Raw genomic sequence first — 52,622 nt, 5'->3', positions numbered from 1 at the left:
ATAATACTAAAGATCAAGAAAGAGAGAAGGCACATACATCAAGGAAGAGTGTAAACGGATTCCGAAGCGTTTGGGATCATTATCGTGAGTTCAGATGGGAGATGTAGTACAATGTAAGACAAACATAGTCCTATCTTGTAGCAAAGAACCAAATTGGGGAATGTGGCCCTAATCTAGCAAAGTGTTTAAGCATGTGTTTACTTTAAGAACCTGAGTAGTCCCATTGAAGTCATAATACGCACGCTTAATGTTATGTACATGCTTATGGGCTTTGCTGGTTTGGGATCTGTGTGATGAATGAGGTAGTCTTCTAGCACATTGATCAGGGAAAGTATGTGAGGATTGTTGTGGAAACCTCTCGGAAAACATCAGCTAAGTACATGCTACACCCAGGAAAGTGAGGGAAATCAAGGTAGTTTTAGCAGATGAAGAATACAAAGTGTCACCATTCTTGGATACGGACATCAGTGTGTGTTAAATGACACTGACTTCAGTAAGAATTGTGAGTGATTAGCACCTCTAAGGAGCAGAACGCTAGTCAGCCATGAAGCTGCAAATGAGATCCAAGATTAATGCTGCAGACAGCTAAGTCCTTATAGACTTGATGGTGCAAGATATAAATAAGCCAAATAAATGGATGTTTTTTCCAAATAGTGTGATCCATTTTACTGACATTCTAGTAAAAACCACAGATTGACCATGCTTATTATAGGTGATTTGTAATGATTAATTCACCAAACCAGAATTAGACCCTCTATCTTTGCTTGTTTGTCAGGCAACTTTCATGATGATGATAACTGTTGTCTTTGTCTTTTATTTTATTTCAGGATCCACGACAACTATTTTATTTATTTTCTTAAATGGTTTAAAACAACCTGATAAATCCTCTGCTACCATGAAGACTTTGCTTAAATTACAGATTCTCAAATCATTGTGGATTCCCAAATCAAGTTGCAGGCTTTTCCATAAACAGCCCAGGATTCTTGCCCCAGAGCTATTTTCACATGGCAAGTCTATCAGGCAGGGTGAACAGCAAGTGCCTGAATACTTTAACTTTGCAAATGATGTGCTGGACAAATGGTCTCAGATGGAAAAGGTAAAATCTCTGTCATTGGGCAGATTAAAGATTTTATTACTTTTTTGAATAACTATTTTTGTCATTTATTTAAAAAGCAAAATCAGATTCTGAAGATAATTTGCATTTGAAATTATCATGCTTCTCGTGCTTTATCATTAGAAGGGCTTGGTTCCCTGTGCTAAATCTAGTTCACTTTTCTCCCATCAAACTCCTATTGGGACTCCTTGCATGGGTATGGCAAGAAGGTTAAACCCTTTATTTCCATAAAGTGAAATAATAAGGTCAAAGGTGCCATACAAAGTGACCTCATGTCACTGAGGGGGAAATCTTTCCCCAACCAATGCACAGCTCTCTCTCTCCAGAATACATTCTAATACTGCACAGACCATCATGAATGATCCTTTTTCTTTTAACCCCTTGTGCTGTTTTGTAGGATGGAAAGAGACTATCAAAGCCAGCCTTCTGGTGGATAAATGGAAGAGGAAATGAAGTGAGGTGGAGCTTTGAGGAGCTGGGATTCCACTCCAGAAAAGTGGCCAATGTCCTCTCTGATATATGTGGTCTGCAGAAGGGAGACAGAGTTATGCTGATTCTGCCCCGGTTACCGGAATGGTGGCTGGTGAATGTGGCTTGTATGAGAACAGGTCAGTTTCAGATTGCTGAACTTGATAGATAGCTGAAATATGTTAAAAACAGGAGTTTATTAGTTCTTTTTCATAAAGAAGGAAACTATATATATATGAATGAACTACAATACAGTTTTTGCCTACCAATATTGATCCAAATTCATTTTTGGTATAAATTGAGGAATATTTTTGGGTATGTTCCCACACAGAAAATGATCAAATTAAAAATGTCCTCTTAAAAAATAACCTTATTGCTCTTCCAGGAATCGTCCTTATTCTAGGGACATCCCAATTAACAGCTAAAGACATTTTGTATAGACTTCAGGCGTCTAAGGCCAAGTGTATCATTACCAATGATATGGTGGCATCTGCAGTGGACGCAGTTGCAGCTGATTGCCAGTTTCTGAAAACCAAGTTAATTGTATCCGAAGGCAGAAGAGATGGGTGGCTGAACTTTAATGAACTATACAAGTAAGTAGGCATTAGCAGTGCTACAATAATAGGATAGAAAATGAGGCTTTCTCAAATAGTCCATTGTATCCATTAGACACAGAGGCAGGCAATTAATGGAGTATTTTGCAACTGCCTTGCTGATATTTCCAAATCAGAGTTGGTTTTCTAACAGCAGTCTCTTTCCAGGTGGGTCCAATCCTATCCTTACTTAATGGGTGTTCTGTACATGAAATAAGGGCAGGAACTAGTCCTAAGTTGGTTTTGTCTAATTTGGTCAAATGTGTCTGTGGAATAATTGACCCTTGGTGCTCATGTAGACATCTCCAAATCTCTTCCTTTTGAAAACTAGACTGAAAGTCTCACTGCAGAATTTCCTGCAGTATTTCTGTGCTTCCAAATCTAGCCGGGTCAGCTAGATCACAAGAGTAACATTTCTAATCGTTGTTTGGAATTTCTGCTCCTATGTTGACCCAGAAAGTACATACAGAGTGATATTTTCTTTAAAGTTCATCCATTTTTTTAAATCTCGACATGTTTGGATTCAGTTTAGATCACATTTTAAACTTTTTTTTTCTGAATGTGTTTTTCTCCCATAGGTAACTACCTGATTTAAACCCCAATTCCTCACCTCCTTGTTAGCTTTCTGAGATCCACTGAAGTGCAAGTGATGATGTGGTATCCACATCTTCCTTCTTGATTGTCCCATCAACATATCAATTTTTGCTTCCGACATGAAGCTTCCCTGGTGTCTTCCTGGTGTCTTCCTTCTCTTTCTCCTTTAAGAGAAATCTACCATGCTGATGTCTCACTAACTTTTCCATTGTTTAATTATATTAGCTGGATAGGATTTAATGCTGGATGAGAAATGAGGCTAGAGTAAGGCAGGCTATCTGAAATAAAGTCAGTGCTCTCATCCAGGGTGTAGTAATATCCAAAGGACACAGGAGGAGCTTCATCTGGGATGGGAAAGAGGGCAGTTGCAACACCTAATCCACATTTGCATGTCAAAATCTCAGTAGATTGCACCTATATCCACTTTAGCCACCATTATATTCTATATTTTAAAGAGCGCAATCTGCTGATCACATCTGCGTTAAAACAAAGATTCAAGACACAATGGTTGTCTACTTTACCAGTGGAACCACAGGTTCTCCAAAGATGGCTGAACACACCCAGGGCAGTCTTGGTTTCAGACCTGTCATAAGTGAAAGGTAAGGACTGTGGCTCTGGTAGTTTTATAACATGGGGCTAAACTGAATGTGAAGTGGAAAGCATGAGTCTGGTTGACCAAGATAACTGAGATACACCAAAGGTCTGATTAAGAAGCATTGGGTAAGAAATATACAATGTGTGGCTTCAATCCTGCTCCCTATTGATGTCACTGGAAAAACTCCCCCTGTCTGCAGGGGAAGTGGGATCAGACCTCATCTTTCCATTTTGAATTAAGAAATGACTCCCAGCATTTCTTGAGAGGGATTCAGGTGACAACCTACAACTGGAGATAACTCTAGAAGCACAGCTCTAGAAACCATGTGCTTGGGGCTGCAGAGCATCTTGGGATTGGACAGCTGTGCAAAGGCAAACAAACTCCATGACACAGATAATCTTTGCCCCCAGCATAACCACTGAGATCCATGAATTTAAAGACTGGAATCCCCAGCCTCCTCCACAGAATCCTTAGCTTCTTCCTCTACCATCCCGCTTCTCCCGCTTCCGCCCCCCATGCAACAATGGAAGAACGCAAAGTAAATTCACCCTGATTAATTTCAGAGTCTCCACTTCCCCTGCTCTCCCATGTGGGTTATTCCTGCAAAGAGAATGGGGCCCACAAGCTCATTATGAGGCAATACGCTTGTTAATGCTTAGTGTGTATACACCTAGTTAAAGTTCTTGATTTCTAGTTCCATTGTCTATTTAAAAAAAAACAAAAAACTTTTCCATAACCACTGTTTTCTCTTCCTAACAGATACTGGCTGGATTTGACTCCTGAAGACATAATGTGGTGCTTATCAGATACAGGCTGGATTATCGCTTCGCTAGGGTCTGTTCTTGATCCATGGGTTTTCGGATCATGTGTCTTTGTCCACAGCTTTCCACTGGTTGAATCAACAACTATCCTAAATGTAAGAAAAAAGTCATCCTGTAGATTTGTTGAAGTTTCCCCATGCACAAGGTAGACCTCAAAACAGATCTTGAATTAACTGAGCAGCTCCAATTAGGTTATGCAATTGGTTATATTTGTTGAATATTTTTTTTCACTTCAGGTCAATCAAAATGTTTTGTTTAAATGTTGACCTTTTCTCAACTTCTTTTTTAAGTCAGGAAATTCATCGAATGCGACACAGGTTCAGTTTAGACAAACCAGTATTTTCGACAAAATAATGATTAGTTGAAAAAAATAGACCTATAATCCTGAGGTCATTATTTACTCTTTATTCATAGCATTCCAGAACATGAATGTAAAGTAACACTCAAAAGCTTTAGTAACTAGTGGCATTTCAAGGGGGAAACCCAAAAGAGAGCCAGAATGTTGGCACAGTTGATGTAGAGATAATATTTGACAATATCCATGATTACAGAAGATAGAAACTGGAGAAGGAGCTCTCTCTACACTGACTAAGCCGAAGGATGAGATTGGAGGAGTGGACTTCCCCTCTGTTTTTAGCAGAGAAGGGGGAACTCTCTCCCTCACGCACTCTCCTGTGCTCCCCTAGCTAATGTAATCTTTGCTGCAGTTCACAGATAAACTTTGTTCATCTTGTTGTTTTATTTCACTAGACTCTCTCCAGATTTCCCATCACCACTCTCTTTGGTACTCCGACTTCGTTCCGCATGCTGGTACAGCATGATCTTACCAGGTACCTCAGGAGAGAGATGACTTACTAACAATACTCACCTGAATAAATTTTAATGAAATCACAGCTCTAGGTGCTTGGCACAATATATTGAGTTTCATCAGTATAACCAGCATCTTCTGAAAAGATAGTTATGAGAAATGCATGGGTTTTGCATAGTTTCATTATGAAAGATGGAGGAAACACAGGATTTTCAACTGTTTCTCTCCAAAATGTGGGGGGTCACTCAAAGCTGACATTCTTAGCAAAGCTCAAAGGGGGTGAAGCCAAGTGGATCAAACCCAGAAACAAAGTTCTCATGAACTCATTTAGAGGGGCTCAGATTCCATGGTGATGGGTGAGCTTCTGAAAACTTAAGCAGACTGAGCTGGTGTGTCAAGCAGCAGGGTCAGAAACACTAGTTAATGCCATGACTTCAGTGCTAGGAATACAACCCTCCAAAGATGGTCCTTCCGCACATGACTTTATTTAATCATGAGGTGGCAGGACCCACGAGTAGTCTTTTTGTAGTGACCTGCTGAGTACTAGCAAAATTCTCGACCATAAATGTCAGTTACCAAAGGGTTTTGTTTTTGATACCTTAGCGATGTGTTTTTCACAATGGCCCATTCATGTGACTGTACCTGAATATGAATGTGAGCTCGTGTAACAGGAGCCCTACCTCCCACACCAATTTTATCTTACACTTTCTTATACCCCACTGATTTGCCTTTCCTCTACAAGGCCAGATTTGTAAAGGTACTTAGGAGCTATCCCACTCACCACCGCATCTCCGAACTCTCTCCTGCCACCTCTCAGAATTTTCAGAACTGGGGTGGGTGGCAAGTATGTGCCCATCTCCCTGTTCACTGCATGGGGGCAATGTAAGCACCTATAAATGGGATGTTTAGAAAGCCAGGATAATGGGATGATGCCCTGCCTAACTAGGCATTTTGAGCATGCAAGGTGACCTTGAAAGTGATGAGAGACTGGCCAGTCCCTCTGTCTAAAATAATCACTGTACAACCATCAGTCGCCACCTTTGACTCTTGCAGCCATTACATTTTACAAGGGCATTTCCACTATCTAGTGCAATGCTGGGTAAGAGGAAAAAGTTGTACTCCTCTTCCTCAGTGCTCTCAAGACCATAGGCTGCTGAATAGGATGCACTCTGCTCCACTGGTTCCAGACCAGAGGACAAGGCAACAGATGGAGAGAATGGTGAGTCAAATCTCCCACCATGCCGTGATATGGAGCACGGACATATTAATCCATCTCCACAGCACCACCAAGTCCTGGGCAGAACCCCCCATGCTCCCATTCCAACAAGTGAGAAGACGAGGATGGGGAGGAGACTGAAATATTAAGGACCCCCCCTCAGAAGGCAGCAACTCTGACCAGCCACTGAAGGGCCATAGACAGTGAGGCCAGATCCCTGCAAAGACCGCCATTCCAGGGGTACCCTTCTGAAAAAAAGAATGCCACAGCACAAGCCACTAGCACCATGTGACCTGTCACCACCAGCCCCATTTGACTCCAGCACAAGCATCATGAGCATGACATGATCTATCCTAAGCACCAACTCAACTGTCGGGGCAATGCTCTGAGAGCAGCCACCATAGTCCTGTAACTCCTGTGGCCACAGATGGGAACCAAGAAAATAACCTTGTCATTCCACCCACAGAAAATCTGCCAGTCCCTGAGAGACCTCTTAATAGACTCAAAAGCTCGCCTGTCCCACAGCACATGCCAGAGAGGTCTGGTGACCCAGTGGTTCCTGCATCACAGCATCAGAAAGGTGTACTTGACCCCCTCCATCAAGAGCAAAAGAATTCATGGAAGTCCTGGTTAACCAGAACGATGCAGCGGTTTGGGAAACTTTAGGGTGAGGATAGGAGCATGCACAAGGGCTCAAGGATATGCTGGGATATCAGGATAAAAACTACAGTTGCATGTTTAGAAACTGGGGTAAAAGAGTCCATTTCTGCCATGCATGAAAGGCAGGACAGCCAGACTGCAGCTCTGAGTACAATAGCAGAGGCAGTCATGTTAATGGCGACCCAGTGCCAGTCATTCTGTGTTCTTCCCAGAGGGGCACCATCCATCCATGCATGGACACAAACCATACTTTTGCCCATTTCCCCACTATTCCCCATGGGCTGCCACTGAAATTATTCATACAACACCAGCCACAAAGTTGTACATCCCTCCACAACCAACCACTCATCCTCCTACCTTTCCACAAGATTCCATAACCCACAGAGTGTTGTTACATCTCACGTGATTTTCCTAATCCCCCAGGTATCTATGCATGTCAGTTCTTTCCCGAGTAACCAATCCTCTGTCTTCCGTCCTTTCATCTCATACTGCTAGCCTGGTAAGTTCATTCCTGCCTGTACATACTCTTGTATGTCCACTTCAAACCTCCTTGTCTATCTGTCAGACATGGTCAGAGGCAGGTGCCAGGTTAAGTTTGATCCAAGAATGCCTAGGTATTGACTGCTTCTTTTCCCCACTACCCAGAACACTCAGCTTTACAGACAGACTGTTGAGCTGAAGAAGTATGTTGTTTATTTGCTGCTTCAGTGAGTGATCTGTCCACCAAAATAGGGCACAGCACAAGATTAAATGCAAACATGCACACATTCAGGTCCTCGCCTTAACTACATTGTTACAAAGTTATTTATTATATATTTATAATCGCTTTTTCTGCCTAGCACTAAGATTAATTTGCTGATCCAGTTGTTTACCTGATCAGATTGTTGGCTCAGCTTTTTTCCTGGCTGTTCTATTTCCTTGCCAGACAAGCAGGCATCTCTTCACATGTCCCAACATCTAAAATATATGTTCTACAGATTACATCCTATGCTAGGTGAATGGACCCAGCAGCACTATAGGTGTGTCCCGGCCCAGTTTAAAAATGCCTCCTAGGCACTGTCGGGAATTCCATGTCAGCACAGGACCTGGGAGGTGGTGGATGCAGCTATGCAGATATACTTCTAGGTCAGTCTGAGTGGTCCTAGGTACGAGCCCCAGTTCTCTAGGCTATGGCCACTTGCCATGGGATAGCAGCAGTACTTAGGATGCTGACTCTTAGGTGCCAATGAGCAGGAAAGCAGGTGCTTAGGGGGATTTAGGTGCCTAAGGGGGTAGGCAGCAACTGAGCAGTGGTTTTAAAACCACAGTGGTGACTAACTGGTGGACTTGGGCACCTATCTGCCTCTTTAGTTGCTGAAGTGCCTTTAAAAATCTGGCCCACAGCCCATTCCTTCCACTCCCTTGCCTTGCAAATTACACCAGCTGACACTCACACTGTCTGACCTACGTGTAGTTTACATCTCTTCTGAATGTGGCTGTTGCTGAGTCTCAATGGGCCAAGGGCCCAGTTGGGCAAAGCACTGTGGTCCAGACCCTCAAAGGCATTTAGGTGCACACCTAAGCAGCTGGATTAGTGCTCGCTATGCCGCTGTAGTGCTTTAGTGAAGATATTACTATGCCGACAGGAGAACTTTTCTCCAAGAGGCACTGAGGAGAAGTTTTCCCATCGACATAGCGCTGTCTATACAGGGGGTGAGGTTGGGATAACTATGTTGCTCAGGGGTGTTGATTTTTCACATCCCTGAGCAATGTAATTATACTAATATAGGTCTATAGTGTAGACCAGGCTTAAGTCCCATTGAGAGAGTCAAGATTTAGGCACCTTAATACCTTTGAGGATCTGGGCCTGAATTGTTAATTGTAAATGTGCAAATCATCCCATCTCTAGTCCACAAAGCCATAGGCACTAATTCTGGGGGTGCTCCAGAACTGGAGCACCCACAGGGGAAAAATGGTGGGTGCTTAGCACCCACCAGCAGCCCTCCCCATCCCCGATCACCGCATCCCCCTCCCCCCAGTGCCTCCCGCCTACTGCAGATCCACTGGTCCATGGTGTGCAGGAGGCGCTGGAGGGAAGGGGGAGGAGTGAGGGCAGGATGCGCTCGGGGGTGGGAGCAGAATGGGGCTGGAAGAGGCAGTGCTGGGGTGGAGTGAGGGTGGAGCAGGAGCAGGAAGAGACGGGTTGGGGACAGAGCAGGGGTGGGAAAAGGCAGGGCAGGGGCAGGGCCTTGGGGAAGGGATGGAGTGGGGATGGGGCCTGGGGCAGAGGAGACTTCGAGCCCTCCTCCCCCACCCCTGGCACAGTACAAATTCGGCGCTTCAGCACAAAGCCCTTACTTCATTTTAAGCATGCGCTTAAATCCCATTGATTTCAGTGGGACTACTGTACAAACCTTAGCACAGGCATATATGTCCTTGCAGGACCAGGAGCTAAAGGAGCTGAAATTTCTTCCTCTGATTTCTGTACTTGAGTGAAGATAACTCTTTCAACCAAGAGCTTTCCATTATTGTTTGTTGACATTTGCAAGCCCTTTAGCTGCTGTGCTTATCACCAACAGCCACTGGAAGCCAGCGACAGGCCCCTTTGCCTTCAATGGCCTTTCAGTGACTCTCTCATGATTTTTTAAATCCTTATTAAGTTACAAGTTCATGAGTCTGCAGCACTGTGTGAGTGGAGGGGAGCCACTCAACCCAGAAGTGATGGAGCAGTGGAAAAGGAAGACTGGCCTGACTATCTGTGAAATATATGGACAAACAGAAACAGTACGTTCAAATGGGTTAATAATGTATTAATTAGTTTTAATTTCTTTTGCTTTTTTGAGTTTTATGGTTAAAAAAGCCAAAAGGAAACAATTTGTTACTTACTTGAAATGTCGAGGAAGAGTCCATTAAAATACAGTAACTTATACATTTATGTTGATTTGAAAATATGGCTTTCTTGTAGAGCTCAGGGAAAAGGTGGAGTCTTTTGTGCTGTCATTTTTCTATGAAGATTTCTGAGAAAATCCTGAGTGAAGTGTTAGGGAAGAAGGAGGAGGATGTTGCTAAGATATATGACTGGGGGTCAAGATACCTGGACTCTTTTACAGGTTGTTTCACAGACTTGCTGTGTGACCTCATGCAAGTTACTCCACCGTCCCAATCTTTAAAATACTTGCTTAGCTCACAGGGATTTTGTAACCCTTAATTCATAGCAGTTTGGAATTGAAGTGGAAAATTAATGAATGTAGAATCTGACTGAATATATGTAATATTTCTGCAGAAATAATTCTCTCTTTTTACAGGCAATAGTTTGTTCTGTTTTCAAAGGGATGAAGATTAAACCCGGATCAATGGGAAAGGCAGTTCCCCTTTATGATGTTCAGGTTTGTTAATACAACGTCCTGTCTTATATCAGTTTAAGTTATTTGCATTACTGAAGTATGTTTTTCTTCTTCTAGATCATAGATGAGAATGCTAATGTTCTGCCTCCTGGTCAAGAAGGGGAAATTGCCATCAGAATCAAACCTAAAAGGCCACTTGGTCTTTTCTCTAAATACATAGTAAGGAACTTGTTTTACCCCCATAGGAAATCCCTATAATTCCATACTAGATACAAAGACCCAGATTTTCATCAGATTTTATGCCAACTCATCAATCTCAAGGTCATGCACTGTACTAACAGTCCTCCCAACTAAGGAGGATCTGAAGGAACTCTCTTCAAAGTAGAGATGGGACCAGGTTAAAAGAATCTAGATCCAGATTTCAATCATCTCAACATTTGGAAGTGTTTGGATTCAGGATTTTGGTTCAGCACCTTTTAAAACTGGGCTCTGAAAGTCAAGCTGAAGTTCCATTTAGCTCATCCTCATCAATGACCCTGACTGCACTGAGTATTATATGTGTAGTGTGCATTATTTATGCATCTATAATGCATCTCCATGTGGATATAAATCTAAACTTTTGAGCAGGTGATGAGGACGTCTAGAAACCTGGACTTCCTTTCCTGACTGTGCCACCACCTTGCTGTGTGACCTAGATAAATAGAAATACGTAAATAAAGGGTGTGCAGAGCATGCCTCCCTATGTGTCCTGGAGAATTCAAGGAGGAATTTTGAAGCATAATGCCCCCGGGGTGTCCTCCTTTACTATATCTAATTCTGAACCTCTGTCTGAACCTTGCCCTGTCAATGAGGTGGAGTTTACAATACCCACCTTTGTACAACTCTTTGAGATTCTGTCACCAAAAGTGCTATTTAAAGACAAAGGATTATTATTTGTCTTTCATTGGTATACATGAGTATGCTATACAGTTCTGATCACTTTACAGTTGTGTGTAAAACAGCAGAATTTATGATTAAGCTACACTAAAGATTTTAATTGTCATTTGTGAAATGTTATCAGGATAACCCTGAGAAAACCGCTGCATCAGAACGTGGGAATTTTTTTGTCCTGGGAGACAGAGGGACTATGGATGAAGATGGATATTTCTGGTTTCTTGGAAGATCTGATGATATCATCAATTCTTCAGGGTTAGTTTGTTTTACTGACAGGTTTCAGAGTAGCAGCTGTGTTAGTCTGTATCCGCAAAAAGAACAGGAGTATTTGTGGCACCTTAGAGACTAACAAATTTAACAAATTTGTTAGTCTCTAAGGTGCCACAAATACTCCTGTTCTTTTTGTTTTACTGGTTTTGCAAGCTTTCTGTATAGTTCTAACATAATATAACATAACATTTATAAGAGAGGAACTGGTGATGAGTTTCTTGGCAAGAAGGAAAGGGGGCTTACAAGAATTCAAAAGAATCAGACATAGTCTTCTTCTGGCAGCATGGTTCAGTGACTAGTGCATTGGACTAGGACTCAGGATAGCTGGATTCTATCCTTGGCTCTTCCACTGCCATGCTGTGTAACCTTGGTCAAGTCAGTTCCTGCCTCTGTTTCTCCTGCCACCCTTTGTCTATTTAGATTGTAAGCTCTTGGAGGCAGGGAGTTTTTGCAGCATGCATAGCACAACGTGGATCTGATTTTGGTTGGAGCCTTAGGCAATAATCAGTTCTTTCTTACCCCAGTACTGGTTAAAAGACATATTTACACCAGATCAGGATAATTAAATACCTCGTTTTCCTCTCCTAGGTATCGTATTGGACCATTTGAAGTAGAAAGTGCCTTGATAGAGCACCCGGCTGTAGTAGAGTCTGCTGCTGTCAGCAGCCCAGATCCCCTCAGAGGCGAGGTAATGAGGTTGAGAGTGATGAGGAAAATATTTCATAGAGGCAAAACAGTTTGTGATTCACTGTACAAAGTGCAGCTGTTGCACAGCATCACGTCAGTATGAATAGTCCTTTACCAGGGTGATAAACAGAAACCTATGTACATCCCTTTGCTCTATTTATTCATCTCCACAGTCTCTCCCCACGAGATAATTATGATTTCCCACCAATAGACCTTCCTGCTATTAAGGGCTTGTCAACACACACAAGTTGTAACACTTTTTACAGTACCGGTATAGTTAGAGCAGTACAGCACCCTTTGTTTGGATGCAGTTACTGGTAGAAATGTGCTGATATCGGTACAGCTATTCCCATCCTGGAGAGGGAATAAGCTCTACTGGGACAGGGCAACTTTATACTGGTATAATTGTATCCATACTAGCGGTTACATTGGAAAAAAAAATCACACCCCTCATCAGCATAGTTATACCAGGACAAAAACTGTGCGCAGACTAGGTGTAAGAGAGCTTTGAAAGCACAGTCCTGCTATTGTGGAGTGGAACTGTACGGCCTCAGTGTGAGCTGTGTGACCAGTGTATGCTCAGTGCTTCAGAGAAATCAAAGCTTCCTGAAGCTCCCACAGAGCACAGTCACTGCAATCCCCCTTCCATGTGCTCCTTCCCAAGCCTGACCAGCTCTGCTGCTTAGCATGTGTGATGGGGGAAGCGAGGCCACGGCCATGCTTCCTACCCAGCGTGACCCGCTTTGGAGACTGTGGAAGCACGAGCCAGGAGCAACCATTGTGAGAATTGCAATTGCACGTGAGCCTTGCACTGCTGTGAAGGGCAGAGGGGACAGTCCTTGCACCCCTTTTCTGACTTACCTGCTTACACACAGGCTAGTTACAATCTGGTGCTCAGTTTTAGAGACAGATTGGCTTCTTCACACATCTCTTAACTATGTCGTGGTCTGGAAGTGATATTGCTAACTGGGAACTAAATCTAACACTATTTATAAATTGCTGATGTCAGTTTGGTACTATTGATTTTACCTTGTAGGTGGTGAAAGCTTTTGTGGTCTTGTCACCTGCCTTTTCCTCGTGTGACCTGGAAAAATTAACGCTTGAGTTGCAGGCGCATGTCAAGAAAGTTACTGCTCCATACAAATATCCCAGAAAGGCAAGTACCCAAAAGGGGTGATTTTTAACATGGGACATGTCTCCTTCTTAAATCTCTCCAGAATGAACCATTCTGGGTTTACTTAGAACTACAAAGATTCCTTCACTCATCTAAAAGAGAGAGATCAAGATTTAGGGAGACCCTTTGCTTCAGGGAAACTTTCCTAAATCTCATTTATTTTTCTCTTTCATAAGCTTTTAATAAAATTGTTTGTTAATAAATGTACCCATGTGCCTTTAAACATATTCCTGGGCCAGGTATAATGTCCTAATTAGATACTCCCCATGTTCCAAATCAGGGGTAAAATCACCCATTTCTTACTTAGCTTTTACCCACTCCTTACTCTGGAACACTCCAGTGATGTCAGTGGAAATTTCTCTGATTGAAAACTGATGAATGATTTGTCCCTTTGGCTTTGGAGTAAACATATTAGAGGCAGCCCCAGAAGTATCCAGGTTAGGTTAGGTTAAGTTTCTTACGAAATCCAGTGCATCTTGGGAAGCAGTATGTGCAATCAGTTAGGGCATGTCTACAGGTACAGAACTGCAGCAGCGCAGCTGTACCGATGCAGGCAGCTATGCCGCTGCAGCGCATTAGGTGAAGACGCTCTATGCTGACAGGAGAGCGCTCTCCCGTCAGCATAATAAAAACATCTCCGTGAAAGGCAAAAGCTATGTCAGTGGGAGGAGCTGTAGTGTAGACATAGGCTAGTTAGTGCCTGATTCTAGAAACTGTCAGGCAAGTAGCCCTTACTCATGGGAGTCCTCCCATTCTTCCACATGGGGTCAGAGCCACTATTGCAAAAAAAAATCCCAAAACATCACGAGGAAGCATACTAAGTTGTTTTGTGTTTTTTATTAGATGGAATTTGTCCATCAGCTACCGAAGACAATCACTGGGAAAATCAAGAGGAATGAGTTAAGGAACAAAGAATGGGGGCGAATGTAACATTGTCAGGAGTTTAACATAGTTTCTTTCACTCCGATGATGCCATGCAAGCTGTAACAGTTCTCAGGGTGCCCCGAACTGTGTTACCTTGTTCTCCCTGCACACCACTCCCCCTCATACTGCCAGCGAGAGAGAAAGACTTGCTGGTGCTTAACCAGTCTGTTAGTCACCCAAACAATCTCCTCCGGGCAATGCAAACCCTCATTTTGCTTTGCAGATTAACAATAGGTGCATCCAAGTCCCCAAACCCCTTTTCAAGTGTTCCCCTGTGATAGCCATCCTGACCAGGGATGGTGTCTAGATAATACTTAGTGCTGCCACGAGAGCAGGGGACTGGACTAGATGACCTCTAGTCTTATGATTCTATGATTCTAAGCTGCTGTTACAGAAATAGTGAACCATTTGCTAGTTGGCAGTGAGAGGTTCTTAGGGTGTCACAAAACTGTCTTTGTTATAATTGCCTTTTTTCTATTGGATTTTTCCAATATCATGAGCACCTAGATTACCTGGAAAATTGAACAGCAGAACCCACACTGAAAAATTGAATCCTATGATGAACCCAAGCTGCAAAGTTCAGATCTGGTTGCAAAACCAAACTTTCCCAAATGTGGTGTTAGTTTCAAGCATCTTATTGATAGGGGCCAGCAGCAGAGTTCTGATCTAAACCTGAACTTTCCCAAAATCCATGATGTTCAGATCCAGGATTTCACTGTGTCGCATCTATGTTCTAGAAAGTATTTGAGATCAGTGAGACAGTGTTGTTAGTACTTGTTGCCCAGTTGCAAGCTGCAGGAAAATACAGAGATGTGCTTTAGAAGTTAAAATGATTTACCTTATCCAAACTATAGACCAATACATCCAGCCATGTGAAAATGAAAAGGCCTTCTCTACTGATAACACCTCCAGAGACCACACTTTAATATACGCGCAGCTGACAATGTGGTCCCTCTGATCCAGCTGATACCATGGCCATGCTTTATCAACAAGCACTACCCAATACAGAGGCAATCAACCTAGGTTTGGCTCCCCAGCCTCACTTCTAATCTTGGCCAGGAGTAGAGAAAATACTTGCATCACCTCTGCAAGTCACTGAGAAAGAGGTCTGAACTGCTTGCTGTTGGACAGGTGAAACCCAGTCAGGTAGAACAAACCTAGGTTCTCTGCCATTTTACCCACATGTGGCAGGACAAGCCCACCTGTGAGCTCCTTTAATGTAATAGTCATCTAGATTGTATTACGGGTCAATGAACAGACTCTGTGAATGGCACACATGGCTTACTGTGTGGGATTATGTCTCCGTTAACAGCTGGCCCCATGCTCCTATAACGTTGTGTCTGGGCATATGGCCACAGTTTGTTACAGTAGCATGTGCTGTAGAGTGCTGAGTTCTAAGGATGTACCAATTCTTAACTCTTCATCACCAAGTGTTGCACTTTGCCCACTCAAGAAAGCTTAATTTTCTGGCATGTGATCTTTCACTAGCTCACAAAATGTCTTTGACAATCAGCTGTCCTCATCCATTCACTAAACAGCAAGACATTTTTAGAGAGCGGCACCTTCTTTGGGGCTGAGAGAAAAGGTTTTACACTCAGCATCCCTAGAAGTGTGTGTCGCACCTCCCTGCAGCTGGGTTTTAATTGTGATTATAAAACAAGATTTGGAATGTGACTATTTTGAGCAATGAAACAACATTTATTTGCTATGAATAAACACTTGTCTATGCCAATTAAATCATTTCTGTGCTAAAGACTGCTGCAATGAATGTAAAAGAAGTTCAATAAACACAATATTTACTTTGCACCCTGTTTTTGGTAATGGTTTATTTTTAACTGTGCATCAGTGTGTCACAAAGATTTTAAAATACTGTTTAGCTAGCTTGCTCTGATAGCATTTCCAATACATATGTTAGAGCCATTCAGTCAAACTAATCATTCTGCTCAACTACCCAATCTTCTTCCTTTTCCTTTTTCTCCAGGTGCCTTGAATGTCACCAACTCCCTTCTCTACTCACAGCTGAATCCCCTTGAATCTACTTTCTGAGGCTTGCGTACTCCCATAACATCTTTAACCGAGGTCACTTTCTCCGGGCCAAGTCTCCTGACTCCTTCTTGATCTGTCCGCCACTTTCAACACACTCATCAATTCACTCCCTCCTCAATTCTAACTTCCCTTTCTCTTCTTATTGATGAAAGCCTCCTTCACATTTTCAGTGGTTCCATCTCCTTCCCTCTGTTTGGCATCCTGCAAATCTCTCCTCTCAATTCTCTTCTCCTTTTCCCTGACACTTTATCTCTGGGTGACATCATCTGCACTCATGGCTGATGACTCCCAAACCTACCTCTCAATACTCATCCTTTCCTCCTCTGTGCAATCTCACATCTCCATTTGACTTTCCAGCCTGGCTGTCGTAGTTGCAGTTCAAACTAAAGCTATATCTACATAGCAGCTGAGAGAGTGCTTCCCAGAACATGTAGACAAAGACATGCTCTAGCTCTGCTCGAGCTAGAATGCTAAAAATAGCAGCGTGGCAGTGGCAGCAGCTCAGGCTAGCTGCCCTAGTAGGTACCTATGGGGTCAGGCAGGATTGTACTTGAGGGAGGCTAGCTCAAACCACAGCCCGTGCCACTGTGGCCAATGCTATTTTTAGTGCACTAACTCAGTCAGCACTATCAGATGTCTGTCTACCAGTGCTGGGACGCATCCTCCCAGCTGGTATGTAGATATACCCTCTACCTGCCAAAATCAATCTCCCCATCTCCCCCTTCAAACTGGCTGCTCTCCTTCCAATCCCCATTACCACAACAAACTCCACTGGTCTTCCCCTCAGCTTTTATCTTTGGTGCTGCAGTCAGGAAGGGTCTTTCTCTCTCAGTTCCAGGGCTATCCTAGGAGCCAGCCTCTTGTACCCCACAATATGTGCACATGTGCACACATGCAAACAGAGCAGTAGGAGTAGGAAACACTCTCTTTCTCACTGCAGTGGCTCTGCAGTAAGCTGCAGGGGAACACCCCATGAGGCCTAGCACAATAGCTAGGGAAGCCTTAACTGCATTAGGAAGTGGAAACCCCTAATTCCTAGGTCCCCCAGGAAAACCTTGGGATTGGAGAGGGTAGTAGCCCTGTCAACATGCCTGCTGACTGCACAATGGTTTCTCTTCCCTCCCCCCCCCCCCCACATCCCATGGGTCTTCTGGGGGCACCAGCGCTCCCCCACACCCCACCACTCTGCATCCTGTGGGTCTTCTGGGGGCACCAGCTGGCTGTTCTCCTTCATTTTGTTCTGTCAGGGCGCATGCTGAGATGGGCTACTACCCTCTCCAATATCAAGGGCAGGAATTCTGAACACTTGAGTTCTAGTCACGGCTCTGCCATTCAGCTGTTATATGGCAAAGTAACTCAAGCCACATTTTCAAAATTTGGTACAAAATTCAGCACCTGCATCCAGATTTGGGCTCCTAAGTAAGGTTAAGATCAGGAACTTTAAAAAGAGTTAGGGTGAAATTCTGCCCCACTGACATCAATGGGAGTTTTGCAGTCAACTTCAGTGGAGCCAGGATTAATTTAGTTTGCTGATTTTGCAGACTCTAATCCAGTCTGTTAAATATAAAGAGCTATAATTTTATTTTCTGCAAGCTTGAACTATGGAACTTCCCCCCAACTATTACCCCTTGTCAAACTGGCCACAGAAGATGCATCACATGATTTCACCTTTAGCTCCTGCTCTTTGTACCTTCAGCTGAAAAAGTGGGTAAAAGTCAAGAGACCTGTCCGCGTGATTCATTCTACATCAGAACACAGGATCATTCTCCTTGCTCACTGTCCTTGTGTGGAATACTGCATTAGACTATACCATCTCCTTTGTGTTATTGTTTATAACAAACTTGTGCCTAATGTTCAAGATGGTGACTCTTTAATTCAAAACTGTAAATTCTTTCCCTCTCCCCAACTTCAAAGTATTGACGATGACTGCTGTCTGCTCCATTTGGAATAATTCCTGAAATACACAGTAGCACCTACAAGTATTTGGAAGCAAAATATGGTCCTCAAGCTCAACTTTCTTTTTGAGCGATATAGATGAAACTTGGTTAAATGTAACTCTATCATAAAAAAACAAAGAGCATCATTTTGAATACAATGTCCTTCAGTTCCACTTTCCCCCCATCTTGATATTATTCTCAGAGGCAACAGGAAATCAATTAAGGTAATAGATAGAAATGTTTATATCAAATGTAATTTTTCTTTAAAAATATTTGTTTCCTGTGAACGTAAGGTTTGACCTGAAGCCCGTGTAGTTTCATTTGCTGGTCTCCTGTGTGTGTGAGACACAGAGAGAGATTTTTCTAAAATAATGGACCATTATTACGTTAGGCATTACAAAATTAGTAAAACCTTGAAGATGTCAATTGTGTTAAGGAAAACATGTAGCTGCACTAACCTTTCTACAAAAACTGCATTCTGCCCTCCCCATATTTGTGAGGCATTAATGCTAGCAGGGCTTTGTATAAATGGAGAGGAGGCTGGGTGGAGGAAGATGGTCCTTATAGACCTCTATAGCCAGTACTGGGTTTACAGTGGCACCAGTGCGGGTGTGGTTCTGTACCCACACTGGGAAGGGGTTCATTAGGGACCCAGCTAACCCATCCACATAGCCAGGTCTGGCCCCTTGTTCAGGGCAGTCCAGCACCCAGGCCTTGCTGTATGTGTGGTTCCCAGCCAGCAGGTCCAGCTCGCCTGTAGGAGGCTCGCTGACCAGCAGCTGGGCTCCGCCATGTGAGCTGAGCAGGATTGCTGGCCATGGGGCCCCTGGGCACGGCCAGGACAGGCAGGATGTCGGGGTTGCGTCCCAGGCATCTGCCCCACTCTTTAATCTCTGGCTCTAAGCAGTCTCTGCTGCCCGCCACCTGTGGGGCCCCACCTGCCTTCCCAGAGCTAAGCCACCTGGGACTGGTGCAGAGGCTGGGCTTGTCTTGGCCAGGGGGAGGCACCCGGGGGGAGGGGGGGCTTGGCCGGGCACCGCCAAGCAAGTGGGTCCTGAGGGAGCCTGGCCTGGGCAGGCCCCACTTCCGCTCTGGCCTGGCTGATCACACTGCTTCCGAGGCACTGGAGTGATCCCTGCCCTGGGACCACCCCCAGTCGTGCTGGCTCAACCTGGCAAACACGGTCACTTCCCAGCGAGGCCAGTGAGTGTGGCTGGGGGGTAGGGTACGGGGCAGTGGGTCTATGGGGCGGGGGGGGGGTGCTTGGCAGTGGCGGATGGGAGAGGTTTGTGTGGGTTGGGGTGCTAGGCACTGGGGGTTCTGTGTGGGGCATTGTGCAGTTGTGATGGTGGGGCTGGGGGGTGCTAGGCATGGGGTGGGTCTGTGGTGGGGGGAGGCACTGGGCTGGGGGATGGTGTGCACGGTGCTGTGCAGTTGTGGTGGAGGGCCCTTGACAGGAGGTCTCTGGGTGGGGAGGCATGTGTATAGCAGAACCTGGGGGCACTGGGTATAGCGGGTCGGGGGGGCGTTGGGCGGGGGTGGGGCAGTGTGGTGTGTGGCATAGTCCCACCATGAGGGGAAGGGACGCACAGGGCCAGGCAGGCCAGTGCGCATCTGGTGGCTGCCAGTTTGTAAACAGTGCCCTCGCACTAGGCTAAGTGGAGCGGGGCTGCCCCTGCTGCAGTGCTCCATTGCCCATGGCCAGCCCCTCACTCTGGGAATCGCCCCTCTCCCCCCGCACCATTCCCCGTTGTCCCCAGGGGGACCCACAAAAAATTAATCTGGTCCTGTCTATAGCCTTGCTACCTGGGCATCAGCAAGTAATTAGCTCATTGGCTCCGTGTTGTATAAAAACCAGTTTAAAACAGGTGGCAGCTGCCCTGAACATTTTGGCCAGAAACCAACTTTTCCCTCAAGGAACTTGCCTGAGGAAATTGGACAGTTTCAATGGCTGCGGTGCGCTTGTGGGGTATTTGCATGTACTAAGAAGTAAACCCTAATATCAGAGTTAATCATTAGAAAAGACCATTTATATTTAGAGGTGTGGGGGCTGTTGGCCCCTTACTGAAGGTTAGTGGGGTGAGGATTGGTTGACCCTCTCTCAGTACCAGGAAAACAGGAGATGGGTCACAAATGATCCTGAGAGTGAGAGGTCCCCAGGGCCAATGGGGAGAGGCCAGCACGCCATTCAGCCAGATTGACAGGGCAGGCAGACCAATGAGAGAGTCAAGAGCCCAGGGCTCGTCCTCTGTGTGAGCTGGGGCTGCCAGGGCAGCAGGCCAGAACCAGAGCAGGAGCCCGGAGCTGGAGCAGCGGAGACCAGCCATGCCGACGGTGATCCAGGGCTGAGCTACTGGGGGTGCTGCAGGGGCAGAGCCAGGAGAGTGAATGCTAGCCAAGTAGTACTGGAACCAAGAGAGGCAGGGGAGAGCAAGGGGCCTGGGGAGAGAGCGCCCAGCAGAGGGTGCCATTGCCAGACAAGAGGGCCTCATAGGCTGGACTCTGAGAGGGGGGAAATGACCCCAACGGGAAGCCTGATGCTGGGGAGAAGGGTCCTGCCAGCTACAGCCTGAGGGCAAGAAGCCACCACGAGAGTGAGTGTCTTTCCTGCAGTATCACTGCAGCACAGCCAGGGCCTGGGAAGGAGGCCTGGGCTGTATAAGGAATAAACTGTGAATTTTCTCGAGTCCCAGAAACTGATGTTTGTGGTGATCCTGTGCCCATCGGGTGGGATTCCTGACTCCTCCAACTTTTTCCATTTTCCCCTTATTTGTATACAGTTGTCGCTTAATAAATGGCATCTGGTTTAAACTCAATGTAGCGATCACCAGGACAGGGAGGTGGCTGGTGAGAAGAGAGTATGTCGGAGTAGGGACATCCTAGCCCCTGTCCCCGTTACCCACAATAAGACTGGGGGTTAAGCCCCCAGGGATCCTGGGCCCAATCTTGTCGGGATTACTAGGACTCTGCTGCAGGGGAGAGTGGAAGCGAAGTCCTCAAGGTCAGGCAGGCATCTGGGTAAAAGGAGTTGGGGCAGGGACTTAGATCCTTTCACCATCCAATTCCACCAGGGTAGGATAGAAACCAGGAAAATGTCTCACAATTGCGGGACCATTTCCCCACATACAGAGGCATTACAAAGTGAGAAGAAACATAAAAGGAACAAAAAATTCTTACGTTTTAACTTTAACTTGCATTTTACAATTGCTGTTTTCTTAAACTTTAAGAGACCATATTCCCATATATCAGAAAAAAGACGCTAAAGTAAAGATTAGATAGATTAGATGGGACAAACACTGCCATTGCCAGCTGGGAAGTGGCATTCCTTGGTAAACATGCTACGTAATGTGTTGGTCTTCCATCCTAATAGTATGTCCATACTTTCAGGTGCTGCCTAGCGATAGTCAGGCCTAATGGTTGAAGTGGAGGTCGAAGTCAGACATAGGGTTGGGACTGGGTCAAGGGTAGATCTGGAATTGAGATCCGGGGACAGGCTGGAGTCGGAAACAAGATAAGAGTTTGTAGACAAGCCAAAAGCAGTACTGTAACCGGAGTCCAGGTACAAGCCAGATGGTCAGAGTCCGAGGCAGTCAGGAGACTGAGGCAAGGCTGGAGAGGGTCAGTTACAGGCCTGGAGCAAGGCCAGACTAGGGCAAGGCTGGAACAGGGTTCCAACAAGGCTGGGGAAGGAACAGGAACTAGATTAGGAGCAGGCTGGGAGTCTAGAGAGTCTGATACACTGCAAGGCAGCAGGAGGATTCCTGGTTGGGTAGTGCTGCTACACAGACTGATCTGCATCTCTGGAGGGGTAGGGGAAATACCTGAGCCGGGGGTCATCTGACCCAGGCTCTATCCAGGCTTAGGCTGCTGCCACAAGCCTGAAGGCTAAGTCACTGCAGGCACTGAGAAAAGGGCAAGTTAGTGTAATGAGTTGTTGCTGTATACCTCACTTCAGCTCTGTAAGAGGGGCAGCTGAGCGAGCAGCCCTGGTTTGGCTGCGAGTTTGCCTCACATCACACCTCCCTACCCCTGAGGGCATCTTGGCATTCCTGGACTGAACTGGGATTGGTAGAACTCACGGACTAGGTCAGAGGCATGGATGTTGCTTGATGACTCCCATGAGCTCTCCTCTAGACCATAAACTTCCTAATCTTTGAGGTACAGGAACTTCCCTTGGAGGATCTTGGAATCAAGGATTTGGTTCACCAGGTATTCTTCCTGATCTTGCACCATGACTGGAGGAGGAGGCATCTGCATTCATCCCGTCAGGGAGTTGGGGTGTGTGCTTTTTTAGTAGAGAGACATGGAATAAAGGGTGTACTCACATTGTGCGGGGGAGGGGGTAGTTGGAGGGAGAAAGTGACCAGGTTCATTTGCTGGGTGACAAGGAAGGGTCCCAGGTATCGGTAGTCAAGTTTGCGGAAGGAACAGGAGGTATCCACGTGCTTCATTGACAGTCATACGTTGTCCTCAATGGTGATGGGAGGGTTAGCAGGTGGTGGCAATCAGCAAATCACTTGTAGTCTGCATTGGTGGTGTCCAGATAGGCTCTTAGTTCCTCCTGGATATGATGGAGGTGTTTGACCAAGTCAGGAGTGGCAGGAATGTGGGAAGTCGAGGGGAGTGATGGGTGGAACTGGGGATGGAAACTGTAGCTGGAAAAAAAGGGGGTCTATTGGGTGGACTTATGGTCAGAGTTGTAGGTGAACTCTGCGAAGGGTAGAAGGTGGACCCAGTCATCCTGGTGGAATTTGATAAAACACGACAAGCACTGCTCTAAAACTTGATTTACTCATTCCAACTGCCCATCCATTTGGCAATGATAGATGGCGAAGAGACATAGGTCAATAACTAAGAGGTGGAAAAATTCCTGCCAAAAGTGGGAGATGAACTGGGGTCTGTGGTGTGACATGGTATTGGAAGGTAACCCATAAGCCTTAAAACATGGTCAAAAAATAGATGGGTTGTCACCTCTGTGGTGGGGATCTTGCAGCAGGGCACTAAGTAGGATATCTTGGAGAGGAGGTCTTCTACTACTAATATGATGGTGTGGTTCTGGAAATTAGGGAACTGTACAATAAAATCCATAGATATAGATTCCTAGGGTTGTGAAGGAGTAGGTCAGGGGACCGAGGGGCTTAGCATGGGAGGATCTTCATGTAGCAACATACTTTGCATGAGTCAATGTACAACCTCACAGAGGCATGCAATTGGAGCCACCAGAAATGTCATGTGATCAGTTTCATGGTCTTCCGATGTCCATAATGGCTGTCCAGAAGGTGAGTCATAGTCAGAGAATTGCAAGACAGAGTGAGCCTTCAGGTGCATAAACACAGCCTTGGAACAGAAGTATCCCATTCTTGACAGAAAAACCTGGGTTGGGCTCAGCATTGGGAAACATCTGTTTAGTCGCCAATTGGTTGCTCGATAAGGAGGATTTTGTAAGAGATAATAGGTCCATGTTCATTAATACATTGGCGAAATTCTGGGACTTCAGTATGGCGGAAGGTTCTGGTGGTCCTTCTTTGCCAGAAAGGCACTCCCCCTTGCGGGAGAGTGCATTGGGTTTGCCATTCTGGCCTCCAGGTCAATAATGTAGTGAACTCAAAGCATGAAAAAACAGGAACCATTGGATCTGGCACTGGTTGAGGGCTTTCTCAGATTGCAGATGTTCTAAGTTTTTGTGGTTGGTGAATATGTGGATGGAAAAACATGCACCCTCCAAGTGGTCACACCACTCCTCAAGGCAGTCTTGATGACTAGCAGCTCTTTGTCATAGATTTTATAGTTCTGCTCCATAGGACTTACCTTTCTGGAGTAGAATGCGCATGGATGGAGAATGCTAGATGACCCCTGAAGCTGTGACAGTACTGCCCCAATGGCATAATTGGAAGCATCCTTGACAACAAAGGGCTTGGATTGATCCGGGTGCCTCAATATGGGTGCAGAGGTGAAGTCCTTCAGTTGCTCAAAAGCCCATTGGCCCTCTGATGTCCTGATGCAGGTGGAGTTCTCGTAGAGGAGTTGGGTAATTGGGGCAAGTACTCAAGAGAATTCCTTGATAAACCTCCAGTAGAAGTTTGCAAATCCCAGGAAGCACTGGATGTCATGGATGGTCCTTGGTGGGGCCCAGTCCATAATGCTGGCAGTTTTTCATAGATCCATGGTGATCCTCTTTGATGACACAAAATCAGCTACATGCACAGTCTGGTTCTCTGAGAAGACAAGGATGTTTTCTAAGTAAATCACAGTGAACTGGTCTAGGACATCCTTGAAGATACCATTCGCTAAACACTGAAATGTGGCTGGGGCGTTGGCGAGGCCAAAGAACATAACCGGGTTTTCACTGTAGCCATACCAGGTTTGGAAGGCTGTCTTCTGCTCATCACCCTCCTGTATGTAGAAGGGGTTGTACACACTGTGCAGGTTGAGCTTGGTGAAGACCTTTGCCACACCAACCTGTTCTAGGAGCTTGTTGATCAGCGCAAGAGGGTATTTGTTCTTGATGGTAATACCATTCAGGGCACAGTAATCAATACAGAGGTGCAGTGTCCTGTCCTTCTTTCTAACAAACAGGATGGGGGCGCCAGCAGAGGATTTGGAGGTCCAAATCAAGTTCTTAGCCAGATTTTCATCCAGATAATCCCATAGGGCCTTGAGTTTGGGTTCTGATAATGGGTAAATGTGTTCAAAGGGGATCTTTGCCCCTGCCTGGAGGTCTATAGGACAGTCATAGGTTCAGTGTGGGCGGTAGAACGTTAGCCTTCTGTTAGTTGAACACATCCACAAGATCGCTATACTTGACTGGGATTGATGAACCAGTATCTTCGGAAACAGGTAGTACAGAGCAGGGAGGATGCCTTCCAAGAGGGAGGTCCCAGCGTCTTCCCTGCTGGGTTTTCATAGACGCTGCAGCCAGCAAAACCTGGAGTTAAACCATATCTCCCGTGCCACCCACAAAATGTTCATTTTGTAAAGGGAGAGCCCGGGAGGCCCAATATAGCCGGACAGTGCGGTGCAAGGATTAGGTCGAATTGCATAGTTGGTGATCCCCAATCCTAACCTGGGGAGGGGTTGTCGCATAGGCAACTGGCCTGGAAATCAGCGTACTGCCATCAATAGTTTCTACATGCTCTGGAACAACTTCCTCTGGATGGGCAAGTGGTTGGCCTAGTCGAAGGCCAAGTCCACAAAGTTGCTGGACGTCCCAGAGTTGATTAATGCAAATGAAGTACAGCTTACTTTGGGCATGGCAGGGGCTCTCAGCTGGAGGAGTGGTTGGTGGGCTCTGCCACTGCCAGGACACAGTCAGGCAGAAGAGGGGATCCAGTCATGCAAAGAGCTTGCCTTCCAGGTCATGTCCAGCCATGACCCCTCTACTGGGATTGGATAGGGTAGCTTCCTGGCACTGTAGTAGGTCTGGATTTGTGGGGCCACCCTGACACAAAGCAACTACCTCCTCTGAAATGCAGGCAAAAGCCATTTCAATGCCAATATTCCTTCTCTTTGGCCGTGAGGTGCTTCCTGGGGCTGTCAATCTGCATGGAGTCAGGTCCAAAACTAGGCAAAGGGTATATATGGAAGCTCTTGACACTAGGCTAGGAAAGGGTAGTAGCCTATTTCCTTTCCAGGGGACACTTGAGCAGCCTGTTCTCAATTCTAATGCAGAGTTTGATGTAGAGTAGTAACTCTGTATAGGAGTCAGCCTGAGCTAGCTCATCCTTTATAGCGTCAGTCAATCCTTGACAAAAATGTTAGACTTGAACCACTTGTTCCAGGCTGAATTGGCCGCCAAGTGCCATAAGAGGGCTACATAGGTGGAGACGGGTCATGAGCCCTGGGTGAGGAACTGTATGGTTGCTTCAGCAGTATGGGCTCAGTTGGGGTCACTGAATACTAATGAGGAGTGAATGAATTCCTCAAAGTGGCCCAGCATTGGGTCTGCCCATTCCAGGATGAGTCAGACCCCTGTAGGGCTTCTTCAGACAGTAGACTAATAACCACCTTCATCTGGTCATCTGGGTACAAAGATGGCCTCATCAGGAATAGCAAGCAGCACTGATTGATAAACCCTCAGAACTTGTGGCAGTCTGCATCAAACAATTCTGGCAAGGGGATTTCTGGACCACAATCCTGCTATTGGAGGAAGGCACTCTCTAACTGCAGCTGGACAATTTGGTTCTGGAGGGTCTAGAACAGGGACTCAAATGCTCCATCAAGGCCCTGCGGTACAGTACAGTGGAGTCTATGCAAACTATCAGGCGCTGACTCCCAATAGTCAAGCCTGGTGGTTGGAGTGGAGATCAAAGTCAGATATAGGAACAGGATTGGGCTGAGGGTGATGCTGGAACCAAGATTCAGGGACAGGCTGGGGTCAGAACTGAGATCGTAGTCTGTAAACAAGCCAAAAGCAGTACTGTAGCTAGAGTCCAAGTGCAAGCCAAAGGTCAAATCTTCATGGTCAGAGTCTGAGGGGGGCAGGAGGCAGAGGCAAGGCTGATGTGTGGTTCATTAACAGAACTGGAGCAAGGTCAGACTAGGGCAAGGACAAGACTGGAACAGGTCTCAGGCAAGGCTGGGGAAGGAACAGGCACTAGATCAGGAGCAGCTTGGGAGTCTATAAAGTCTGATACACTGCAAGACAGCAGGAGGTTTCCTGGTTGGGTAATGCTGTTGCACAGACTGATCTACAGCTATGGTGGGGTGGGGGAAAATACCTGATCCTGGTGGTCATCTAACCCAGGGATAGGGTACTGCCGCATGCCTGAAGGCTGAGTCATTGTAGCCTCTGCGAAAAGGGTAAATAAGTGCAGTGAGCTGTTGCTGCAAGCCTGAGGGGTGATTCACAGTGGCTCTGTAAGAGGGGCAGCTGAGAGAGTAGTCCTGGTTTGGAGGCAGTTTGTCTCACATAGACCAAGAAAGCCACGAAAACCAAACCAGTATTGATGGAGGCAGTTGCTGGGTTTGGCTACAAATATCGGCATTGCTTTAATCTTGTTGTGCCCATAGTAGGTGCAGCTGACCAAGACAACGAGAATCAAAAACATCAATCCACCACCTTTCAGCCTTCCTCAGCACCCACATTTCACTGTTTTGAATGCATGTTGTTAATCCTCCAAGGAGTCCCAAACAGGGAAATTCCCAAACTAAAGTCAAGAAGAAAAACATTTTTTTTAAATTATGAGGCAGTTTTTGTACATTATAAAGGAAAGGAAAGTACACAAACAAAATATTTACCTACTGGTATTTGTCAGATAAAATCCAGAGGATTAAGTCAAACTCATAACATTCATATTTATTAAACACTATTCAGCAATATAGATAAACACACAGGACCAGGTTTTCTGTTGGTGCAATCCAGTTAAAGTGAATGGAGTGAATTTGGCTCAAAAAAGCTCTAAATGAGATCTAAACACAAAATTATATTCAAGATCCTAATCTGTATTATCAGCAATATTTCCTCTGTCTGATACCTACATAAGGTGAGAGAGAGAAAATATATGTTAAGAACTTTTTTATCTGCTTTAGAACACTGAGAAATGCCCTGTTTACCTATTTAAAAACAGCATTTAGAACAAACTTTATTTTAGCAAATAAAGAATTTGTGTTTCATATTGAAAGTTAATGTTTACTTCTATGTTCTGAAATCCTTAATAGGTAAAGTATTCACTTTGTCTTGCAGATCTGCAAGGAGCTCTCAGAGACTTTCTGTTCTCCCCAGTGTGTTACAGTTCATCCTGTGGAATGTGAGTAGCTGGCAAGTGACCAGCAAGTTCAACATCTTTCCTAAATTCCAGAAAATCAGAAAAAAGATATTACTAAACTGGAGTCGCCATTAGGTGAGTTTTTGGTTGCTTGCTCGGTTGGTTGCATTTTTTTTTTTTGTTTATAAAACTTTTAAAATCATTGAACCTAAACACGGGACATATAAAATAGAGGAGTACTTGTGGCACCTTAGAGACTAACAAGTTTATTTGAGCATAAGCTTTCGTGAGCTACAGCTCACTTCATCGGATGCATTCAGTGGAAAGTACAGTGGGGAGATTTATATACATAGAGAACATGAAACAGTGGGTGTTACCATACACACTATAACGAGAGTGATCACTTAAGGTGAGCTATTACTAGCAGGACAGTGGGGCGGGGGGGCGGGGGGGAACCTTTTGTAGTGATAATCAAGGTGGGCCATTTCCAGCAGTTGACAAGAACGTCTGAGGAACAGGCGCGGGGGAGGGGGGGGAATAAACATGGGGAAATAGTTTTACTTTGTGTAATGACCCATCCACTCCCAGTCTCTATGCAAGCCTAAGTTAATTGTATCCAGTTTGCAAATTAATTCCAATTCAGCAGTCTCTCGTTGGAGTCTGTTTTTGAAGTTTTTTTGTTGAAGAATTGCAACTTTTAGGTCTGTAATCGAGTGACCAGAGAGATTGAAGTGTTCTCCAACTGGTTTTTGAATGTTATAATTCTTGACGTCTGATTTGTGTCCATTTATTCTTTTACGTAGAGACTGTCCAGTTTGACCAATGTACATGGCAGAGGGGCATTGCTGGCACATGATGGCATATATCACATTGGTAGATGTGCAGGTGAACGAGCCTCTGATAGTGTGGCTGATGTGATTAGGCCCTATGATGGTGTCCCCTGAATAGATATGTGGACACAGTTGGCAACGGGCTTTGTTGCAAGGATAGGTTCCTGGGTTAGTGGTTCTGTTATGTGGTGTGTGGTTGCTGGTGAGTATTTGCTTCAGGTTGTGGGGCTGTCTGTAAGCATAGAGAGACTATTATACTGATATCTAATTGAAGCCTAATTAGTTCACCTATAAAATAAGTTTTTAAAAAAGACAATTCAGTCTTACAAAATGGGAAATCTATAAGTAAACCCATGTTAGAAGGATTTCATTATTGAGATGATCAATTAGAGAAGAGACAGATGGGGATGGGAGAATGTGGTTTGCCAAATGTAGACCTCACTTGTAACTTGGGAGTCCTAGATTTAGAACAAAAGTTGAAACTCTAGCATCTGAGTTTCTTTTGGCACCAGCAGAACAAATTCCAAGCTGCAGAACATTTTCTCTTTGATTCTGCTGTTGTCCTAAATCGGGGTGAGCCTTTTGGGGCTCTCCAAATCCCCCATTCCTCACCATATACCTTGGAACTGCACACGTTCCTCTGGAGAATACCTATAAGGCAGGGGAATGATTTGCCCCAAAGAAACTTTTTGATAACACAATTCTCCACAATACTTGTATCCCCCGCCCCCCAAGCGCAACCCCCACAGCTCCTATTGACCAAGAACCAAGGCCAATTGGAGCTGCAGGGGCAGTGCCTGTGGGCGGGGCAGCACGCAGTAGAGCCGCCTGGCCGCACCTCCGCTTAGGAGCCAGAGAGGAGACATGCTGCTGCTTCTGGGAGCTGCTTGAGGTAAGTCCCACCTGGAGCCTGCACCCCTGAGCCGCTCCTCGGCGCCCCAATCCCCTACCCCAGCCCTGATCCCCCTCCCGCCTGCCGAAGCCCTCGGTCCCAGCCCAGAGCACCCTCCTGCACCCCAAACCCCTCATCCTCAGCCCCACCCCAGAGCCTGCACCCCCAGCCAGAGCCCTCATGCCCCCCACTCCCACCCCAGCCCGGAGCCCCCTCCCACACCCTGAACTCCTCATTTATGGCCGCACCCTGGAGCCCGCACCCCGAGCCAGAGCTCTCACCCCCTCCCACACCCCAACCCCAATTTTGTGAGCATTCATGGCCCGTCATACCCAGATGTGGCCCTCTGGCCAAAAAGTTTGCTCACCCCTGCCCTATGTGTAGGAGCAGGAGGGGAGACACGCTGCTGCTTCTGGAAGCCGCGCAGCGCGACCCTTGACCCTGCTCCCTGGCTGGAGCGCCGGAGCAGGGCAAGCCCCAGATCCTGCTCCCAAGCAAGAGCTTGAGGGCCGGATTAAAACAGCTGGCGGGCCACATGCGGCCCGCGGGCCGTGGTTTGCCCACCCCTGTCCTAGATGAAGAGAAAGAATAACCTTCAAAGAAGAAGAGTAACTGATTATATATCACAGACATCCTCTTTGTTAGAAAGCCATGTCTTTGAAATCTAAATGTCCCATATGAGCAAGGAGAATTGTTTATCCACAATACTTGTGTTATCAAAAAGTTTCTTTGGGGCAAATCATTCCCCTGCCTTATAGGTATTCTCTAGAGGAACTTGTGCAGTTCCAAGGTATTGGGTGAGGAATGGGGTATTTGGAGAGCCCACAAAGGGGTACTTAGCCTCCATGCACTGTGGTTTCCCGTTTTGCACGGTCTCATTGTGCACTGATGCTGCAAAGTGGCTTTATAGGTGGGGCTGAGGATCTGCCCTTTTATGAATTTGTAAATACTCGTACTGGCTTGGCATTGACATCATAGAGGATAGACCACCCCTGAGTCTGGAGCAGTGACAAAGGGTTTTCCCGCCACTCCACCACGTGGGGGTGGATACCTTCCTCCAACACCCTGAGGAAGTTCCCCAATGCCCAGCCTGGCTGCCCAGGCTTTCCTCTGGGGCCAGGATTTGGGTCTATGAGAAACATAATGATGTTAAGCACAGTCCTTCCTTCTCCTACGTTTGCCATGTACTCCAGTGAGACAAGGATCAGACCCTTGGCGTAGATCTTGTAACTGATTTGTAGTACTTTGGTCCATTAATATTTGTTTTTTTCTGGCAACTCTCAATATAAAGTTTGTGTAAATAATTTCATTGCAGGTCAAAAGCCCTTCAAAGAATATTCTACTGAGATGTTTATATAATCTAAACCAAGAACTGTGACAAGGTTTTTGTGCCATGAAGTTTTTACTTAAACTCCAGATTTTTAACTCTATTTGGACCCCAAAGTCACCTTGTAGATTCTTCAGCAAACATTGCCGAGGATTTGCCCCTCAAAATATCTCTGGCAATGAATCACCGAGCCTCTATAAAGAGTTGCCAGAGCACTTTAATTTTGCAAGTGACATTTTGGACAAATGGAGTCAAATGGAAAAGGTAACATGTTTTGTCTCCTTAGTTCCAACATTTTCTTTCATTTCTGTCTGGTGTTATATCATCTTATAGATACTTGTTCCAAAACATATGATCTCTGTGATGATCCTTTCATAGTAGATGTTAACTATTTTGCTGCTATAAGATACTTTCAAGGGTGTCAGGTAAATAACTGAGCTGTTTGGGAAAACTTTTGTCCCAAGTTTTCCATCTGAAAAATGTTGTTTTGATTAAACCAAAAATTTTCACAAAATCATATCAATTTTGATAAAATTCCCATTAAAATTAAAATAAAAAGTTTCATTTTGGAAAATTTCATTTTGAAAAAAATTGAAATTTAATTTCTAAATTTAATTTTTATTTTGATTTTATGCAGTCTAGTTTTAGCTGTATCAGTCCCACGACATTAGAGAAACAAGGTGGGTGAGATAAGATCTTTTATTGGACCAGCTTCTGTTTGTGATAGAGAAAGCTTGTCTCTCTCAAAAACAGAAGTTGGTCCAATAAAAGATCTTATCTCACCCACCGAGTCTCTCTTTTTTGATTTTGTCATTTTATATTACATCTATTAATTTTACATTAATACACAGTATCTTATATTATGCACTACTACTGCTCACATGCTGTCATTCAGAATGAAAACAAATTACAAAATGTTGAAATGTGCTATGAAATGGAAATTCCAAATTTCAACCAGCTCTAGTGAATAGTCAAAATACCATTAAGAGTATTTGCTGCTTCACATGCAACATGTGATCATATTTAGGATCAGGGCATAAGTAGAAAAGACTAAGAAGGGAAATATTTTTAGTCCCATTTTATTGATAGAGAATTAAAACACAGAGAGATTAAATGACTTGCCCAAGGTCACAACAGAAGTTTGTTGCAGAGCTGGGAAATAAACCTACATTATCTTCTTCATCCCAATCCTCTGATTTAAACACAAGGCCAGCCTTCTGCTCCTGGGCCCTGCTTCAGGAAAGCATCTCTACTCAGGAAAGCACTTACATCCCATTTAAGTCAAATGGCTGAAAATTAAGCATGTATTTAAGAGCTTTCCTGGATTCGTGCTTTACCCCCAGATTCTGCAAACATTGACACACATGCTTAACTTTTCACATGGGAGGTAGTGAAATCAGTGGGACCATCATGTTCTTAAAGTTATGCACGTGCCTAAGTGCTTTTCAGGATCACAGTCAATAACTGAAATCAATTAAAGCATTCAGAAAATATCTGAATTCAGTATTTTTATCAGGGGATAATATTTAAGAGCAGTAATATATTTAGCTATTTTACATAAAAATTGATACACAGAGAACTTAGGTTTAAAAATGTTAAAGGAATAAATAATTGTATGTTTTCAATAAGAGGGGCTAAAGCCATCAGAATTTATGTTAGAAACTTTTTTTGTGCTCTCACTAAGCCTAATCCTGCAGTCATTGACAGTCTTATCTTCCCAGGGAGTCCGTGATTGTGCCTGCTGTACATTTTCACCTATGTATGTTACTTGTAATGGTCTGTTTAAAGAATGGTTATATTCCTCATTAACTTCTCAGTGTATGACATGCAATTTTATATGATGATCATTTCTTGTTTACCGGTAAGAGAACTATGGGCTCATCCCACTGCTATGCTGAGTACAGTAGTTCTAAGCACTACTGTAATAGAAATAACAATCATCTTCATCTTCATTATGTGTTCTGGGCCATGTTTAAAGGAAGCAGAATAAGGACCTTGTACACTTGGAGTTATACTAATAACAGAAAGAGCTCAACAGTTCTTTTCCCATAACGATGATTGTAATCTATGGCAAAACATGTCCAGAGATAAACCTTCCCAGAGGCTGGCCTAAACCTGTACATTTCATACGGTAACAAGGCATTGTTATGCATAGCTTGGGCAACTCAGAAGAAGAGATGCAAATTCTCCAATGTACTTGATTAACAAGCACATATTAGATTTCGGATATAAGCCCACAAGTCTATAAATACTTACACACATGCTTACCTTTAACCAAAGGGTTAGTCCTGCTGAAGTCAAAGAGACTGCACTTCTGCTTGAAGTTAACAATTGTGTGTTTGAAGCATTGGGTCTCCTCCTGATTGTAGCATTATTTATACATTTTCCTACTTTCTTGTCTTTGCCAGAATGGAGAGAGAGCCTCCTCCATCCCAGCCCTCTGGTGGGTAGGTGATCAAGGCAACGAGGTAAGGTGGGGTTTTGAGGAGCTGGGATTTCTATCCAGGAAAGCAGCCAATGTACTCTCTGATGCATGTGGTCTGAAAAAGGAAGACAGAGTTATAGTGATGCTACCCCGGATACCAGAATGGTGGTTGATAACAGTGGGCTGCATGAGAACAGGTCAGTACCAAGAATAATAAATGACTGAATTTATTTGTATTTCAGTAATACTTATAGACCCCAACTGAACTGCAGGCCCCATTAAACTAGGCACTGTACCAACAGAGCAAGAAACAGTCCCTGTCCTGAGGAGATTAGTCTAAGGCCCCAGTACTTTAAAGATTTATGCGCTTAACTTTGCACACTGTGACCTGTCCCATTGAAGCCAAAGGGAATGCTTAGAGTGTGTAAAGTTGAGCATGTGAGTAAGTTTTTGATGGATCAGTGTCTGAGTAGAAAAGATGGACAAAGGAAATATTGCAGTGTTGTAGCCAGGTTGGTCCCAGGATATTAGAGGGACAAGGTGGGTGAATGTGACAGGGTACAGTCTGGACTGTTGAACCACTGTGCCCCCTAAATTCTCTAGCCTGGGGTTTTTTTTACACTGCTTTGCTTTTTTCTGGCCTGTTCATGTTCATGTAAAATCACTCCCAGCTAAGTTACATGAATGCTCTGGCCAGCCACTCATGAATTAAATACAGAAAACATCCACAAATTCCCAGTCCCAGCCTTGTCCCCCAGAAATGTGCGTCTTGTACTGCTCAGTACCAAACTGAACAATGCAAGCTCATATGAAGTCTGTCATTTCATCAATGGAAAATAATATGCACCATCTTTGTTATCCCAAATGGAGTTTCCCACACACTTTAATCCAAGCACACAGTTAAAATAAAACAAGAAGATAAGTTCATTAACTACAGAAAGATAGATTTTAAGTGATTACAAATGATGATGCATAAAAGTCAGGATTGGTTACAAAAGAAATAAAGGAGTAAAACACAAGCTAATACCTCACTTAACAAGCTAAGTGAACTTAAAAGCAAAAAGGTTTTGTCTCACCATATGTTTACAGCAGTCTTTACTGGCTGATAAGCCCCCTTCCACCCTTCCCCCAGGTCAATAATGCTTTCTTTGTCTTTTGAGCATTGTAGCTGCTGTGAGTAGAGATGGGGGTAGAGAGAGGTGATTTGTATTGTGGGTGTCCTCCATTCTTATACCTTTCTCCCCTCTTTGAGGATTATCTCCAGCGGGGGTTCAGGCAACAGCCAGTCTGTTTACATGGAAACTCCAGCCGTTTTGATTGCCAATATGTAAAGTTCTCACTCACACCCTTGTTCCTGTCAAAGAATAATCACTTAACTCATGCCAGTTCTACACTGGGGGGGATCGATCTAAGTTATTCAACTTCAGCTACGTAAATAACATAGCTGAAGTCGACTTACTTAGATCTACTCACCGTGGTGTCTTCACTGCGGTGAGTCGACAGTTGACGCTCCGCCGTCGACTCTGCCTATACCTCTCGCTCCGGTGAAGTACCGGAGTTGATGGGAGAGTGCTTGGCGGTCGATTTATTGTGTCTAGACTAGACACGATAAATTGACCCCCCACTAGATCGATCGCTGCCCGCTGATCCGGCGGGTAGTATAGACAAGCCCTGACTTTCTTGATACCTGGCTTAGGTGCTGGTCTGTCTCTGTCTCTGAAAAACTGGTTTCAGCCTGCTTTTCTGACTCTGGAGCATGTTACAGCAATGCTATATGGTATACCCTTAGCCCTGGTCTACACTAGGACTTTAGGTCGAATTTAGCAGCATTAAATCAATGTAAACCTGCACCCGTCCATACGATGAAGCCCTTTATTTCGACTTAAAGGGCTTTTAAAATCGATGTCCTTACTCCACCCCGACAAGTGGATTAGCGCTTAAATCGGCCTTGCTGGCTCGAATTTGGGGTACTGTGGACACAATTCGATGGTATTGGCCTCTGGGAGCTATCCCAGAGTGCTCCATTGTGACCACTCTGGACAGCACTCTCAACTCAGATGCACTGGCCAGGTAGACAGGAAAAGAACCGCGAACTTTTGAATCTCATTTCCTGTTTGGCCAGCGTGGCAAGCTGCAGGTGACCATGCAGAGCTCATCAGCAGAGGTGACCATGATGGAGTCCCAGAATCACAAAAGAGCTCCAGCATGGACCGAACGGGAGGTACGGGATCCGATCGCTGTTTGGGGAGAGGAATCTGTGCTATCAGAACTCCGTTCCAGTTTTCGAAATGCCAAAACCTTTGTCAAAATCTCCCAGGGCATGAAGGACAGAGGCCATAACAGGGACCCGAAGCAGTGCCGCGTGAAACTGAAGGAGCTGAGGCAAGCCTACCAGAAAACCAGAGAGGCGAACGGCCGCTCCGGGTCAGAGCCCCAAACATGCCACTTCTATGATGAGCTGCATGCCATTTTAGGGGGTTCAGCCACCACTACCCCAGCCGTGTTGTTTGACTCCTTCAATGGAGATGGAGGCAATACAGAAGCAGGTTTTGGGGATGAAGAAGATAGCTCACAGCAAGCAAGCGGAGAAACCGGTTTTCCCGACAGCCAGGAACTGTTTCTCACCCTGGACCTGGAGCCAGTACCCCCCGAACCCACCCAAGGCTGCCTCCTGGACCCAGCAGGCGGAGAAGGGACCTCTGGTGAGTGTACCTTTTAAAATACTATACATGGTTTAAAAGCAAGCATGTGAAAGGATTACTTTGCCCTGGCATTCGCGGTTCTCCTGGATGTACTCCCAAAGCCTTTGCAAAAGGTTTCTGGGGAGGGCAGCCTTATTGCGTCCTTCATGGTAGGACACTTTACCACTCCAGGCCAGTAACACGTACTCGGGAATCATTGTACAACAAAGCATTGCAGTGTATGTTTGCTGGCGTTCAAACAACATCCGTTCTTTATCTCTCTGTGTTATCCTCAGGAGAGTGAGATATAATTCATGGTCACCTGGTTGAAATAGGGTGCTTTTCTTCAGGGGACACTCAGAGGAGCCCATCCCTGCTGGGCTGTTTGCCTGTGGCTAAACAGAAATGTTCCCCGCTGTTAGCCACAGGGAGGGGGGAAGGTTGAAGGGGTAGCCACGCGGTGGGGGGAGGCAAAATGCGACCTTGTAACGAAAGCACATGTGCTATGTATGTAATGTTAACAGCAAGGTTTACCCTGAAAGAGTGTAGCCACTGTTTTATAAAATGCTTCTTTTTAAATACCGCTGTCCCTTTTTTTTTCTCCACCAGCTGCATGTGTTTCAGTGATCACAGGATCTTCTCCTTCCCAGAGGCTAGTGAAGCTTAGAAAGAAAAAAAAAAACGCACTTGCGATGAAATGTTCTCCGAGCTCATGCTGTCCTCCCACACTGACAGAGCACAGACGAATGCGTGGAGGCAAATAATGTCAGAGTGCAGGAAAGCACAAAATGACCGGGAGGAGAGGTGGCGGGCTGAAGAGAGTAAGTAAGTGGTGGGCTGAAGACAGGGCTGAAGCTCAAATGTGGCGTCAGCGTGATGAGAGGAGGCAGGATTCAATGCTGAGGCTGCTGGAGGATCAAACCAGTATGCTCCAGTGTGTGGTTGAGCTGCAGCAAAGGCAGCTGGAGCACAGACTGCCACTACAGCCCCTGTGTAACCAGTTGCCCTCCTCCCCAAGTTCCATAGCCTCCACACCCAGACGCCCAAGAACGCGGTGGGGGGGCCTCCGGCCAACCAACCACTCCACCACAGAGGATTGCCCAAAAAAAAGAAGGCTGTCATTCAATAAATTTTAAAGTTGTAAACTTTTAAAGTGCTGTGTGGCGTTTTCCTTCCCTCCTCCACCACCCTTCCTGGGCTACCTTGGTAGTCATCCCCCTATTTGTGTGATGAATGAATAAAGAATGCATGAATGTGAAGCAACAATGACTTTATTGCCTCTGCAAGCGGTGACTGAAGGGAGGAGGGGAGGGTGGTTAGCTTACAGGGAAGTAGAGTGAATCAAGGGGCGGGGGGTTTCAAGGAGAAACAAACAGAACTTTCACACCGTAGCCTGGCCAGTCATGAAACTGGTTTTCAAAGCTTCTCTGATGCGTACCGCGCCCTCCTGTGCTCTTCTAACCGCCCTGGTGTCTGGCTGCGCATAACCAGCAGCCAGGTGATTTGCCTCAACCTCCCACCCCGCCATAAACGTCTCCCCCTTACTCTCACAGATATTGTGGAGCACACAGCAAGCAGTAGTAACAGTGGGAATATTGGTTTCGCTGAGGTCTAAGTGAGTCAGTAAACTGCTCCAGCGCGCCTTTAAACATCCAAATGCACATTCTACCACCATTCTGCACTTGCTCAGCCTGTAGTCGAACAGCTCCTGACTACTGTCCAGGCTGCCTGTGTACGGCTTCACGAGCCATGGCATTAAGGGGTAGGCTGGGTCCCCAAGGATACATATAGGCATTTCAACATCCCCAACAGTTATTTTCTGGTCTGGGAATAAAGTCCCTTCCTGCAGCTTTTGAAACAGACCAGAGTTCCTGAAGATGCGAGCGTCATGTACCTTTCCCGGCCATCCCACGTTGATGTTGGTGAAACGTCCCTTGTGATCCACCGGAGCTTGCAGCACTATCGAAAAGTACCCCTTGCGGTTTATGTACTCGCCGGCTTGGTGCTCCGGTGCCAAGATAGGGATATGGGTTCCGTCTATGGCCCCACCACAGTTAGGGAATCCTATTGCAGCAAAGCCATCCACTATGACCTGCACATTTCCCAGGGTCACCACCCTTGATATCAGCAGATCTTTGATTGCGTGGGCTACTTGCATCACAGCAGCCCCAACAGTAGATTTGCCCACTCCAAATTGATTCCCAACTGACCAGTAGCTGTCTGGCGTTGCAAGCTTCCACAGGGCTATCGCCACTCGCTTCTCAACTGTGAGGGCTGCTCTCATCTTGGTATTCATGCGCTTCAGGGCAGGGGAAAGCAAGTCACAAAGTTCCATGAAAGTGCCCTTACGCATGCAAAAGTTTTACCGCCACTGGGAATCGTCCCAGACCTGCAACATTATGCGGTCCCACCAGTCTGTGCTTGTTTCCCGAGCCCAGAATCGGCGTTCCACAGCATGAATCTGCCCCATTAGCACCATGATGCATGCATTGGCAGGGCCCAGGCTTTCAGAGAAATCTGTGTCCATGTCCTGATCACTCACGTGACCGCGCTGACGTCGCCTCCTCGCCCGGTATCGCTTTGCTCTGGTGCTGCATATACTGCTGGATAATGCGTGTGGTGTTTAATGTGCTCCTAATTGCCAAAGTGAGCTGAGCGGCCTCCATGCTTGCCTTGGTATGGCGTCCACACAGAAAAAAAGGAGCGGAATGATTGTCTGCCGTTGCTCTGACGGAGGGAGGGGCAACTGACGACACGGCTTACAGGGTTGGCTTCAGGGAGCTAAAATCAACAAAGGGGGTGGCTTTACATCAAGGAGTATTTCAGGCAGGACTTCACGGAGGGTTCCAATAAGAAATGGTGCACCTAAGTTATTGTTCTTATTGGAACAAGGAGGTTAGCCTGGCCTCTGATTGATACATGGCTAGATTTACCTCTCTGCACCTTCTCTGTGAGTGACTGCAGTGTGACCTAGAGGAATGAGTCCCCTAGACAGGGGAGGAGGCAAATGAGTACAAAACCAATCTGGTCTATTTCTTGTTTTGATCCATTCCATCTATCTTTTACATCTTTGGCTGGCAGCAGACGGTGCAGAAGGACTGCATGCCATCCACATCTCATGGCTGCTCGGCAGAAGATGGTACAGTACGACTGCTAGCCATCCTCATCTCTTGCCTGCCTGGCAGAAGATGGTACAATACGACTGCTAGCAATCCTCATCTCTTGCCTGCCCGGCAGTAGATGGTACAGTACGACTGCTAGCAATCCGTATCGCCTGCCTGCTCACCATAGGTTCAATAGGACTGACTGCAGGACTAAAGAGAATGACGAGGTCAAGTCACTCCAAATTTAGTCCCTGCGCCCATCTCTACCCAGGCGCTCCCAGCAGACGTGGCCAGGAGCACCTCGGACATGACGAGGACGGCTACCAGTCGTACTGCACCGTCTGCTGCCAGAAGGCAATGGGTTGCTGCTACTGTGTAGCAATGCCGTACCGCGTCTGCCAGCACCCAGGAGACATACGGTGATGGTTACCTGAGCGGGCTCCATGCTTGCCGTGGTATGGCGTCTGCACAGGTAACTCAGGAAAAAAGGTGCAAAACGATTGTCTGCCCTTGCTTTCACGGAGGGAGGGAGGGAACGGGGGCCTGACAATATGTATCCAGAACCACCTGCGACAATGTTTTAGCCCCATCAGGCATTGGGATCTCAACCCAGAATTCCAATGGGCAGTGGAAACTGCGGGAACTGTGGGATAGCTACCCACAGTGCAATGCTCCGGAAGTCGACTCTAGCCTCGGTACTGTGGAAGCACTCCGCCGAGTTAATGCACTTAATGCACTTAGAGCATTTTCTGTGGGGACACACACACTCGAATATATAAAACCGATTTCTAAAAAAACGACTTCTATAAATTCGACCTTATTCCGTAGCGTATACATACCCTAATAACTTTATATACAATGTTGATATACATATTTTACCAGGACAATAATGTTCAGCAGATTATGACATTTCAAACTATACCTCACAAGGCATACTTTGTACAAAATTTATCACAGTCTTGTAAAAGTGATGAACATAATAGTATAGACCATCGCAGTGAAATAATATATTTTATTGAACCATCTTCTGCTGGTGAGAGAGACAAGCTTTCAAGTTTACCTGTAGCTGAAGAAGAGCTCTCTGTAAGCTCAAAAGCTTGTCCCTTTTTCTAACAGAAGTTGGTCCAATACAAGATACTATCTCACCCACCTTGTCACTCTAAAGGAAGTGTTGTTATTTCCATTTTACAGATAGGGATCTAAGGCACAAAGAGATTAAGTTACTTGTCCAGGGTCACACTAGGAGTTTCTGGAAGAGCTGGGAATTGAACCTAGATCATCTCCTTGACTTTTCTTTTTGAAATGACTCTTTGTTTAGAAATTTCCTTCAATTTTTTTAAATTAAAAACAAAAAATGCTTCAAATCAAAACAAGAGTTTTGTTTTGAATTGATTTAAATGTTTCATTTGACGTGAAGTAATTTTTTCTCATCTTTATGATTTACTGAAACCTTTGAAAATGTTTGGTTTTAGTTTGATCCTAAATAATTTTTTTTTCAGTTTTTCAAATTCCCAGCAAACTGAAAAATCCATTACTCACACAGCTCTGCTTAAGAGCTTTCCTGAATCTCTGCCTTAGCCCCTGACTAATCCTGCAAACATTTACACACTTTCTTAGTCAGTCTCAGTGAAATCAATGGGACTACTCGTGTGCTTAAAGATAAGCACGGTTTAAGTGCTTTCAGGATCAGGGTCAATAACGGACATCAGTTAAAGCATTCAAACAATTTCCAAACTCAGTATTTTTATCAGGAAATAATATTTCAGAGAAGTAGTATATTTAGCCATTTTGCATAAAATATGTTTTGACATTTAAATATTGTCTTGATTGTATATTTTTTAAAGAAATTCATGACAAACTATTAGTATAAAAGAGCCCATTTTACAAAGAAGAAAGCTGAGGCACATAGTTTAAGTGACTTGTGAGCCAGAGGAGGGGGCATCCCCCAGACAGTGTGGCCTTAGTATTGGCAGCAAAATAATGTTATCTCCCAGAAGATTCTTCTGCAAATATACTAAAGGAAGAACTTAGGGTGAAGTGTTGGGTTGGGGTTTCTGATTCACAATAATGCTCTACTTCAGTCTCATGTAGCCTAACTATACTCCTGGTCACAGGCAACCACTGTGTCTGAAGTCTGAAGAGGCAGTTGCGTGGGAATTAATTCTCAAAGGCTAAGGTAGATAACAGCATCACAAGGCATAGCACAGAAAGATAAGTACAAGGGGCCAGATGTCCAGCTAATGTAAATTGACACAGTTCTGTTGAATCCAATGAACTTACACTGACTAGAATCTTGCCCAAGTAGTTTAAAACGTTCATCTACCTTTAAACTTCCATTTGTTGCACCTCTAGGAATTATCTATATTCCAGCAACAATCCAGCTGACAGCTAATGACATTCTCTATAGACTCCAGGCTTCTAAGGCCAAATGCATCATTACCAATGATATACTGGCACCTGCAGTGGACTCAGTTGTGTCCAAGTGCCAGTTTCTAAAAACCAGGCTAATGGTATCCGAAGGCAGCAGGGATGGATGGCTGGACTTCAAGGAACTACTCAAGTGAGTGTGTCTTGCCTCAGTGAGCTAATCATCCAAATGGAAATTCAGGTGTTTCCAGCTTTGTATTGTACCCCTCCTTGTTTAAAAAGCAGTTTCAGAACTCAGATAACTCGTACATTCTATGTGTTTTTTGGGAGCAAGCTCTTCCCTCATTTACCTAACAAGTCTGCATTCCAACACTAAATTAATTACAAGTATAAAAAACTAACAGGGATGGGAGCGGAGATCTGCAAATACATATGGCTTTAAATATATAGAGGGTGAGGGAGAAGCCTTAATAACAACAGAATAGGGTCATTCTGCTGAAAAAGTGTGCTGAACTCTAGCTTCAGATACACACATAGGGCCACTGAAGTCAACAGAAGTCTTTCCATTGATTTCAGTGAGCACTGGATCAGGCCCTTAGCGCCCATTGAATGCAAAGAGAGTTTTGTGTGCGTTTCCAAGGCCAGAATTTGGCCTAATAAATCTTACTGGCCAATGACCATTAAGAATGAGATCATAGGCAGTTTAATTTGGGAAGACAAAAGAAATCCCTCACTAAAGTTGTAAACTAGATAGCGATTGAAGTTTCCTTTGTTGAATAGCTTATCCATTCTGATGTACTCTTGTCTTTATTTTGAAGAGCTGCACGTGGTGATCATGACACTGTTAAGACAAAGAGTCAAGAAGCAATGACTATCTACTTTACCAGTGGAACCACAGGTTACCCCAAAATGGTGGAACATTCTCACAGTAGTTTTGGTATTGGAATGACCTCGACTGGAAGGTATGTACTGAAAATACTTCATTGCTCTGATAAACCATGGTCACAAAATGAATATGTAAAAAATACTGAATATATGATTATTTGTCTGAAAATTCATACCAGGAATGGGTTATGTGTACAGATGATCAAACCACAGAATTTCTGTCCTGTGGGAAATTCTGATATCTTGACATTTGTTTTCCTCCTGAACTGGATGAACAGTCAAAATATCTAAACTTTTTGTGGGACAAAGTTCCAAAATAATTTGATTTGGCAATTTCTCAATGTTTCATTTTTTCACATTTTCAATTGAAAAAAATGTTTCAGCATTCCCAAATCAACATATTTAATCTTGGATTACATTAATCTCTCCATCTGCCTTCAACACCAGAGTGCCACATGGGAATTGTAGTTTCAGGTCTCTCATGTCCCCATTCTTCCCTGGATGGATGGACTACATCTTCCATGATGCACCACAGCCCCTTCCTGTAGTTGACATGCTGCAACGTATCATGGGACTCCTAAATAAAAATATTTAATTTTGTTTTCCTGATGAAAAATTCAGCCAAATAAATTCTGCCAAAATCTATCCCTACAGAAAATTTTTATTTTGATGAAACTCCTTCTTCTCATGGGAAATATTTCATTCAAAAAATTTTGACTAGCCCTAGTTATTCACTATTTAATATGTCTAGTTACCTTTTAAACAGGAAAATAAGAAATATCTGTTCTCCCATCAAGAAGCTGAAACAAAACCATGTGACTTAGGTGAGCAATCACACAAGTATAAAGAATAATGAAGAGATTATATGAACAGTCGGCAAACATCTCACAGGGATGTTAGCATTCAACTACTCACAGTTCAACTGTGACTAATGAATCCACTCATAGGCATCAGGATTAGTTCATGAACAGAAAAAAGAGCCATGTTCATTCACAACAAATAATTCCATCCGCTCTCCATTTGTACATTCACTTTATTTTTCTATTCAGTGTTTTTCATTACGATTTTTTTTTTGGCATTTTTACCAGGTTTTGGTTTGATTTGAATCCCTCTGACATACTGTGGGGCCTGTCTGACCCAGGTTGGGTAAAATTTGCCTATGGCAGTCTCTTTTCTACATGGATTCATGGAGCGTGTATCTTTACACACAGCATGCTGCAGTTTGAGGCAACAACTGTCCTGAATGTAAGAATAAAAACATCATGATGTGGTTTCAGCCATAACTGATATATGCAAAGCAGATGGTGAAAAAGGATAGTATCAGGAGTAACTTTAAAATATCATAAAAATCATGAGACTATGATAATGTTGTCTAGTAGTAAGTGTCATCCCCCGGTAGGCTGCCTCTTTTGAGACTTTGTTTTGCCCAAGTGCACCCCTTTCAAGTGACAGGCCTGTGCCTCCACTTCTCTTTGTGGTGGGACCCCACAATCCAACTAGTCCCCACTTGGTCTCTGGGTTACATCCCCCCTGGTTGTCAATAGTGATACCTAGCAGGCCCAACAGACTTGGCACCTGCACAAGTTTCTCTTCAGGAGCCTGGGGTGGTAATAGTATGAAGAAGCAGCTTCTTCAATACATAGTATAACGTATCTATCAAAAGGTGCACAGCACTCAGCAAAATTGATTTAAAACAACAGTAGGTACTGTCTTACCTACACTTGGCATTCCCATCAAACTCCTAGTAGACATGACTTATGTTGGTGACCCCAGTTCTCTGTGGGACCAAGTTACAGCCTGCTTGCTGCAAACCATGACACATAGTCTCTCTCTCTCTCTTTCTTTACTTGCCTGTCATCTTTCACTGACAGCCCTGGGCAGACTCTCTCAACTCACTCAAACCCACTCCTTTTTCCTCCTTTGATCCTAGGCTTAGCCTTGGGAATAGTAAACCATTCTAGTCTGGGTGGAGCTGGGTATTGGGGTATTCTCTAACTAAAGCTTTTCTGATGTTTTCTTAAGGGCTCTGATCTGTGCCATTTGTTTTGCATTCACTGCTTGGTCCTTCTAACAAGCCCTTTTGATACAACTCAGTAGCAAGTCACCCATCATAAACAAACACACAAAAGCATACACCATATTCACAAAAAGTAATACAACTGTTTCCCAGTTCTCTACACTGACAGTCAGGAAACATAGTTCTGCTTTCAGCACTATTACTGAGCTTCTAGGTGACCTCAGGCAAGTCACATCGTCTTCCTATCCCATAGTTTCCCCATCTGCAAAGTGACGATAATAAAATCTTACCCTCTTTTGTAAAGTGTATTGAGATCTCTGAGTAGAAAGTGCTATAGAAGTGTTAAGTATTATTATTACTTTCTCTTCACTTGTGCCTATCACTGTGGGGTCGAATTTGTGTCACTGTTGGAGGAAAATGCTAAACTCCAAAACATAAGCAAGTTAACTTTCAAATAAATATAAAAAAGAAAGGAACAAGAACTCTTAATAGCCATGCCAGACCTAGCCCAACACAACATTCTAGCCCTCTGCCTTTTTAGTATAGTGCATTCACTTTATTATTTATTTGTTCATATTGTGATGGTGCCTAGGGCCCAAATCATAGACCAGAGCCCAAATGTGTTTGGCACTGTACAAACAACCAAAAGACAGTGCCTGCCCCCAAGGAACGAACAGTGTAAATAACTTTTCTTTTCTTTCATTCATAGTGTCTATCCAGATTTCCTATAACTTCTTTCTGTGGTACACCAACTGCTTATCGCATGCTGGTGCAGCATGATCTTACCAGGTACATCTAGATTGCTTACTAACCATCCCAACTGAACTGTGTTCTAGCAGAATCACAGCCCTAGATTTTTGCTTTGCCAGGTTTTAGTCTAACAACGTAACCATTTCAGAGGATGAAATTCTAGGTGAACTCACTCTGTAAGTTCTTTACCAGTTACAGCTACAGCAAATGAAGCCCAGAACTGAACCATATCAAAGTCTCTCTAGTAATGCTCCTAACCATTGTTTTAAACACTTATTAAGCTACAAGTTCAAGAGCCTGAAGCACTGCCTAAGTGGGGGTGAGCCACTCAACCCTGAAGTGATGGAGAGATGGAAAAGCAAAACAGGGATCGATATCTATGAAGGATATGGCCAAACTGAAACAGTACGTTTGCATTCAATCACACACCTAATAAGCCTAATTCTAACTCAAGCTAATGAGGAAAACTGTCAAATTCATATGGTACGTTTCTTGCTTTATCCAGGAAAACAGGCCCCACATTTTCAAATATAGGTAACTAACATCAGGCTACCAAATCCATATGTAGGCCCCTGAATAAAAGTGTCTGATTTTCAAAGGTGCTGAGCACCTGCAGCCCCAGTGGCTTCATTTGGAGTTTTGGGTTCTCAGCATCTCTGAAAATCAGGCTTTGTTTATTCAGGAGCCTAAACATAGATTAAATTTAGGTATCTAAGTTTGAACATTTTGACCTAGAAATTTAATTAGGCAGCATGCATTCCTTCAGCCAAGCATCTCAGCGGCAGATTTTAAAAGGGGCCATTAGCTATGCAATTAACTCATTAAATATGTGCGCAGGGGACCCAAAGGGGCCAACCTGGCTGGAGGGAGGGGGCAGTAAGGAGGGCATACTTGCTACACAGCAACATTCCCTTCTTCCTCCAACTCTGTGCAAACTCAGCTGGGAGGGAACAAGCCAGGTCAGGTCTGGGAGATAATCATTTTGTGTGACATCTTTCCCTCTCAACTCTGGGGGGTTTCAGGTGTAAATAAATGCTGATCCTGACAGTGTTATGCTTCTTCCCTCACCTCACAGTGAATCCCACTCCACAGGTGGGGATGCAATGAGCCAGAGGCACATAGCCTCTGCACTGATAGTCCTGGCTTTAGGTGTGTATTCAGAGATCCATGAGTTTCTAAGGATGAGCCCCAGTCAGTTCTCTGTGGCAGACAACCCTATCTTCCTAATGGAACAACCAGCGGGAAATTCCAAGGACCTAATTCTGACCTCATAGCAGGTTTTTTTGTTGATGTCAGTGGAGTCACTTCAGATCTACACAGGTTTAAGCAAGAGAACGCCTAAGCCCCATGTGTCCAAACTTGTAGAATCACCAGCACGCTTGTAGGAAAAATCTGTTCTAGGTAATTTGGACATACAGGAATAAAGTCTCCAACTGTACATGCTGACAATCATTATAATGTAGCCAATAGTAAATATCAGCTGCTGGGCCAAATTCTTCTCTCAGGCTGATATTTCTTTGAAGTTAATGTATACTTCTCTCCAGGGGTGAAAGTAACTTAAAGGACTTACCGGTACGCCGGAGTCCTGAGCAGGAGGCGTGGTCTCAACTGGAAGAGGTGTGGCCTCAACCAGAAGAGGCGGGGCCTTTAAATACCTGGGCCCTTTAAATCACCGCTGGAGCCCTGCCGTCGCTACCGCTGCTGCTGCAGGGAGCCGGCTACTCCAGGGAGCCCCTGGCTCTTTAAATCGCCAGCCTGGGGAAGCTGGTCCGATCCGGTCCGGTCCTGCACGGTGTTCTGGCTCTTGCCTGTACGCCGGACCGGACCGGCTTACTTTCACCTCTGCTTCTCTCACACAGACATACTTCTTTGTAATAAATGGAGTTAAACTGGTGTAAAACAAATGCAAATGAGAGGCGGTTGAGTTCCAAGGAATTTAATCTGGATATTTTCACGAGTATAGTTGAGAGCGGACTTTATCCCACTGAGCCAGATCTTCAGTTGATATAAGTCAGGGTAACTCCATCGACTTCTTTGGAGCAATGTTGATTTACACCAACTGAAGATCAGGCCTATTGTGTTTAAAATCACAATTGAGTCACTTTTCAAATGAACATTTTTACAAAAATGTTACTAGTAAAATAGATAATGCAAAACGTTTTCAGTTACAAATATTCATATCTAAATAAAACATCAAGTACTGTATTTTGTTGCACAAATACAATTTTATTTTACAGGTTTTGATATGTGCAGTTTTCAAAGGGATGAAAATTAAACCTGGTGCTATGGGAAAGGCAGCTCCACCTTATGATGTGCAGGTATTTTGACACTCCTGGTCACTTTCAATCTGAAGTAAGATAATGTTCCCACACAACACAAGATTCTCTCTGAACATTTAATTCAGTACAACTCTCTGTTTAACAGAAAGACATTAAATCATCCAGGAGGGGTTTTCTCTCATTCTAGATAATAGATGAAAATGCTAATATTCTGCCTCCTGGGAAAGAAGGAGATATTGCTATCAGAATCAAACCAACAAGGCCATTTTGTCTTTTCTCTGGCTACATGGTAAGGAAACTTTGTATGAAATTAATCAGATTTTGAGGCCACATCTTAAATATACTGATAACTTTTTAAAGTATCTTGTTGTGGGTGTCTGTATACTTCCAAAGACAATAGTTCATGTGTCTCATAAACAGGACTTCCACTGGTGCAACCAGAGGCAGAAAGTGTACTGGTGGGGGAGGTTGAGACAGAAAGCACCTGCAATATTCCCTCCACTGGGGGACTAAGGATATGTCTACACAGCAATCATACAGTGTGATTGTAGCCCAAGTATTCATACCTGAGCTAGCTTTAATATAGCTATCTTGGGTCCCAGAGCAGTGAAGTCAGGGCAGCATGAGCTTCAGCACAGGTTGTACAAACCTGTCTGAAACCCTCAGTAAGTACTTGAGAGTCTAGCCTGGTGCCCTGATGCCCTGCCACAGCTTCACTCTTCCACCTGAGCTAACTAGATTAAAGCTAGCTTTGGTATGTTGGCTCAAGCTGTAGTCAAATTCAGTGACTGCATTCTAGCCATACCCTAAGAAGCAAGTGACTATGGTCAGGGATGCATTGATCCACTTCAGCTGATCGGGCTCCTATGGAAAACCTGGCAGATTTTAAATACTCCCTCCCCCCATGAGATATCCTAGGGGAGGTCACACAGTAGGACTACTGTCTGCCCTTCCTCCGGTGCATATCCTTGGGTGGGAGGGCAGGCTAGCCCTTGAAAGTGTCAGTAAAACCGAGTGTGGCCCAGAGTTCAATGTTTTTAATGGTTCGTTGCAAGGAGGTAGATTTAATGAAGAACTCAGTTCTCTCTTTTTTTGTCTCCTCCGCCACCCCAGTCTTCCAACTTGATTTTCTAATCATGCTATTAATTAAGGTGGATTTAAGGGCTAACTTTTCAAAGGAGCAGATGGTGGGAGTGCCCACAAAAATATACATGGCCCTTTTGCACCTGCAAAAGCTGGCTAAAAGGGTAGGTAATATGTAAAGATATATGCCAGTTGTATTTAACTGACTTTCTTGCATGCATGACTTCTGCCTTCTGACTTGCCTCATGTAGCCTGTCCCAGTGAACCAGGCTTGAAATGGAAAGAGACTACAAACAAGAGCCTGGAAAAGCCTGTGGACACCTAGCTGGAACAAAAAGAAGTTTGCAAAATGCTTCTGTTGGCATATGGCAAAGACAAATCACTGCTGGTTCACAGCCAGTTTAAACACATGTTAGGGCTGAGTGCCAGTACTCCTGCAGCTCAGGTGTAATCATTCGCACAGCTCTAATACAAAGTCACTTGACCTCAGAAACACAGAATGTATTCATAGTAGATCAGATCATGCTAGACTTGTATGGACTACAGCAAGGCTGAAAGAGTTCAAAATAAGAACAGTTATGAAAAGTTTTGAAAGTTTTAAAAAATCATCTTGTATAAAGATAAGTGAGTTCTCATGAAAATTTTCCTGACTGAGTAACTATGGCCTTCTTCTGTTAAGTAACAATTTGTGGTTGAACACCACTGAGGTCCTGATCTATCTCCCACTGAAGTCCATTGGGATTTTTTCCATTGACTTCAGTGGGAGTTGGATTGGCTCCTAAGGGTTCATTACCATTTGTGAGATGTTCCTTTGTTGTTGTCAGGGTGATCCAGAGAAAACTGCTGCATCAGAACGTGGGGATTTTTATATCACAGGAGACAGGGGCATTGTGGATGAAGATGGATACTTCTGGTTTGTTGGAAGAGCTGATGACATCATTTTATCTTCTGGGTAAGTTTGTTTTTATGGGATTTCCATACTAAGTTGCCATACATTGATACAGTTTGTAAATACCAAGCTCTTATTTCCTCTCCTAGGTATCGTATTGGACCATTTGAAGTAGAAAATGCCTTGATAGAGCACCCGGCAGTAACAGAAGCAGCTGTTGTCAGCAGCCCAGATCCCATCAGAGGAGAGGTAATGAGGCTGATATTAGTGGGTATGCAAAAACACTACTGTATATACTTGTTTAGAAATAAACTATAGCTGTCAAGGAAATTTAGGAATGCTAAAGGCCAGATTTTCAAATGTATTTAACCACTTAAAAATGCAGAGAGATGCCTAGTGGAATTTTCAAAGTGCCTAAACAAGCTAGGTACCTAACTCCCATTGATTTCAAAGGGAGTCAGGTACCTACACAGGTTAGGTGCTTTGAAAATCTGACTCTTGGTAGTAGGGCAAACTGACTACTGTTATTTTATTTGTTTTGCTGTTTAAAAATAAATTGATTAATTCTACTCCCACATACAACCAAGCAATCACAGTGACTTCAGTGAATCCCCTGGGTTCCACAGGTGCAACTGAGAGCAGACCCACTGACTTGAATGGGATATTTTGCAAAACAGGCCCTTAGGCATATACTTATATACAGATACGGCTCAATCCTCAGGTATGCAGCAGGCTGCTTTGTCTGCAGCACAACTAAAAGCAACCACAGGGCTGCTCTAAGTTCCACTAACTTGAAACAGTGCCCTAAAGCTGTTGTGCTAGCCAGGAAGCATTGAAGAGCAGTGTGCTCAAGCCACATCCCTCCTACCTCCACCTCCAACTCCTGTGCTGTGTGTTAAGAGGAGGTGGTGAAGAGCTGGCATAGCTGACTGTATGCTGTTTGAGGATTCCCACACACTGGGTGAGTCCTCAGATGCCTACTTGGGGCCGTTTTAAGGCCCTGAATGGCAAAAAGAGCCTTAGTGTATGCCAGCATCTGGCCCATAATCTTACTCTCCTCTCTTGAAAGCAATTTTAATGTTGCAAATTGTATTTTTCAGTTTGATCATTGTAAATGTGATTGAATATTAGAAGATGCCTACATCTCACTGTGTCTTGTAGGTGGTGAAAGCCTTTGTTATTCTGTCTCCTGACTTTGTATCACATGATCCAGAAAAATTAACTAAGGAGCTGCAAGAGCATGTCAAAAAAGTTACTGCACCATACAAGTATCCCAGAAAGGCAAGTACCTCCAAGTGCTGAATGTAAGGGTAACTCCTGACAATGCACCCCAAAATTAAAACTGTTCTGATCAAAACTAGAGATCAGATTAGAAATATAAACAGATTTTACTCCTTAGTAAACAAATATTTTCCTCTGTTTTTCTTCTGTTACCCCCACCACCTTTTAGTCAGGCCTTCAATGTAATTTTGAAACATACAACCAGCTCTTCAGCTGACGTAAATCAGTGTAGCTCTGTTGAAGACTATGGAATTATGCTATTTACACCAGGTGGGGATCTGGCCTGTTAGGTGTTTTATTTTGGAATAGTAGAGACAAATCTTTCTCAGATTTCAGTGGAACTATTCATGGGAGAAAGATGAGCTGCATTCATCATTTAATCAAATTTTATATATGAAACTAAAATTAATCAGATTTTACAGATTAAATATAATTTCACAATATATAATGAAATTTAAAATACCATTTTCAGGAATTTTCAGTAATATAATAGAGAAAAGAAGATGCTCCGTGTGGTAGAAGAACAAAATGGCTCTAATACTGTACATAATGGGCCAGGCCCACCAGCTGAGGATCAGGCTTAGGGATTATGCTGGGTGGGTGGTGGAGAGTCACAAAGGGATTGTATCATATTGATCATTATTGATGTATGCAGAATTTATACACATCAAGCTTAGTATTAAGGTTTTTATAGGTAAGCTAAAGATAAGAACCAGAATCTACCATCAGTGTCTCTAGGCTGGTGTCAGTGGAATTTGGTTCTTATCTCTAGTTTACCTATAAAAACTTTAATACTAAACTTGGTATGTATAAATTGCTTCCACCCACTGTTCAGAGGGCTCTTAGTCCAAACACTGGGCCTGATTCACTACTGCATTACTTCAGTTTACACTGGTATCATTACATTGATATCAGCTGCTAGACCTGCATAAAACTGAACAGCAGTGCATCAAACTCATAGTTTATAACTGAAGGGCTTTACATTTCCATTTGGTGTTTGAGTGGGTACTCCAATATTGTGTGGTTTGTCAGTAACACTTTGTTTAGCTATTATAGCCGTATTGACACCCACTGAAGGCAGGGCAGAGTCTCATTGAAGTCCTATTTCAGAGTAGCAGCCGTGTTAGTCTGTATTCGCAAAAAGAAAAGGAGTACTTGATTGAAGTCCTAGTGGACGGAAAAGTCTGTACTGTCAAATCCCATTGCAGGATCAGGGCTGTAACTGTGAAACATCTCTCTCTCATATATTCTATTAGTTTGTGCTCTGAAAAAGAAACCTCACATCAGTGGATTACAGGTCCAGTCCTGCTCCCATTGAAGTTAATGGCAAAATTCCTCTAGGTTTCAGTGGAGCAGGACTGTTCCTGGAAAAGTTGAGGAATTACTGTGTGAGCAACTGGCTGGTTCCATTACCCTAGCAAGGAGCTTGTTCTTTTATGAATTCTGGTGGACTTTCTCCATGGTTTATCTTGAAGGAATCCCTAACCTTTATAATAGATGTTTTGTTCTAGAAAGCAAGACAGCACCAAATCACATTTAATTTGCTATTTTTCATTATTATTTGTATTTTTTATAAATTAGGTGGAATTTGTTCAACAGCTACCAAGGACAATCTCTGGGAAAATCCGAAGGAAGGAATTAAGGAATAAAGAGTGGGGGAGAACTTAGCTTTGTGTGGAGTTAAGAACATACATTTTCATTTCTGCTATAATCATTTATTGACCTGTTCTCTGTTGACATCAGAAGGAGCTAGATAGTATTTGAGATGAGGAATAGACATTGTCACTGTTTGCTGTAACTTGCAATGTTCTGGGGTCTTGGGATGGTTATGAAATTCAGTGGACTTGATTCTCAAGAGAAACTTCATTGAAGGCAATACTGTGCCAGGAGAATCAGACCCTAAACTCCTCTTTATCTTTCTGTTTGATTATTTTCCATCTATGCC

At 44.3% G+C, this 52,622-nt stretch overlaps 2 protein-coding genes across 2 annotated transcripts; both read left to right on the top strand.

The window, feature by feature from the left end:
* Nucleotides 1–895: 895 nt before the first annotated feature.
* Nucleotides 896–14,186, top strand: LOC144271041 (acyl-coenzyme A synthetase ACSM3, mitochondrial-like). The gene is made up of 13 exons (XM_077828101.1): nt 896–1,096; nt 1,512–1,722; nt 1,968–2,175; nt 3,225–3,368; nt 4,124–4,280; nt 4,936–5,015; nt 9,509–9,632; nt 10,154–10,234; nt 10,310–10,411; nt 11,253–11,380; nt 11,984–12,083; nt 13,119–13,238; nt 14,100–14,186. The coding sequence occupies exons 1-13, from the start codon at nt 896–898 to the stop codon at nt 14,184–14,186; spliced, it is 1,743 nt and encodes a 580-aa protein (XP_077684227.1).
* A 16,796-nt stretch (nt 14,187–30,982) lies between these two features.
* Nucleotides 30,983–52,345, top strand: LOC144271010 (acyl-coenzyme A synthetase ACSM4, mitochondrial-like). Its single transcript, XM_077828048.1, has 13 exons — nt 30,983–31,180; nt 33,325–33,538; nt 41,479–41,686; nt 42,312–42,455; nt 43,467–43,623; nt 45,105–45,184; nt 45,427–45,550; nt 47,383–47,463; nt 47,612–47,713; nt 49,332–49,459; nt 49,546–49,645; nt 50,558–50,677; nt 52,259–52,345. The coding sequence occupies exons 1-13, from the start codon at nt 30,983–30,985 to the stop codon at nt 52,343–52,345; spliced, it is 1,743 nt and encodes a 580-aa protein (XP_077684174.1).
* Nucleotides 52,346–52,622: the final 277 nt, after the last annotated feature.

The sequence above is a fragment of the Eretmochelys imbricata genome, chromosome 10 (genome assembly GCF_965152235.1).
Source record: "Eretmochelys imbricata isolate rEreImb1 chromosome 10, rEreImb1.hap1, whole genome shotgun sequence".
NCBI lineage: Eukaryota > Metazoa > Chordata > Testudines > Cheloniidae > Eretmochelys > Eretmochelys imbricata.
Note: the sequence above shows the minus strand (reverse complement) of the source record. Positions and strands in the feature narration are given on the sequence as shown.

Coding starts and splice junctions, on each gene's coding strand:
- LOC144271041 (XM_077828101.1), top strand. CDS start 896: ATGAAGACTTTGCTTAAATTACAGATTCTCAAATCATTGTGGATTCCC. Junction 3,369..4,123: donor AGACCTGTCATAAGTGAAAG/GTAAGGACTGTG, acceptor TCTTCCTAACAG/ATACTGGCTGGATTTGACTC. Junction 13,239..14,099: donor CATACAAATATCCCAGAAAG/GCAAGTACCCAA, acceptor GTTTTTTATTAG/ATGGAATTTGTCCATCAGCT.
- LOC144271010 (XM_077828048.1), top strand. CDS start 30,983: ATGAAGTTTTTACTTAAACTCCAGATTTTTAACTCTATTTGGACCCCA. Junction 49,460..49,545: donor GACATCATTTTATCTTCTGG/GTAAGTTTGTTT, acceptor TTCCTCTCCTAG/GTATCGTATTGGACCATTTG. Junction 50,678..52,258: donor CATACAAGTATCCCAGAAAG/GCAAGTACCTCC, acceptor TTTATAAATTAG/GTGGAATTTGTTCAACAGCT.